This window comes from Macaca fascicularis, chromosome 7, assembly GCF_037993035.2.
Source record: "Macaca fascicularis isolate 582-1 chromosome 7, T2T-MFA8v1.1".
NCBI lineage: Eukaryota > Metazoa > Chordata > Mammalia > Primates > Cercopithecidae > Macaca > Macaca fascicularis.
This window is the reverse complement of record NC_088381.1, coordinates 167,100,493-167,172,395: the sequence shown is the minus strand read 5'-3', so window position 1 is coordinate 167,172,395 and position 71,903 is coordinate 167,100,493. Positions and strand designations below refer to the sequence as shown.

The 71,903-nt window shown below is 46.1% G+C and overlaps 1 long non-coding RNA gene across 1 annotated transcript; it reads left to right on the top strand.

Annotated features, from left to right (window-relative positions):
* Nucleotides 1-16,582: 16,582 nt before the first annotated feature.
* On the top strand, nt 16,583-49,837 carry LOC102136795 (uncharacterized). The gene is made up of 6 exons (XR_010576883.2): nt 16,583-16,775; nt 42,023-42,119; nt 44,167-44,255; nt 45,460-45,567; nt 45,928-46,031; nt 47,792-49,837. It is a non-coding gene; the product is annotated as an uncharacterized lncRNA (long non-coding RNA).
* Nucleotides 49,838-71,903: the final 22,066 nt, after the last annotated feature.

Below are 71,903 nucleotides of genomic sequence, written 5' to 3'. Positions count from 1 at the left end.
GCTGGGGAAATTTGAATGTTGCTGCATATGTGGCCAGGAGATACATTGACCTTTAGCAAATCTTATTTTAAAAAACCCAGATTGAACAGTTATTGCAATATTTCAGCCCTGTAAGATGAAAAGAGAGAGAGAGAGAGAGGAGAGGAGAGAGAGAGCGCCTTCTTCCTCCGTAATCAGATGTGGATTAAATTTATTAAAGATGCTGTGTCTCCTTTTAAATGACTGGCAACCCTCTTTCTGAATTATCAGGAGCTGGCTGGAGACATGGCACCCTTCTGATTTCATCTTAAGATGACAGAGAAAAGTCTAAAATGGGAGAAAACTTGGTTCCTCTCTGTTGCTCTTTGGCTCAAACTTGGTTTTCATCCATTAAGCCAAATGCATTCAGGGCCCCATGGTGAGGCCCAGAAGCGGGTGAGGGGAAATGGGAGGGTGGGGGCACAGGGTGTGGTCAGATCAGCTTCCCAGGAAAGAAGCTGGGAGGGAGCCCCTGCAGCTCACATAAAATGCGCAACCCCTAGAGACAGGCTCATTTCCAGCTTTGACGTGCCTGCTGTCTGTCAAGGGCCCAGTGAATGCTTCCCACCCCCAGGGCTCAGCCGCCTCCAGGACCCAGGGGCCCATTGGGCAATCCATCACGGAGCACACCTGGCCTGCCCAAAGGACACAGCAGGTAGGGAGGGGTGCGTGTGGAGGGCGGGCTGGGGAGCGGTTGGCAGGGAGAGTGGGACCCCAGGTTAACTCCAGAGAATGGATCCGAATTGCTCAGACAGGACCTCAGGCCTCTGGGCGTATCCATCCAGAGGGGTATACATAATTTATCAAGGTAGAAACGGTGACAGATTGGGATGGTCTGGCCTTTGGCTTTCAGCTTGTCTGTATTTATAGAATTGGATGCTTGGGCCTGCAGGCCATTGCGCTCTGACTTTAAAATTGGGCATGCTGACTCAGGTACAGGTGGTGCATGGAATTGTTTTTGTTTTCTGTTTTTTTTAATTTTTTAAGACATGGAGATCTTGTTTGCTCCCATTTATCGCAACCATGAAGCTGCTGTGGGGACATTTCTCCATCTTTCTGAGACTGAGGGTCCTCCGTACATCTTCGCAAAGGATGTCCCCATAAAAGGGAAATTCTGAATCGCATTTCTAGTTCCAATAGAATTGCCTTTGTGGGTTCTTGTTTGGGAAGAGAAAGTGGCAATCCAGGGTCACTGTGTCCCATGGCATAATTGTAGCAGAAGGTTGGCTACGGCAAGCCCACTTAAAGACTGAATTTATGAGAGTTCAAAATTCACCCACCCTACAGAGAAAACACTATAGTTCTAATTTTCCCTTAGCTTAGAATTCATTCATTCATAAGGAAATTCCAGACTAAAAGATGAGTTTGCCTAGAACATCTGGGTATAATATGTGTGTGGAATGAATGGAAAGGTGAATAAATGCCTGAGTGAATCACTGAGTGGAATCTACAGTGAAAGTGAAAGTCACACTAAGCACAGGCATTTCAGTGAGTGCTGAAAGTAAAAGATGAGTGAATGAGTGAGGGAGTAGATTTCAGACTGAGGAGAAAGTGAGCAGGACACAAAGAGTAGGTGCTTCTTAAAACACAGTTCAAGTGATTGAGGGGGTGCGGGACAAGCTCCACGGGCATGTGGTAAAGTCTCCAGGACAGGACAGTGAATAATGGATGGTTTTACTTTCCCCATAAGGAGCTCATGGGGCGGGTGGGTTACCCCTTCCTACTGCTAGAGGAATAACTTAGGTCGCTCCAGAGCTCCTGAAGTCAAGTTCAAAGCAAGCTGTGTCTGGCTCCCAACTGCAGGACTGCCCCCTCTGTTCTGGGATGTTCTGCTGTTCCTCCTTGGAGTCCTTGTCCTCAGGGCTTGGCCCTGGTGGCAGGATGGGCTGGCTTGCTGCCTGAACAGCACACCTGTAGAGCATGCCGCCCAGCTTGGTGCTGGGAATCTCCTAGAAAAAAATGAGAGTTCCCACCCCTGCCCTCCAGGGCCTGAAAGCTTTCTTTCCATTGCGTGCCTAGAGCCCAAGGGAGAGCCAGCTCCTCCTCACCTTGTCCTGACCAGTCCTCAAAAATGCAGTCTTGGAGGCGTGGAGGCTAGGGAGGGGCACTTGGTCAATCGCTTGGACCGGGGCCACTTTGCCTGAAGAATCCTTCAGCTTGGATACTTCTGCCAGGGGTTCTGAGACACGGGCCTGTGTCCACCTGACCCAGCCAGGCCACCTTGGTGGGGCGAGGATGGGGTGGGGTGCAGGGTGGGGCCGTGGTTAGCTGTGGCACTAGCGGGGACTGACTTCTCCCACCCCAGGAATGTGCTGACAGCTCTGAGTGTAGAATCCCCAACCTTTGTCAGCAAATCACAATCTAAAAATATGACAAAACTCCTACAAGAATGACAGATCATCCGTGCACATGGCTACTTACAAGTTGGACTTACTAGGATTGTGTTTGTGGAAGAAGAGGGCTGGCAGGGGCATTAGTGAATGTGCTTGGGTTTTTGGATCCACAATTCATCTTGAGGTGTGAGACTTTGGGCCATGGACTGTCCCTTCTGAGCCTTGGTTTCCCCTTTCTAATGCGAAGGCCTGTGCCATGGGGGAGTCGGCGGGGAGCGGGGGTGTGCTCGGAGGAATGGAGATACTCGTGTGAATGGCTGGGCATAGAGTAAAACTGTGATGGGCAACTAGTGGTTATTTTTGTTTGCAGAATTCTGTGTTTGATAATGAAAAAGAAGGAGAAGAAAGAGGAGGAGGAGGAAGAGGAGAAAATAATAGTATTTCTTGAGTTCTTACTATGCAGTAGTTTAAGCACTACGCCCATCGCAACACTGTAGTACACAACCCTAAAGTTACTATTAGGGTCCCCACTTGCCAGTTAGAGGAATGGGCTTAGTGAGGTGAGGTGATTTGCTTGAGGTCACACAGCTAGTAAGTGGCAGTGCCGAATTTCAAGGCCCACCACCCCCGCCAGAGTCTGTGTTCTCACCTACTGTGCAGTGGCCAAGTCTGGGTGGCTGGTGTCCACCATGGGAGAGAACATCTTGCCTCGGACCTTATCTTAGTGCCACTGGGCCCAGGGAACAGGGTCAGAGCTGAATCACACATGGTGTGCATCTTAGGTGCTCATGAAGTGCCAAGCATTTGTTTGACACAGAGGGTGGGAGTCAGGGCAGAGTGCCCGCAGCTGAGGGGCCCAGTGTATTCAAAGAGGGATTGAACTAGCAAATATAGGCACGCTGGGAAAACTGCCCCAAACAGTGGCCCCAGTGAAAAGAGGCTTCCTGTATTTTGCCACACATATTTGGAGTGGAAATTATCGTTGAAGATAAAGTGCTGAGCTGGAAGCACGGCCTGCCCTGACCGTGCTGCCTGTGGTGAGAAGTGTTGGTGGGAAGGGGTGAGGAGTGAGAGATGGGGGCCTCCAGTGAGATCAATGGACTGAACGGATTTGGGGACATGTGGTGAAACCCGACCAACCTTGGCCTTCAGTGAATGGGGAAGAAGGCTGGACCTAATAGCCCCATGCGATTTGAATGTCGTGGGAAAAGTTTGCACTTTGGAGGATGGACTGGACTCCTGCAGTGACCGTCCACTAGCTCTGATCTTGAACAAGTCACTTACCCTCTCAGAACCTTCTTCTTTTTGTTTGCAGAATGGGAAACATAATAAGCCTCCCCACGAAGATGTCAGGGCTAAGATATTAAGTAATGGGCGCCTAAAAAAGTACATTTTTGGCCTGGTGCAGTGGCTCATGCCTGTAATCCCAGCACTTTGGGAGGTGGAGGTGGATGGATCACTCAGTCACGAATTCAACAACAGCCTGGCCAACATGGTGAAACCCCATCTCTACTAAAAAATACAAAAATTAGCCAGGTGTGGTGGCAGGTGCCTGTAATCCCAGCTACTCAGGAGGCTGAGGCAGGAGAATCGCTTGAACCCGGGAGGCGGAGGTTGCAGTGAGCTGAGATAGCGCCACTGCACCCCAGCCTGGGTGACAGAGTGAGACTCTGTCTCAAAAAAAAAAGTGCATTTTTAAAAACATCAATTTTGATATATAATTCACATACCATACAGTTCATCCATTTAAAGTGTACAATTCAGTGGTTTTTATGTAGTCACAGATATGTACAGGCATGACCACAGTCAATTCTAGAACATTTTCATCACCTCTAAAAGATAGCCTTCACCTCTCACCCCACCCCATCTCCCCATCCCCGCCAGGCCCCTGGCAATCACGAACCCACTTTCTGTGTTGATAGATTTCCCTATTCTGGACTTTCCCTATGGCTGGAATTTTGTGATCTGCAGCGGGCTTTTGGCTGGCTTCCTTCATTTAGCATTGTTTCTGAGGCCTAATCGTGTGGGAGCATGGATCAGTGCTTCGTTCTTTTTTGTGACTGAATCCTATTCCATTGCATTTATCCATTTACAAATTGATGGACATTTGAGTTCTTCCCACTTTTTGGCTATTCACTCTGCAATGAACATTCATGTACCTGTTTTTGTGGACATATGCTTTTATTTCTCTTGGGTGTATACCTAAGAGTGGAATTGCTGGGTTAGATGTGAGCTTTATGTTAAATTGTTTGAGGAACTACAGACTGTTTATACAACGTGGTCACCCCATTTTACATTCCTACCGGCAGTGTGGGAGGGGGCTCTGCACAGTTCTCAGGTACATCTTTCTGCACCCGACAACATCTGACAAACTCAATCAGATACCCACAAAGCCCCCAGTTCTCACACCACCGATCCCTGCCCCTTGCTTCAACCTTGCCTCCCCCTCTTCTCTGCAAGGGCCTTCTGTGTGGTCACCCTTCATTACTGTCATGTAACTCCCTGAAGGAGCCCTTCCCTCCCATTCTGGACCTTCCAAAGCCATCTGCCTACCTGGCCTGGTCCTTCACAGACACTCTTTTCCATGGCCAGTTCCCCGTCTCCACAGAGCCCTGCCTTCCTCCTCCAGTGGGCCTCTGACTTCCCACTTGCCATACCCCTCTCAGTACCTGCCCAGATGTTGCAGAAGCCAGTGCCAGTGGGTGTAGGGGAAAATGCCTGAATTTGGACTCAGACTAACCAGAGTTCTGATTCTGGTGCTGGGATTTATCAGCTATGGAAGATCAGACACATCTCAAGCTGAATAGCATCAATAGTCTGTCCGGCAGTAAACGTTTGTCAAATGCGTGAATAAATAGGTAAGAGCAACACTCAAAGGGTAACAAGAGGTGGAGCTTAGTTACTCCCCAGGGAGCTAAGGGAAACCTGATGGAAAGATTTTAGTCATGGGAGAGATGAGGACACTGTGACCTAGGGAGACAGAGTGGCCTCTGCAAGGTCATACTGTAACCGTGGTGGAATTAGAAGCGAGGCCTTTCTGTCTACCAAATCTGACCTTCCCAAAACCCTCCCTTAACCTTCTAGACAGGGACATAGCTCTCAGAAAGGGCCCAGGAGCTGACGCCGTTCACAGTGGACACAACTATCAGTTTGTTCCTTGAGAGAAAAGACACAGTTCCACTGACCTGCAAGTTAAACATACATCCCCAGAGCGCGGAGGTGTCTGGGACCTGCTCTGCTTCCCAGCCAAGCCCAGGATGGTGAAGAGCTGGTCTTTTCCACTCCCCGTTGGGCTGATCAATCAATAACCTTCCAAAAGCGAAGAAGTGTTTCCCTGTTTGCCATCACTGGTGAAACTGTTGTTACCGAAGGCTTCTTTATCTATCATCCACTTGCAAGACATCACAGGAGCTAATAATAATTAATTTTATGTTATCGTAAAATACCCATAACCTCTTATTTGTCATTTGAACCATTCTTAAGGATACAATTCAGTGGCACTAAATACATTCACAACATTGTGTAATCGTCACCACTATCTATACCCAAAATGTTTTTGTCATCCCCACCAGAAGCTCTGTGTCTATTGAAAACAACTCCCCCTTTCCCCCGCCCCCGTGCCTCAAAGGCGAATTCTTATTTTGAAAAGGCCCCTCTCCTTGCCCCTCAACCACTATCCCTCTTTGGGAACATTTTTTAAAATAAACACCAGAGTGCACATCCAACCCTGCTGAACACAAGGAAGCTGCCTGGATGATCCTGGGCTCTGAAACCTAATTAGGGGAAAGGGAAAACTAAAAACAAAGATTCCAAAAGCAAGAAACCTGGGCTGCTTGAAGTTACTTTCTTCCTGGAGGGTGGGGCCCGCCCCGGGAGATGGAAACCTGGACGGAGGTTTGTTTTTGAAACATCTGGGCTGGGCTTGGCCTGCTGGCTCTCCTGGATGCGGCTGGAGCTGCCAGTCTCCCTTCGCCATGCAGACCATGAACTATTTCTTTTGCTCTCTGTTCCAACTGCCTCTGAGACCCAACTGTCAGCTCCCTCTCCCACTGGGGTCCTGAAGGCAGCTGGGCAAGGACACGTGGTGGTGGGAGTCAGCACCGGAGGGCAGGGAAAGGCTGGCTGGTTGGTTTGTTGGGTTTGATCCTAGGCTACCGTTCCGCCGAAAAGAAGAAAAGACTCAAAACATCCATCTGTGGTTCTAGATATCAACAAGGGGGGAATCAGAAGTACCTGAAATGTTCGTGTCACACCGAGATTTGAGTCTACAACTTTCTAGCTGTCACTTCCAACAGGAGCTTCAAACCTTTGAGACTCAGTTTCCAAATTGGTGAGAGAAGATAACTTGTATCTTGTTAGAAATTTCTTTATTCTGCAATAGGAACACAGTGTCATGGGCCCTTGGTGGTCTTTTGAAAAACTCCTATTCATCCTGCAAATCCCAGCTCACATAACCCCTCTTCAATCCAGAGAACCTCAGAAGAAAATCATTTCCATCTCTGTTCTATTTCAGTAGCTAATACAGTTTTTTTGTTGTCATATTTACAGCTCTGTTCTGTTATTCATATTTTTACTCTTCTGCTGGGCTGATCTCAAGGGCAGAGACTTTGCCTATTTGTTACTGTGGCCAGGACACAAAAAGTGCTTGGAAAACATGAGATGCTCTTTGCATTCTGGTGACCCTGAGGTCTATGTCGTCGATGCTGGGGCCCATGGAAGGTAGCATGTGGGATACTAGGCAGGGACCACAGCTGCTGAGAGAATCTCTTCTCTCTCCTGTGAGTGAGGTCCACCTCCTTTTGCACAGGAAACCACAGACACTCAGAGTCTTATCTTTGGGTGACCTTGGAAGGAAGGCCCAGGCTCATGACTAATTTCCGGGGCCATCCTCTCCCAGGATTATGAGAAGCTGCCCTGGGCCGCCTGGGCAGGGCCGGGCGCTTGGCCTGGGAGGCCAGCTGCACCCGAGGTCCTGCTGCTTTCTCAGGCCTGTTGAGACCTGGCTCGCTCCAGCCTCCCGGATCTGTTGGTAAAAAATAATTATTTGCTTAAAACATGTAAAGTGCTCCTGCGATTTTAATCGGTTTAATTTAAATTTTAAACGACGGATCTTCAGCTTCTAATCACTTTGAAACTGAAGTGCTTTTCACCAAATGTGAAGTGCTTTAGGGTTGGAAATGATTATGTGTAGGACAGTAAAAGGGAGGAGAGAGAGAGGAGAGAGGAAGAAGATACGGAAAGGAGAGCAAGAGTGTAACTCAGAATTAAGCTGGAAAACCGTTCCGCTGAGCTGGCCCATTGTCAGGGCAACATTCAGCCCTTCGGAAGATCTTAGCAGAGAAGAGATGATGCTGCCTACAGCCTCATGTAATTCAAATCCAAAATTTATTTTTCATATCGACACAAAACTTACATGCACTGTGAAATTTACAACAACTTTTTCTCAGGTTTTCTAATTGCAAAATTCTGTTAAGGCTTCTGATGCTGAACTTCGTGTGTGTGTGTCCCCTGGCCCCTAGGCACGTGCCTGGGCTCCCAGGCAGGTCACCCAGCACTGGCCACAGAGAAGCTTGGACAGCTGGACAGAGGGTGGCTGAAGAGTTAGAGATCGGAGTTAGGTGGGCAGGGCTCCAGGGTTAAGATCCTGCTGGAGGGCGTGGCTCCTGCACAAGGGGTGTGTGTGTGTGTGCGCATGTGTGTGTGTCTGCGCATGCATGTGAGTGTGTGTGTTGCTGGAAACACCTGACTGCAGCTGGCAAGGCTGGGTGTTCTGGGAAACATGAGAGCCCCTCCATGGCTGTGGAACCATGGAAGCTGCAGCCCGCAGAGGCGCCGTGGAACCAGGAAGCTGCAGCCCGCAGAGGCCTCAAGCTCAGACAGGGTCAGGCAGCTGGGGTGGATGGGCCGCCCGCAGCTGCTGCCCAGGCTCCCCTGCTGTTTTCTTCTTTGTTTCTGTACAGAAATGCTGGAAGACCAAGAGAAGCCAGACTGAAGTCTCACAGGCCTGCCTTCCAATTTTACTTCTGTTACTTTCTTCCACCTATCATTTTGGGCTGGTTTCTTTGACTTTCGGACTTCCCAAGTGTTGTTTTGCTCTTTTGTAACCAAAAAAGAAGCGCTTTCTTTGTGCTGCATTGGCTTTTCCAGCAGGGTTTTCCCAGCTTCGTCTCTGGGCCCTGCAGTGTCCCTGCCCTTGCTTCTAAAATCTCACCCTCCAGGGAGCTGGGCTGGAGCTTATGTGAGTCCCTGTCTTCCTTGGAGCTTCTCCGTGGCAGGCCTGGGTCCGGCTGGTCTTTGCATCTCTAGCACCTACCCCAGGGCCAAGAGCTGAATGCAGTTCAGATTGGAGGCTTCTGGAAGGTTGGAGTGAGATGCAGGGGAACGACCATGTGGTTTGGACCAGACAGATCAGGGTTTGATTCTAGGCTCTGCCATTTATAACCCTTAACATGTACTCAACAGTCTCAGCCTTAATTTCCTCTACTGTAAGAATGGAATCGGCCTCATACAACCCCCAACATAACTTCCAGGTAGGTTAAGTATGTAAACATGAGAAGAGAAACTCTAACACATTTAGAAAATAGAGTATCTTCATGACTTTGGGGTAGAGAAGAACTTTCCATTTTCCTCCCCCGTCCCCCCCCAAAAAAAACCCAAAGGAGCATATTGATACATTTGACCATATTAAATTTAAAATTTTCTGTTCAATTAAAGGTACTCTAAAAGAAATGAAAAGGCAGGCTACAAACAAGGAGAATACATTTACAATACACATAACAAATCAAAGATTTGTATCCAGAGCATAGGACGAATTCTACAAAATCAAGATAAGAATAGAAAAGCAAACGCATAGAAAAATGGGCAAAATATCTGAATGGACAGTTCATAGAACAGGCACCACACGAAGTTCCAAATAGCTGAAGAAACTCCCAATCTTTTTAGTAATTAGGAGAATGTACATTGAAACTCTGCAATGCTAGATTAGCAAAAAATATCTGGCAGAGAAAGAAAATGCATGGGAGACCCAGAAAGTGGCTGGAGCTAACTGTTGAGGGAGCTGTCCATCCTGGTGAACTACCTGCCCCTCAAGCAGCCCATGATAACCTCCCCAGGGCAGTGTCCGTCTGCAGACTCCAGGAGAGGACAGACCCCAGACTCTCCAGCAGCCACTCCTCCAACCATGTTCTTTAGGTTTAATTTGCTATTTCCTTTTTCAGATTCTTGAGATGGAAGTTTGCATCATGGTCTTTCAACTTTACTTCTTTTATAATACATACATTTAAGTCCATATCAATTTCCCCCTAAATATGGCTTTTGTGCATCCCACAAATTATCAAATCATGTAGTTTAATTATCATTTAGTTAAAATATTTTCTAATTTCCATTGCATTCTTTTTGTTTGACCCAGTGTATTTCTTAGCAGTGTATTTCTTAATTCCCCCAAATTCTTAATTTTATTCTTAATAACTTAATTCTTAATAACTTCCATATCCTTGCTAATGTTTTTGGTCTGTTTGTGCTATCAATTAGAAAGATATGTGTTAAAATTTGCCACTGTGGTGATGATTTTTTCTACTTCTCGTTTTAGTTCTGTTAGTTTTTGCTTTATATATTTTGAGGCTATGTTATTAGGTGCATGCACATTTAGAACTATTATCTCTTTCTGGAAAATTAGACTTTGTATTTTAGAAAATACCTGTCTTCATATCTAGTCACATTTTCTTCCTTGAAGTCTACATTGTCTTATATTAATGAGTTATACCAGCTTCTCTTGGTTAGTGTTTACATTAAGATATCTTTCCATTCTTTTACTTCTAATCTTTCTGTATCCTTATATTTGAATTGTGTATCATATGAGCAGCATGTTTTTCTTAAATGTTAAATCTTATCTGACAGTCTTTGTGCATTTGCACTTAATATAACGACCAATATAGTCTATTTCTTCTGTCCAACCTATGTTTTTTTTTTTTTTCCTTCTTTCTTGCCCTCTTTTGGATTCATTCTTTTTTTAATTATTCTTTTTTTCTCTTTTCTTAACTTAGTATTTATATGTTCTTTTGCTATTCTTTTAATGATCATCCTAGAACTCTGGTTCTCAAACTATTTGGTCTCTGAACCTCTTTATATTCTTAAAAATTGTTAGACAAAATGATTTTTATTTTTCTGGATTACATTATCAATATCTTATTGTAAAAGAAGTTAAAACCAAGAAAAATTTAAAATATTTATTAATTCACTTTAAAGTAATAAGTACTAGTTATTAGACATAACTTATTTTTGTGAAAAATAACTATCTTTTCTAAAACAAAAAATACTGAGAAGATGACATTATTTTCCATTTTGCTCTGTTTCTTTAATGTATAGCTTAGTAGAAAGAAGACAGCGATGTCCTTATACCTGCTTCTGCATTCAATTTGTTGTGATATGTTGTTTTGTTTGAAATATACAAAGAAAATGTGTGGCCTCATTCAGATATGTAGTTGGAAACAAGGGGACTATTTAATGGCTTTTTCAGAATACTGAGGTTATCTTCTTCAGTCATATACAAAACATTCACAAGTGGTAATTTCTTAAAGGTTAGTAGCAAAGTGGAATCTGAAGCCAGATCAATGAAATTTTCATAAAAATCTATTGGTCTCCCTCACAATTTGAATAGGTTTTCACTCATGTGTAATTTTGTATCAGTATTCACTGGTCATTTGGAAAATATTGCTTCACTGAGTTGTTCAGGTCTTCCAAATGTTGACACATTTGATTATATAATATTTGAAAATTACATTTGTTTATGTCATCATTAATTTTACTACAAAATTCTTTAAATATTGGGAATCTATCAAGCTCAGGATGGCCAAGGTAAGTTTTATAAAATTGTAATTATTATTTGAAGCTTAAATTATGTATCATTTATAACATACACTGTACATTATTTTCCTGAAAGTGACATGTTTACTACCTTAAATTTTGAGAGGATGTCTATCAAATAATCAATTTGGAATAACCATAGTTTCCCTGTCAGTTATTCTTGCAAGTAAAAATGGTCTTGGATGAAAAAGTGGCAGTGCACCTCGCAACTTAACTACACAAGTGCTTTTCTTGAGATCACCATTTGATTTCAGGATAAAGCAGCTGTGCTCCATGCCTATGTTCTATTTCATCACATAGCATATTTTAAAATGTGTAGTACAAGTTTGTAATTTAATAATAATTAATACTTTTTCACTGTTCCAGCAAGCGTAGTCAATTGCCCTTTCTTTTTTTTTTCTTTTTTTCTGCAATTACACCGCAGTAAAGACTACAATGACTAGTAGTACAATTTCTTACCACTGTCATGCTTTATACAAGCTGCCAGCAGTTTTATCCACTGTGGCTTTTGCACCATCAGTGCAAGTATCAACGAAGTTAAAAGAGGTAAATAAGCCTTAGTACTATGAAAATAGTTTTGCCCTTGGGGACTCCCAGGGGTCTATGAGCCACATTCTGAAAACTGCTGCCCCAGAGATGATAACAGGTATCTTTGATTTTTTTTTTTTTTAACAGTACTTTCCCCACTTCTTAGACAATGCAGAAGTCTTAGAGTACTTTAACGTCGAGTGGGCGCAGTGGCTCACGCTTGTAATCCCAGCACTTTTGGAGGCTGAGGTGGGCGGATCACGAGGTCAGGAGATCGAGACCATCTTGGCTAACACGGTGAAACCTCGCCTCTACTAAAAATACAAAAAATTAGCCGGGCGTGGTGGCGGGCGCCTGTAGTCCCAGCTACTCGGGAGGCTGAGGCAGGAGAATGGCGTGAACCCGGGAGGCGGAGCTTCCAGTGAGCTGAGGTCACGCCACTGCACTCCAGCCTGGGTGACAGAGTGAGACTCGGTCTCAAAAAAAAACCCAAAAAACAAAAAGAGTACTTTAACATCATTTACTTCCTTTTCTGTTTATATGTTATAGTTTCTAAGCATTTTATTTCACCGTATTATTCATATCCCACAAGTCATTATGTTTTGTATATTAAGGTTCATTTACATACACCTACACATTCACCTTTCTTTTTTTTTTTTTTTTTTTTGAGACGGAGTCTCACGCTGTTGCCCAGGCTGGAGTGCAGTGGCGCGATCTCGGCTCACTGCAAGCTCCGCCTCCCGGGTTCCCGCCATTCTCCTGCCTCAGCCTCCTGAGTAGCTGGGACTACAGTTGCCCGCCACCGCGCCCGGCTAATTTTTTGTATTTTTAGTAGAGACGGGGTTTCACTGTGGTCTCGATCTCCTGACCTTGTGATCCGCCCGCCTCGGCCTCCCAAAGTGCTGGGATTACAGGCTTGAGCCACCGCGCCCGGCCACATTCACCTTTCTGTCATTTTTCATGTCTTCCTGTATTTCTAAGCTCCTGTCTGAAGAATATCTATCAGTATTTCCTTCAGTATTAGTGGGTTTGCCAGTGTGAATTTTCTCAGTTTGAAAGTGTATTTCTCCCAGACTAAAAATCCTTTATTTCACCTTTATTGTTGAAAGATATTTTTCCTGTGAATTCTTGGCAAATTTTCTTTCCAATACTTTATAGACAGCATTTGATTATCTTCTGGTTTTGTTTCTATTGAGAAGTCAGATGCCAGTATTATTCTTGCTCCTTTGAAGGTAATGTGTATTTGTTTCTCTCTGATATTAAGATTTTCTCTTTGCTTTTGATTTTCAATAGTTTGGGTAAAATGTGCCAAGGTGTGGTTCCCTTTGTATTTATTTTGGTTGGGGATTCATAGTGCTTCTTGAATCTTTCTAAATAAAACTGACCACTTTTTGAAAAATTTCGGCCATTGTTTCTTTTTTTTTCATTTTTTTGAAATGGAGTCCACTCTGTTACCCAGGTTGGAGTGCAATGGCACGATCTCGGCTCACTGTAACCTCTGCCTCCCAGGTTCAAGCAATTCTCCTGCTTCAGCCTCCTGAGTAGCTGGGATTATAGGGGTGTGTCACCACACCCAGCTAATTTTTGTATTTTTAGTGGAGACAAGGTTTCACCATGTTGATCAGGCTGGTCTCGAACTCCTAACCTCGTGATCTGCCCACCTCGGCCTCCTAAAGTACTGGGATTACAGGCATGAGCCACCATGCCCAGATGCAGCCATCGTTTCTTTAAATATTGCTTCTGCCTTACTCTTTTTCCTGTTTTTCTGGGACTCCAATTTTATGTATCTTATATACTTCTTACATTTTCTCTTGTCTTTTTCCTGTCTTCCTGTCTCTCCATGAACTATTCTAGACCTTTTCTTCTAGCATATCTTTTAGCTTACTGATTATTTCTTCAGCTATATCTTATTTGTTACTAAACCTATTTACTGAATTTTTAATTTCAGCTATTCTGTTTTTCAGTCCTAGACTTTATGTTTGAATCATCTCTACGGTTTCTGGTTCTCTATGTAATTCTCAATCTTTTATTTCCTTGAACATAAGAAGCTAGCTATTTTTGAAGTCTGGATATGATACCTCCCGTAACTGGAAGACTTATGGAAAGTTTCCCTATTGTTTCTCTTTGTTGTCAGCTATGTTATTTTGCCTTCTCGTGTGTGTGGTTTTGACTGAATATTGGAAAAACTGTAGATTTAAATTGAGAACTAGGATGATCATATTATATCCCTCTCTCGGGAAGTCTAGTGTTTGGTTCTGGCAGGGCGCTAGCAATGCTTGATCTCCTTAAGTCAATTAGGGATGGCGAAGTTTCAAATAGGACTTTAATCCCTTTGAAGGACAGCATATTTCTGGTTTGCCTTTACTCCTAGAGTATATACCTTTAGTGTCATTTAAAAACCAAAACTCAATCAGTCTCCCTGTGAAAGGCAGAAACAAAGAAAAGGAGAAAAGAGCATAATAGAAAAAGTGGACACCACTTTTGGTGTTGGTGGTTTAGGAAGTCCACCAACTGATGGTCCCTGAACTTTAATTTTATATTTAAATTTATAACACTTGTAGTGTTATAAATTTTTCAAAATCTCATGCTGTGTTTGTCTCATTGAGTTTTCTTCTTTTCCTGGATTTTGGCCCTGTAATTCTTCACTGTCTTGATAACTCTCCAATGCCTTCAGGCATTTAATTTTTATTTTTGAATTAAAAAAATTATTCAGATTTTCTGGGTTTTAAAGTGGGGAAATTGGTCCCAATTACCTAGTCTGGCATTGGAAGAAATGTGGCCATCTGGTACAGCTACTTTTGATTTGGCCTTATCTGGGAAAATTGAAGATATTTGTGTTCCATAAACTAGAAATTCCACACCCCAAATATTTACCTTAGAGAGAAACTTTTGCAAATGTAAACAAGGAGTTATAAATAAGAACGTTTATAGCAGTAGTTTCTAAAATAGCAATGCCAACCGACAGGAGAATGGATAAATCAATTGTGGCATTATTATTTATGTGGCATTTTGTTTTTATTCTTATAAAAATAATACAGCAGTGAAAATTGGTGAACTAAAGTTACATGTATCAGAACGGACAAATCTTTTGAATGTAATTTTGAGCAAAAATGTGATGTGCAAAAAAAAAAGCGTGTGTGTGTGTGTAGTAGTAGTATTTACATTTGTAGCAGTGTGGGTCTGCCTAGTTATAATAGACACTGAACTGAATACAGTTTTATTTCTTTTCCCCCAGGTAGAAGGGGATGGGTTTGTGATCAGGAAGTGGCCGATAGATGATTCAATTTTGCTGATAATATTTTACTTCTTAAACTAGGTAGTAAATATAGCTGGGTGTTTCTTGTAATTTAAAAAATATTCTGGATTATCTTGTCTTGGATTGGTTAATTTAGTTCACTTACATTTATTTACATGATTGATTTCTAATTGTTTCTATTACCTTAGTTTGTTATTTTTCTTTTTTCACTTTTTAAATATCCTCTTTTCTTCTTTATTGCCTGGGTGGAAGCATTGATTAAAGGTTGTTTTTAAAAATTATTCATTTGCATATTTTTATTCAATTTTTATTCTCCTCTACTGCTTTGAAATTTGACCTTTTGTTTTCCTGATTGTCCTGGACACATTATCATGCATATTTAATTTAACGACATACTAAGCAATATCTTAATCCCCTTTGATTAATAAAAGGACGTTAGAATATCCCAAATCAAGTTACTACCCTTCCAACTTACAAGTTATTGTTGTATAATATTTTAATTCTATGACTTTTCTATGGCTTTATAAATTAGACTTTATTGTTACCTTATTGTTTTGTTAATGTTCATGCGTGTTTATCAGCTTATTTGCTCACCGTTTCTTCTTGCTTTTCACAAGGACCTTTTTGTGATTATTTTCTTTCCTTCCTTAGGGGAGGCGTGGTGGTTTACTCCCAACCACACGTATCTGAATATTTTTGTTTTACTTTCGCTCTTGTTGGGTACACAGTTTTGTGAAGTACACAATTCTGGGTTGGCATCTCCACACTTTGAAGGCACCATCACATTTCTTCTGGCTGTCTTTATGGAGGTGAAAAGTTTGTTTTCAGTCTTCTGATTATTCCTTTCAAGATTGTCTCTACTTTTTGTCTGGCGGCTTTAAAAAAATCTTATTTTTGCCTGTGGTGTTTTAAAGATTCACTATAGGCATCTGAAAGGACCTGAAACATTTACTCTTACTTGGAATATATTGTGTAATTTCTGAATCTTGGATATATGTCTTCTGTTTGTTCTAGAAAGTTTTCAGCTAGTATCTCTTGAAATATTACCTCTATTCTTATATATCTCACTCTCCTTCTAGGACTCTGACTGGATATATGTCAGAGCTTCTTATTCTATTCTCTGTATGTCTTTCATTACCTTTATATTTTCTGTTTCCTTATCTCTTGATACTGTATTTTGGGTAATTTGATCAGACTCTTATCCTGGGGTTCACATATTTTATTATTAGTTGTGTGTAATCAACTTGTCAAGCATCCATTGAATTTTTAAAAAATCAATTAAAATTTTCAGTTTTAGAAGTTCTGTTTGGTTATTTTTTAAACCTATTTGGTCATTCCTGATGGTCTCTTGTTTACTTTTTATCTTTGTGATTCCAATGTTATTTTCTTTATGCATTTCTTACCTTCTTTTTACGTTTCATACATTGATATAGTATGCATTGGATTATTTCATATCTGCAGTCCTGAGGTGTTTGAATCTATTATTTGTTACATTTATTGACTGCCACTGACAGATACTTGCCATCTTCTCTTTCTGTGACTTTTCATTGTGAGCTGACTGCTTATTTTTTAATCTTATTTTCAGATTTTTTACTCCTGAGGGCCTAATTGAGGGATGCTTTCCTCCAGAGATTTCTGTCTAGTTCTGCTGTGAATCAGGTGCACCGAAGACTTGAAGACATATCCATCACCTTTGAGCATCTCATATCTGCAAGGACTGCCAGGCTCAACTCCTCCACCTTGCTCTTTGTCCCAGGCTCAGGATCCTAATTGCAATGGTAATTGGTGCTCATCCTCAAGGCCAGCAAACCTCTTCATTTCATACACTGCCAGCTTATCCCAACTGTATTAGTCTGTTCTCATGCTGCTAATAGAGACATGCCTGAGACTGGGTAATTTATAAAGAAAAGAGGTTTAATAAACTCACAGTTCCATATGGTTGGGGAGGCCTCACAATCATGGTGGAAGGTGAAGGAAGAGGAAAGGCACATCTTACATGGCAGTGGGCAGGAGAAGTGCCAAGCAAAAGGGGAAAACCCCTTATAAAACCATCAGATCTCATGAGAATTCACTCACTACCACAAGAACAGCAGTATGGGGGTAACCACCCCCATGATTCAACTATCTCCCACAGGTCCCTCCCACTACATGTGGGGATTATGGGAACAATTCAATATGAGATTTGCGTGGGGACACAGCCAAACTATATTTAACCAGCTTTAGATTTAGCTCACATTTTGAGGAAGACTGGCCGGTTTGAAGACTTCCACATACCTTGAAAGCCCATTGATGTGTCAAAAAGTCCATGTTATTGAGACAGTCTTGTTTTGATTTGTGACAGTCTTGTTTTGATTTGCGACAGTCTTGTTTTGATTTGTGACAGTGCCTTTGCGCACTTGGTCTGCCATTCTCTAGGAGTGTGGAAGTTATTGTATTATTCTGTATTAACCTTTTTACTTCTTTAGCTCTCATAAATACTGCATGATAAAGGAGATCATATTTTCTACTTTGAAGAACTATTATAAGTGTTAGGAAGCCTAGGAAGCTGCTAGCACTTAGTAGATGCTAAATAAATGGTAGCTAACAACAACACTAAAGGTGATTCAGTATTTGCTGAACTTGATTGAACATATATTGATGGTTATAGGTGGACAGACCTTGGACATATATAACTTAACCTTACAACACTATAAGGTTGGTCATATCGTCTTTCTTTTACAAATTGGGAAACTGAGGCTCAGTGAGTGTATGGAGCAGCATCACTTTATTAAATGATACGAACTATACAGTAGTGTCTAATGGAACATTTGGCTCATCCATTTATTCATTCATTCTTTCGGAAAGTAGTTATTGAGTGCCTTTGCCCCAGGACTGTGGTGATATATAATGGGTGTTTGCCTTATCAGGGTCCTGGAAAAAGCGACTTTGACAATTCTCCCACCCCCTCCACTGTCCCTGAGCTTCACAGTTTTCTCAGGATGTTGAGATCTGTGCATCTCACTTTCCCTTGGGGCTTGGACCCTCCAAGCAAGTGGTCCCTAGTAATAACCATTCTCCTATAAATTAATTGGAGCTTGTGGGCCCTGCGTTATAAGCACTGCAATGCAACTTTGTTTTAGGACAGTTGTTTGAATTAAGGTGCAGATGTGATGTGTGAGTGACAGTGTGTCACCGGTATTTAGTATAGGCATACCTCGTTCTTTTGCACTTTGCTTTATTGCCCTTCACGGTTTTCATTTCTTTTCTTCAGATTGAAGGTTTATGGCAACCCCCGTTAAACAAGTCTATTGGCACAATTTTTCAACAGCATGTGCTTACTTTGTGTTTCTGTGTCACATTTTAGTAATTCTCACAATATTTCACACTTTTTCATTATTGTTATATTTGTAATGGCGATCTGTGCTCAGTGATCTTAATGTTACTCCTGTAACTGTTTTGGGGCACCACGAAGTGTGTCCAAATAAGATGGTGTGCTCTGGCTGCTCCATTGACCAGCCATTCCTCCATCTATCTCTTTCTCTCCTTGGGCCTCTTTACTCCGAGACACAACAACATTGAAATTAGGCCAGTTAATACCCCGTACAATAGCCTCTAAGTGTTCAAGTGAAAGGAAGGATCACATGTCTATCGTTTTAAATCAAAAGCTAGAAATGATTAAGCTTAGTGAAGAAAGGATGTCTAAAGCTGAGACAGGTTGAAAGCTAGGCCTCTTGCACTAATTAGCCAAGTTGTAAATGTAAAGGAATAATTCTTGAAAGAAATTAAAAGTGCTGCTCCTGTGTACTCATGAATAATAAGAAAGTGAAAACAGCCTTATTGCTGATGTGGAGAAAGTATTAGTGGTTTGAATAGATAAGACCAGCCACAACATTCCTCCAAGTCAAAGCATGATCCAGAGCGAAATCCTAACTTTCTTCAATTCTATGAAGGCTGAGAGAAGTGAGGAGGCTGCAGAAGAACATTTGAAGCTAGTGGAGGTTATTTCATGAGGTTTAAAGAAATAAGCTGCCTCCATAACATAAAAGTGCAAGGTGAAGCAGCAAGTGTTGATGTCAAAGCTGCAGCAAGTTATCCAGAAGATAATTTAGGTGGATAATTGATGAAGGTGGTAACACTAACAACAGATTTTCAATGTAGGTGAAGCAGCTGTATATTAGATAAGAAGATGCTCTCTAGGACTTTCATAGTTAGAGAGGAGAAGTCAATGCCTGGCTTCAAAGCTTTAAAGGACAGGCTGACTCTCTTATTAACTGCTAATGCAGCTCGGTGACTTTAAGTTGAAGCTGATGCTGGTTTACCATTCTGAAAAGCCTAGGGCCTTAAAAATGATGATAAATCTATGCTGCCTGTGCTCTATAAATGGGACAACAAAGCCCGGATGATAGCACATCACTTATAGCATGGTTTAGTGAATATTTTAAGCCTGCTGTTGAGATCTGATGTTCAGAAAAAAAAAGATTTCTTTCAATACATGACTGCTCATTGACAATGCACCTGGTCACCCAAGAACTCTGATGGAGATGTACCTGGAGATGAATGTTGCTTTCATGCCTGCTAACACAACATCCGTTCTGTAGCCCAAGGATCAAGGAGTAATTTCAACTTTCAGATCTTATTATTTAAGAAGTACATTTCGTAGGGCTAAAGCTACCATAGATAGTGATTCCTTTGATGGATCTGGGTAAAGCAATTGAAAACTTTCTGGAAAGGATTCACCATGCAGAACACGCATGATTCACAGAGGAGGTCATCAACATTAACCGGAATTTGGAACAAAAGTTGATTCCAACCCTCGTGGATTACTTTGAGCATTTCAAGACTTTGGTGGAGGAAGTAACTGCAGATGTGGTGAAAGTAGCAGAGAACTAGAATTAGAAGTGGAGCCTGAATTGCTGCAATCTCATGATCAAACTTGAATGGATGAAGAGTTGCTTCTTATGGATGAGTAAAGAAAATTTCTTGAGAAGGAATCTACTCCTGGTGAAGATGTTCTGAACATTGTTGAAATGACAACAAAGGATTTAGAATATTCTGGAAGTGTAGTTGATAAAGTGGCAGAGTTGACTCCAATTTTGAAAGAAGTTCTGTGGTAGGTAAAATGCTATCAAACAGCTTGCATGCTGGAGAGAAATCTTTCTGGGAAGGAAGGGTCCATTGATGTGGAAAACCTCATCAATGTCTTATTTTAAGAAATTGCCACAGCCACCCCCAATCTTCAACAACCACTACCTTGATGAGTTAGCCGCCATCAACACCGAGGCAAGGCCCTCCAACAGCAAAAAGATTAGGACTTGTTGAAGGTTCAGATGATTGGTAGCATTTTTTAGCAATAACGTATTTTTAAATTAAGGTATGTATATTGTTTTTCAGACAGACTGCTACTACACACTTAATAGACTACAGTTGATATGGTTTGGTTGTGTTCCCACCCAAATCTCTTCTTGAATTATAATTCCCATAATTCCCATGTGAAGGGACCTGGTGGGAGATAATTGAATCATGGGGGTGATTTCCCCCATATGTTCTCATGGTAGTGAATAAATCTCAGAAGATCTGATGGTTTTATAAGGGGAAACCTCCTTTTGCTTGGTTCTCATTCTCTCTCTGCCACTGTGTAAGCCATGACTTTCGCCTTCTGCCATAATTGTGAGGCCTCCCCAGCCACATGGAACTGTGAGTCCATTAAACCTGTTTTTGTTTAAAAAAAATAAATTACCCAGTCTCGGGTATGTGTTTATCAGCAGTGTGAAAATGGACTAAAAATACAGTATGGTATAAACATAACTTTTATACACACTGGGAAACCAAAAAAATGTGTGTGACTCACTTTATTCTGATATTCATTTTATTGTGGTGGTCTAGAACCATGAGTGCAGTATCTCCAAAGTATGCCTGCAATTAGTAATGCCATTAGAAGGGACTGATGAGCCCGTGGGTATTCACAGCCTGTCCCATAAGTAGCTGGTGCTCTTGGTGAGAGCAGGGTTAGCACCATTGGGTCCCCTTGTTCTCTCCAGAGCTGTCTGGATGACAGGAAGTGCACGGCACTCTGGCTACTACTGGCCACCTACTGGAATTTTCTATTACTTCTCATCACATCCAACTCTTCTAGAGGCCTTTAGTCTGCTGTGACAATACCCCCAGCCCCTGCACTGTCCCTGAGTCCCATAGTTTTCTCAGGATGGTGCGATCTGTGCATCTCACTCTCCCCTCGGGGTCGGACTCTTCCTTCAGCTCCCCCAGGTCTGGGGAAGAGGCTTGGTTATGTTCTACTTACAGATGATAGTAAGTGCCATTGGGGTGAGATTCATAAGCTTAGAAGGCAGCGACCTGCCTGGGCTCCACCTTGGGAATGGTGAACCTAGTCTTTATGCAGGATTAAACCTTTTCTGTGCATTTGTAGATGGGGTTGTGTGGTGGTGAGAGGGAAGAGGATGGGATGAAAATGAGAGCAAGCCTTATATTTTATTTTCTCTCTATCAAGCATTCATTTATTGAGCATCAGTTTGCACAGCTACTGAGTATCAGGGGATTCAAACCCACATCTGTCTCGACTCTGCAGCCCCACTCCTGCTACCCGAAATAACGCTCCCCTCCCAGGGTAGCTATAAAGCATTTGAGACACTGTCTACAGCGTGGCCCCACAATGCCTGGAGTGTAAGAACTCGGTGTGCGGTAACTTCTTTCTTTCTCTGAGCAAAAAAGAAATCTTAAAAGAAAGTGAAAAATCTGTTGCCTTGGAGAAGTTTGAGAAGGAACCAGAAAGTGTGTGGGAAGGAATTCGCTCAGCCTGGGCTGCCATGCCGGTTCTGGTGGGCTCCACCTCCGAGCGTCCCCTGGCTGATGGGGGCATTTAACCACCTCCTCCAGGTTTCGTTCCCCCCACTTCACCCACACGGAACAGCAGTTCTCACAGACAGACGGGCTGGCGAGTTAGCATCTTTCCATGATGAACGGTGCTGCACCAAGCCTTATCTTTCATTTATGATGATTGTGCTTATAATGAAGGACTGCAAATCTGACAGATTGAAGATCATCTTGAAGGCTGTACTTTTCATAGTTCTTGCAGTTTGGATTGATTTGAGGGAGAGAAAAAGGGAGAGAGGCTCTCTGTAAAGAAAACATGATTTTTATGTGAATAGTCATTACAGACCAGGATTATATTATATTCATCTCCCCACGCAGAAACGACACCGGCAAACATCCTTCCTTTATTTTCCTGAGTAAAAGAAGGCCTCGTGGTTTAACAAGCCAAAGGGAACACATGCAATGAATGAAGTGGCAAAGTAATGGCCTCCCCATCCTTCCTCCTGCTCCTGGAGAGCATCCCAGTGTCAGACATGGTTAGCCTGGAGATTTGGCTTTTTGCCTTTCACCTTTGGACAGGTCACTTCATAACCTTGAGCCACAGCTACTCATTTTAAAGGTGAGCCTCTGGTTTTGTATTGCTGTGTAGCAAGCCACCTCATACTTGGTGGTATAAACCATCAATACTCATTTATTATTGTAATCTCTCCTGGTTCTGGGCTCAGCTGGGCAGTTCTTAGGCAGGACCTCTCATGGGGTTGCAGTCAGATGGTGGCTGGGCTGGAGTTACCTGGAGCTTCCACACTCATGTATCTGGTGCTGGCTGCTGGCTGTTGGTTGAGATTTCAGAAGGGATTGTCAGCAGCGACATCTACTCGCAGCCTCCTCGTGTGCCCTGGGCTTCTTCACAGCGTGGTCACTGGGTCATCTGTTGTTAAACACACTCACTGAGGCCCATCCAGGCTCAAGGAGAGGACACACAGGCTGCAGCTCTTGCTGGGGACATGGTAAGGCTCTGGGATGGGATGTGGCTCTTTCTGGAAAATATAGTCTGCCACCATAAGGATAATAATTGGTGTTTGGGTTGCTGTAAGAATGAATGAAATAATGTTAACAGGCAGTGAAGTATAGGGGAAAATGTTTGAATTCTGGAGTTAGAGTAGCTTGGATTTTGATTCTGATTCTACTACTTCCCAGCTATGAGAGAAGCTGACCATGTTTTGGTGGGTTCTGTCCATCAGGACTGATTGAAGAGGGGGTAAAAGTAGGGGGATACTTCAGGTATTTTTCCTTTTTGCTTTCCTGGTGTGTCTGGTGGGCTGTTGCTGGTTTGTGTAGTGTTTATCAGTGACTTTCCTGCAGCAAGACTTACCTCTTGTTTAAGATGATTATGTTTATAATGAAACACTGTGGATTTTTTAGATTGAAATCACATAGGAGGTGATCCCTTATCACAGCCCTTTGATTTGGGCCGATTGAGGAGTTTGCTAATTTCTAATACCTCTCTTCCTGGGTCATAGCAAAGACAAAATGAATTAACATGCATGAGCTCAAGAGTGTAGGTGTCGTGGTGGATGGGCTGAGTGTGGATTTTCGGATCAGATAATGGGTTTGGATCCCAGTTTGGTTTTTCATTAACTGGGGAAACTTACATAAGTCAGGTCCTGTCTCTGAGCCTCTGTTTTCATTTCTCTAAAATGGGATGATGCCCTGGGTTACCAGGTTGCACGACTGTAAGTAAAGCCTCTCATCGCATGGTATATGTGCACCGTTTCCCCAGAGGTGTCACAGGCCCAGTCTGCATGGCCCTGATTGCCTCCGTCATGCACAGCTGTCCTGAGGGTGAGAAGAGGGATGGTGGAGAAGGGCCAGTGTGAGCCTGGGCGGAGAATATTATCAGCAAAGGTTTGCTCCCCTCCTGCCTTCCCTGAACCCTGGGTGGGGAGCAGTGAGTTTCCTGGAACCCTTGCAGAGAGGTCTTTTCTACTGCTCCCACGACAAGTGGGCCCAGATGGCTTCACTGAGCGCTTCCCTGGGGACTGCGGAGTACTCTAGGTTTCTCACAGCCGACAGCCCTGGGAAAGGGGCTGCTGCTGTGGGTGGTGAGGCTGGAGAGTCAGGGGTTCATTAGCCGTGGTTTGGATCTGGACGGGCCTATCATATGGCTGTGCAGTGTGTCGCACTGGTTTTCTGATCAGTCCAGTATGTTCTCAGCCACTTAGCCCCTTCGTTATCTACTTGCCCTTTGGAGCCTTGAGGCAAAGTGCTGGGTTTGTGGATGGGATTCAGATGGACCTGAATTTGAATTCCTATTACTTACACCCTTACTTACTGGCTGTGAGACCTTGGCCAGTCGCTCATTTCCTCCGAGCTTCATTTCCATTATCTATAAAATGGGAACAATAGCCCCTATCTCTCTGGCTGGATGTATGAATTAACTGGCACAGAACCCACATAACTGAGTCATTAATTAGATGGTATTGATTATTTATTGAGTGACCAGGAAGCTTTCCAGGTGCTGAGATGTGAACAAGTAGGCAGTCTGGGTACTTGGGGGCAGCAGCTGAGCACAGCTGAATAAACTGGTCAGATGGTGAGGGATGGTGCTGGTCAGATGGTGAGGGATGGTGCTGGTCAGATGGTGAGGGATGGTGCTGGTCAGATGGTGAGGGATGGTGCTGGTCAGATGGTGAGGGATGGTGCTGGTCAGATGGTGAGGGATGGTGCTGGTCAGATGGTGAGGGATGGTGCTGGTCAGATGGTGAGGGATGGTGCTGGTCAGATGGTGAGGGATGGTGCTGGTCAGATGGTGAGGGATGGTGCTGGTCAGATGGTGAGGGATGGTGATCCATGCAAGGGGAAGATTGCAGGTGCAGGGATGCTGTTCTGTGGGTCATCTGGGAGGGCCAGGCCAATGAAAGAGGGATTTGAGCAGGGCCTGGAGGGGGTCCCGAGTGAGGACATGGCTCTTCATGGGAAGACCAACAGCCAGCAGGAAAAGCGTGCAGGTGGTCGAGGGGAGGCCTCATGTGGTGGGTGTTTAAGTATGAGATGAAGTGCCAGGAGGTGTGGGCAAGGGCGAGTGCAGGGAGAGGAAGGAGCCAGACAGTCCCCACCTGCAGGCCACCCCAAGTAGCTCAGCTTGGTCAGGAAATGCCCTGTCGCCTCCTTTCTCTTAGTATTTTACCACTTTTTAATAGACCTTTAAAGAAAGTACATTTATATTTGCAAATAACCTTAAAAAAAAACTTTGCAGTTTTCCCATTCCCACAAAAAAACCTACTCTTCAGTGCAAAATAAGTCCCATCCTTGCCATTAAGTGGCTCACTTAGAATCAGCTTATATTTCTAGTTCATGCCTTACACATCTGCTCAAATGACCCTCACAATGATCCTGTGAGCCATTGTTACTATGCCCATTTAACAGATAAGGAAACTGAGAGGCAGAGAGGTAAAGGGCAAGAACAAGGTCACACGGCTTGCAAAAGGCAGACAGGACGTAGGCCTGGGTTTTCCCGACTCCAAGTTTTTTCCGCAATCCTGGCTGATGACGTCAAGTACTGGAGCCTTTGACCTCTGACAGCCTCCACCTCCCCTCCTCTGTCTGCCTCCAGCATCTGTTTCTGTTGCTAATGTCGGTGTCTGAGACGCAGGCATCTCCCTAACTTGCCAGGCTTGATGAAGCTCAGTGAATTTCTTTTAGTGATGATGGACATAATTAAGTTAGCAGAGGAGATGTCTCATTGCTGCCAGTATCAAATAGAAATGAGAAGGAAGACGGGTTGCACTTTAGCTCTGAACACGATGATGAGCTCAGTCAGCTGGAGGGTCAAGTATTCTTGGAAGAGGGAGGACCCCAGCTGAGGGCCTGGTTGGTTCTTAGGAATATCTCACATGCACCTTGTCCTAAGCAGCAAGCAATGATGACAGCAGGCATGGAGGCTGGGCCATGGAAAGTGAGTGCTTGAACCAGACAGGTAAAAACGCTCTTGAGAATATGTCAGTAAGTGGCATGCCCTTCATTGGTTCTCAAGCTTCAGTGTCTGCATAGATAATCTAGAAAGCATGCTTAAAAAAATCCAGATGCCTTTACCACATCTCCAGAAGTTTAAATTCAGTCTCTTTAGAGAGGGTCTTGGGATCCTGATTTTTATCAGTCATTCCACATGATTCTGGTGCAGGAGGTTCCAGAAACATTGGCACAGGGGTTATGTGCATGAGCTCTGGAGTTTTTCGGTTGTGTTTTTGGAGCTGGTATGACTCAACACAAGAGATCTAGCCTCCTTAGTCTTTGCTTCCTCCTGCTGTGGAATAAGCTGTAATATACCTCCCTCAGAGAGTTGTTGAGGAACATATAGGACCATGCACATAACATTGCTTTAGTTTTGAATTGATGGGTTGCCAAGAGTAGGAGGCCCAGCCTGCAGGTGGAGGACCAGTCAGCGATACTTGAATATCAGTTGCTTGGGGCTCCAAGTCCAGCAGATGCCAACTCCATCAGCAGGACCAATCACTCAGTCCTTCAAGGTTCAGCTCGGACATCATTGCCTCCAAGAAGCCTTCCTATGGCTTTATGCCTTGAGCTCCCACTACCTGCTGCATCCCCTTCTATGGAAACATTTTTCACATTGCACCAAAACAGTCTGCTGCTATATTTCTCTCCCTGAGCTGCACTGCAAGCTCTTCAGTGGAAGGGACACTTGCTCATCCTTGCTTCTCTGGGACCCAGCACATAGTGCATTTTGCACAGCTATAATCAGGATATGGAAGCAATCTTATATTGCTTTTGCCTTCCCTCCACACAGTAAGCATTTGCCATGGTCTGAAGTCTTTATCCTTAGCATTTCTATTGCTGCCTAATGTTCTACAGAAGTGTTGCTCTCTGAATGTTTGAACTATTCCCTTATGAAGAGTCCTCCTGTATTGCTATTACAAATAATGTTGAGGAGAATCTTTGTGTCCCTCCCTGGTTTGCACAATGGGCTCCTGCAGATTATCAAGAAAACCACTAGATTCTAATAGTAAATAATTTCAATAGATCATTGTAACAAGGTGGGATGCAATCCTCAACCACATAAAAAAAAACGGTCAACCTCACTAGGTATCAAATGCGAACTAAAATGATGCCTGATGTTTTATCTACTAAATTAGCAAACTTGAAAATAATGGTAATTTCCAGCACTGATAATGACATTAAGAATTAGGTGCGCTTGTTTAACATTGTCTTTGGCAGTGGAAATTAGCACTATTTGGCAATGGGTTTAAAAACCGGTAATCCCACCACTTGGAACACCATGGTAAAGAAATGACTTCTTGTACAAATTGGAGGAAATCACAAGTCTGTTAATGGTTACTCATACTCTTTTGCAATACCGAGTCATCTTCTCTGTAGAGAAAGCAGCTTCCGTAGGATTCTAGCCCTAGATGGTATGAGTTCCAGACTGGAGGTGGAGGGAGGGATAAGAGCAGCCTCCGTGAAGATGTGATTCTTGGTCTGAGACTTGCAGGGTCAGCAGCTACTTGTCCAACAGATGGGAGAGTGGGAAAAGGGAGAGATGGGTATCCCAGCATTTGTGAACGTGTGCGTGTGCATGGCTGTGTTTGTAGAAAGGTGAGTGAGTACTTGGGTGTGTCAAAACAAGAGTCTGGAGGGATTGCAGATCATGAATTCTATGCCATGCTTGGCTGTCCCCTGAAGGTGGTGGGGTGGTACTGAGTTAGAGAAGTGACACGGATTTTAGAAAGCTGTCACTGACTGCTGGGTGAAGGATGGAGGCAGGGAAGCCAAGTAGGAGGCTGTCACAATAGCTCAGGGGAGAAATGTTGAAGGTGGGCCCGTGTGAAGGTGGATTGGTTGGAGGGAAGAAGATGAATTGCAAAATTTTAGGAGCTCACCCCCACTTTTCTGTATGACCTTCCTCCAGGCACCTTCCCTGGGGAAGGTTCCACTTTGCCGGGCCTCTTCCCGGTACACGGGGTCTCCTGGAAGCCTGTGGTGCCCATCAGCTCACGCACATTGCAAACTCCGCTAATGGCATGTTGGCTAATTGCATAATGCAGCTATCTGCCTGTGAATTGAGGCCCAAATGTTGTTCTTTGCAGGGTAATTATGCGGGATAAGTGAATGGCTGGAATATTTACAAGATTTTGTCCCTTGGTCGATTTCCTTTCTCAGAAGACAGCCGCTGTGTGGGGTAAAACATAAGACAGAAAATATCTCTGGGACTTGCGCAACATGGCCACAGGAAAGCTTGTGGTGTTTGAGAGAGGAACATGCAAAATATTAAGTTTGGGTAAAAAAGAGCATACAACTGTTCCATCCTTGAAATGCATATGTTCCTCTCATTGACTGGCACGGCTGGATTCGGCTCTTGCCTGTTTCCAGCCGAGGAGCGCGTCTCGTTTCCAGCCGAGGAGTGCGTCTCATTTCCAGCACTGGCAAGTCAGGTTGGGCACAGGTCTGACATGGTTCCTGGGTGCGTGGCTGGGTGTCGGGTTTCTGCTGCATTGGATGTGAATCCTGAAGCATCCGTGGTTGTGACTTTGACTGAGTGATTTCCATAATCTGGGCCTCAATTTCCTCATCTGTGAAACGGGGAGAGCAATGTGTCTTTGGAGTGTTTTCATGGGGGCTCTCAGAGACGAGGGAGGTAAAGGGTTCCCTATGAAGTATGGGATTGAGATGAGGCTTCTTTCCCTCCTGGTTCAGACCAAAGGCAAGCCCCGAGTTGGGCATTGTGGAGCTTCCTGGGGACTGAGGAAACCCTGACTGGTGTTGCCTGTTTCAGCCTCCTCCCCATTAACTCAGCTCAGCCACGTTTGCTGGGAGCCTGGGTGGAAAAGAACTTTGTTGAAGGCCTTGCCCTCTTTCTGAGAAAAGGTGGTGAAAGTGGATCTGCTTTTCCTACCTAGTGCCAAGCACTGTGGGAGAAAATGTTTTTATTTTATTTTATTTTTATTTTTTTGAGACGGACTCTCACTCTGTCACCCAGGCTAGAGTACCGTGGCATGATCTCGGCTCATTGCACCTCCCTGCCTCCAGGTTTAAGCAATCCTCCCACCTCAGTCTCCCCAAGTAGCTGGGACTACAGGTGCATGTCACCACGCCAGGCTTATTTTTGTATTTGTTTGATAGAGACAGGGTTTCACCATGTTGGCCAGGCTTGGCTTGCACTCCTGACCTCAAGTGATCCTCCTGCCTTGGCCTCCTAAAGTGCTGGGATTACAGGCATGAGCCACCACGCCCGGCCTCAAAAATGTTTTTAAGACACACATGATCCTTGGAAAGGATTTTCATCTTCATGCTTTGCAGAGGACATTAGACGCTCAGAAAGGTTACATAACTTTCTTTGGGTCACACAGCTCACAGGTGACAGGAGCTGGGTTTGGACTCATCTCCAATGCCTGCTCCCTCTGGGCTAGGCCAGGGTGCAGGAGGCTCCCTTCACCTTTTGATGGGTGTGAGTGGGAGGTGTTTGTTTTTCCTTCTCAAACTCCAACTGTGGGCCTTAGCTGGAGGTCAGATGAAAGCTGCCGTTGTCCTTGGTGCTCTTCAAACAGGTTCTGGTCTCTGCATCTGAATGGCTTTTCCCCAAAGTGCATCTGGCTTCTTGACAAGGCACCATCCACCCCCACTGCCCTCTCCCAGCCTCCCTGCTGTGGGAACCTCCCATTCCATGTTCTCCTGGCCGGCAGCTGCCTTCCTTAGCCTCGTGAGTCCCTGTTCTCCCTTAGTGATAGGGATGTGGGCTCCCCAAAACTCACAACACAGGGAGGAAGTGCTGCTGTGAGGGTTGAAGAGCAGGCCAGAGTCACGGGCAGGAGTCTTGGCCTGGTTGCTTATTACCTGCATGCCTCCAGACAGGCTCTCCATCCTCTTGGTGCCTCGGTGTCCTCATCTGTCAAATGGGAGTCATATGGCATGTCCCTCCAAGGGCAGAGGTTGATGGAGATGAAACACAATAACGAACATCAAGCGCCTGGTTTGTGGGAAGCGGCCCATCTCAGGCCTTGCTGTTATCGTCTCGTCTCGTGAGTGATGGAGCCTGGTGCAGTGGGCAGAGTCCAGAGGGGTTAGACAGAACTGGGTTCTCTCCTCGCCTCCCCTGATCAGCTGCTTGGCCTTGGGCAATTGCTCCATTTCAGGGTACATTCATGGGGACGTTCATCGGGGGGTGCTGAGTTGAGAAAGGAAAAGCCCCAGGAGCTCAGGGTGAACTCAGACACCCATCCTAACTGCTGTGCAGTGACATGGGTTATAAATAGTTTCCTCTGGCCAACATTCGTTGAGTGCGTACCTCGTGCAGGCACTGGGTGGGGACAAGATGCAAGCAGAGTTCTCAAATGCAGTGGTTTACAGTCCAAGCAGACAACGTGCACGCCATAGACTGCAGTACAGTGGGTGTATGGAAATACACAAATTCAGCTTCTCTGCTTTCCCAGGTTGTGACCTCCTGCCTTCCTATCCGACAAGTCCTGGCCTTCCCAACACTGAACCTTCCTGATCGCTTCCTGACCGATGCTGTCGTGTGAGGTTAGGTCTGGTGATTCTGGCAGCACATCGTGGCTAAGCTCATCCCAGGCGCTTGGCCCTGATCGTCCCTGTGCCACCCTCACTGCCCGGCACTTAGAGGCTACGTGGAGACATGGGCAGGGTCCAGGCAGATACAGGACGAGGGCTTGGCTGTACTCACTGTCCTCCGCTCGGTGCCTGGTGCAGGCCCTGGCACACCGGGGGCCCTGGGACGTTGGTCTTGATTCCTGTTCTTGGTGGTTTCCTTTGCTCTGTGTGCTCAGCCCCCAGTGTGTAACAGCGAACGAACTTGAGCTGGTGAGGAAATGTCAACTCCTATTTATCTCCCCAAAATGAACCAAAATATTTTTTTGAGAGTGCAGTTTGGAAACTCCTGAGGTTGTCAAGTTGAAAAAAGAAAGAATCGAGATGTGCTTTATGGAATGTCGTGAAACATCATTGGCCTTTTAAACTTAACATGACTCAGTGTGCCCAGTGAGTTCAAAGCTTGGTTAGGTTAGATGAAAAACTAGCACAATAAAAGTTGGCCAGGTGCAGTGGCTGACACCTGTAATCCCAGCATTTTGGGAGGCTGGGGTGGGCGGATCACTTGAGGTCAAGAGTCCTAGAGCAGCCTGACCAACATGGTGAAACCCCATCTCTACTAAAAATACAAAAAATTAGCTGGGCGTGGTGGCGCACTCCTACAGTCCCAGCTACTTGGGAGGCTGAGGCAGGAGACTCGCTTGAACCCAGGAGGCAGAGGTTGCAGTGAACCAAGATCACGCCACTGCACTCCAGCCTGGGCAACAAAAGCGAAACTCCGTCTCAAACAAACAAACAAACAAACAAACAAACACCTCAAAAGTTTAAGAAACATGTAGGAAAGGAAGTACTTGAGACTGAAAGTTGTTTATATGAATGGTGTGTGTGTCAGCACATACTGAAAGGACTTTTATTGTGGTGAAGCATTTTGGACCCCAGGCAGCCTGTTTTAGGTATATAGTAGGTGCTCAATAATTGCTCTTGGATTAGATTGAGTTAAGCTCCCTGCTTCACATCCCACTTTTCTTTGCCAGGGTGTATTATTCCAAAATTGCTGGCCAGCAGAGGGAAAACACCTCAATTGTCAGATTGAGTTGGTTTAAAAATTCATTAGCAATTAGTCTGCCCTCAGTACGTGGTATTCCCAGGTTTATTCACCCTTTGGTTTGTTCAGTAGTTGCAGCCCTGAGCAGGGTGTACACAAAGGTGTCAGGCAAGTTTGGGTTTCTGGGTGTGTAAGTTCCTTGGGCTGCCATGACCTAGTACCATAAACTGGGGCTGCAACAAGAGATATTTATTTCTCACAGTCTGGAGGCTGGAAGTCCAAGATCAAGGTGTCAGCAGGGTTGGTTCCTTCCGAGGCTATGAGGTAGAATCTGTTCCAGGCCTCTCTCTGTGGCTTGTAGATGGCAGTCCCCATCCTCATGTGGCTTTCTCTCTGTGTGTGTCTGTCCCCAAGTTTCTCCTCCTTATAAGGACACCAGTCATACTGGATTAGGGCCCACCTTAATTCCTTCTTTTTAATTATTACCTCTGTAAAGACTCTGTCTCCAAAGAAGGTCGCAATCTGAGGTGCTGGGGTAAGACTTTCCATATGAATTTTTGGGGACGCAATTCAGCCCATGACATAAAGACTCCCAGGCCCAGTGGGGAGGCAGGAAGTCCATGGACTGCTGCAAAGGAGTGGGAGCGAGGTACCTTGGAAGAAGAGAAGTAGTGGCTGAATCTGCTCAGGAAGATCCAAGATGCCTTTATGGGAAGCCATATGCAGGCAGGAGGGAAGGACTGAGCTGGAGTTTGCTAGAGTGCGGAGGTGGGTGGAGGGAGGACACTCTGTCTGACCATGTGCCAAGTTCAGGAAGTACGGCTGACCTAGAAGGCTGCCACAGTGCCCTGATTGGGCCATGGGTGCCATGTGGACAGTGGGGGAGAGGAGGCTGCAGGCAGGCTGGGGCCCACAGTGGGGCTTGGGCTTCAGCCTGAAGGCCATTGGAGTCTGAAAGCCGGGCAGCCTAGAAAGGTTTTGCCCAGGGCAGGAACAAGATCAGATCTGGGCTTAAAAAAATTCATTCACATTCACTCATTTGACAAATATGTATTGTTGGTTCTTTATTGAGGGATCTTGGGCCCTGGAGTCATTCTTCTGTTGACGAGCTAAGTGACCTCAACTAAGTTATTTAACCTCTTTAGACTGTAGAACTGGGACTTAATAGCAATGCCTGCCTCCTAGAGTTCTGGGATGAGGAGGTGTCATAAGGTACTTGAAAACTCAGCTTAGAGCCTGCTGTAGAGTTGAGTGTTCAATAAATATGAGCTACTAGGATGGAGGAGACAACAGGAGGAGAAGGAGAAAAAGAAAAGAAAAAGGAAGAAAAGGAGGAGGGGGAGAGCCGTTCAGATACAAAGCCAAGAACCGTGCACTGAGGAAAGGACAGGGAGGAAGACCAGGGGTCTCTGAGCATAGGCCGTCCAACCCAGGGAAGCCTGACCTATCCGTGCTGGATGTGAGCATAGAGAGAGTCGGGGAGCCTGCAAGGGGAGCTGAGGTGAGGCCAGGAGGAGCTGAGTATCCTCCAGGGGCTTGAGTGACGCTTTGGGTGTTGGCATCTTTCTCTGAGCAGGCACTTCCCTACCTGTGGCCAGCAGACAGCCACTGGCTGAAGGGAAGGGCTGTTTCTATATTTCTGGTGTGCACACGCAGATGATAGTTCCTGCAGATAAGCTGTCTCTGGAAGACTGGCCTGTCCCCTTGGCTGTTCTCGGTGGAATGAATTGGGTTTTGGGTGCTATCCGAGGTAGTGTCCTTTGGGTGCTGGCACCAGCCTTGCCTCGCTCAGGTTAGGAGTTGCCATGCTTCTTGGGGCAGTCAGTGTATATTTTCTTGGGGCCTTTCAGTGGTCCCTGACATTTTAATTGCCTCCTGTCGCTCTGCAGGAGGACTCAAAAATGTGTTGAGAAGTGGGATCCAGCTCTGCTTGAAGCATTGACTCATCTGTGAAACGGGGCCTCATAGACCCAAGGCTGGTGTGTCTGCTGTGTGCTTTCCGACTGGAAGGTGCCTGTGCTGTTCCGATTCTTATAGGCATCTCAAGTTGTTGTGGGGGAAAGGAAATGATAACCATGAGCAATGGTGGGCTGGCAAGCATGTAACAACCAGCTACCTGGAAAAAATTCTGGTTTGTAGTGTTTGCCAATTTCTTTGGTGTAAACACTTCCACCATGGCCAATTTCAAGCCACCAAAGGATGTTACTTAACCCTGAGTCAGGATCTCCTGAGATGTGCCATTGCTGCATCTGGGAGCAGACACAGCACACAGTCAGTGGGGGCCATTAATTATTGTCATTATTTTTATCTTAGAGGGCTGGAAATGTCACACTGATCTGCCGAGTGAAAGAAGTCAGCAAACATATCGGAAGCAGATAGTATGGTTTGCTTCCAAACTAAGCCAAGCTAAGAACATTCACATACACTATCCGTTTAGTCCTCACATTCCTTTTTTTTTTTTGAGATGGAGTTTTGCTCTTGTTACCCAGGCTGGAGTGCAATGGCGCGATCTCAGCTCACTGTAATCTCCACCTCCTGGGTTCAAGTGATTCTCCTGCCTCAGCCTCCCGAGTAGCTGGGGTTACAGGCTCTTGCCACCATGCCTGGCTAATTTTTGTATTTTTAGTAGAGACGGGGTTTCACCACGTTGGCCAGGCTGGTCTCAAACTCCTGACCTCAGGTGATCTGTCCACCTCAGCCGGGATTACAGTGCTGGGATTACAGGCATGAGCCACTGGACCCAGGCAGTTCTTGCATTCTTCCAAGGCATGGAGATTTTACTCTCGTTCTGTAGATGAAGAAACTGAGGCTCAGAGAGCTTAACCAATCTGTATAAGTCCCCAGCCAATAAGTGGCAGATGGGGCCTTGAACCATGAGGAGGAGGAAAGTGGTCAGAAGTAATATTAATAGAAAACCTTCACTGAATGTTTGTCATGTGTCAGGGACACTCCCTCATATAATGCTCACAACAGAATTACTTACAAGGTGGGCATGATACTCTGCCCAAAATAAAGGTCATATAGCAGAGGCTCAGAGAGGTTAAGGAACTCACCCTAGGTCACACAGCTAGAGAGTGGTAAAGCTGTAACTTGAGCCCAGTTCTTTCTGCTTCTAACACTCAGGTTGCCACACCACCCTTGTACTGTGGCAATCACATTATGTCTTCTACAGTCTGCTATTGGTAAAGATCTCTATTTTCAGTTCCCAGACTTATATAAAATATCACTTCCATTTTGGATGTCCCACCAAGCACACATGGGTATGAAGAAATGCCTGACACAGATGGTGCAGGAGAACATGGGGCTACCTTGGACTGGGCCACTGTCAGTGTCCCTGGCCTTGGGCAAGTCTCAGCCTGTCCTTGCCTCTGTGGACACAGAGGCTGGGCCTCTAGGAGAGGCTGGTGGTGAGCCTCCAGTTCTGTTGTCTCCCATCAGCTTGGGGCAGTCACAGACATCAGCACTACCTGCAGGGAGAGTCACTGAGCATCTTTTCCCTGGGAGTGGTTGCTGGTGGCTGGTGAAGAGAGAGGATGGAGCCTTAGAGAGGCTGGATTTGGGAAGCTTTTCCTTCACCATCTCAGGAGAAGAGGAATTATCATAGGCACTTGGCAGGTGAATGGTCAATGAAAACAGAGTTTCGTAGAAAGTTTCCCATGCTCTGCAAGACGCTGGCTGAAGGAGGGTAAAACGGTGGGGCTGGGCTGGGGCTGGACTGGGTTGGGCTGGGTTGGGTTGAGGCTGGGCTGGGGCTGGGCTGGTTTGGCCTGGGCTAGGTTAAGCTGGGTTGGGTTAAGCTGGGCTAGGTCTGGTCTGATCTGGCCTGGTCTGGTCGAGGGCTGAGGCTGGGTTGGGGCTGAGCTGATCTGGACTGGTCTGGTCTGGGCTGAGGCTGTGACTGGGCTGGGCAGGGCTGGGTTGGGTTGGGGCTGGGCTGGGGCTAGGGCTGAGCTGGGCTGGGTCTGAGCTGGGCTGGTCTGGTCTGGGCTGGGCTGGTCTGGGCTGGACTGGTCTGGTCTGGTCTGGGCTGGTCTGGGCTGGGCTGGGCTGAGCTGGGCTGGTCTGCTCTGGGCTGGACTGGTCTGGTCTGGTCTGGGCTGGGCTGGCTTAGTCTGGTCTGGACTAGACTGGTCTGGGCTGGGCTGGGCTGGGCTGGTCTAGTCTGGTCTGCACTGGGCTGGTCTGGGCTGGCCTGGTCTGGTCTGGACTGGGCTGGGGTACTGCTGGGATCCAAACTGTGTCTGCTCTGGCAGAGGTGAGAGGTGGGTTGTTGTTTAGGGAGGTGGGGGCTGGGAGTGGGGCTCCTAGGGTCTTGGGAAGGGGAATGAACACAGGCCTTGGAGGCAGAGACCTGGGGTCTTGGCAACTGTGATCAAGTTACTTTACTGCTCAGAGCCTCAGCCTGCCCATCTGTAGAGTAGTTGTATGAGCACAGCCCCCAGAGTGGAGGCTGAAGTAAGGAATAGACATAGAACCTGGTATACAGAAAGTGCTCAGTGGACAGCATTTGTCTCCCTCTCCCTTGAGGTCCCTGTCACATATCTCTTTGCAAATGGTCATGGACTAAGGCTGTTATTTGACATTCCCTGTGCTCCTCTAGCCCCAAGCCCAGGGAGGGCACTGGCAGGTGGCCCTGAGACCGCCTCTCCTCCTGGGAAGCCCCGCGTGTCTCCAGGCTCTGGAGCAAGCCTCCCAGAGCTGGAAGGCGCCGTTTGTGTGCGTGGGCCGCCGCCCTCCACCGCCCTCCGCCGCCAGGGCTCTGCAGACGTTGGCTCCCAGGAGTCAGGACAAAGCCCTATTATGCAGGGCGCTTACACTCACGTCTGAAGTGTGTGAACCTGCCGACCCGCCCGCCCGGCCCACAGAGGCTAGAGTGGCTCTGCCTAGCCATTGTTCCCACAGGGTAAGGGAGGTCACCTGGGGTGAGGCCGCCCAGGGCGTCTTTTGAGGCTGCGGAGGATGAGCCCTCTGTTGCTGGGATGGGAATAGCTGTTGTCCGTCTTCCTCTTGCTGTCGTCTCGGTTGAAGGTGGCAGGCTCTGATCTGGAAGGAAGGATGCCCAGGCTCTGTTTAGCAGCGGGAGGTGGGGATGCTGGGTCCCAGGGTTGCATTGGGAACGGAGTAGGTGTGTAGCTGAAGGATGTGGAACTTGCCGGAGCAGCAGAGGGGTAAACCACATCCACTCATCCCGTCGGTAACTATTTGCTGAGAGCTCACGATGGGCCAGGCACTGTGGATGCAGCAAGAACAGATACAAATCTCCACTGTCACGGAGGCCTGTCTTCCAGGGAGGACTTCTAGAAGACCTCACCTGGCGTTTTCTGGCTTTCCAACTCTATGAAATGATTCACTTTTCCACTCCACACTTACTAAGCCGGAGAGATATTCATTCATTCATTCATACACTCATCCATTCATTCATTCATTCATTCATTCATTCATTCATTCATTCATTCAACTAATGCTTATTGAGCAGCACCTACTATGAGCCGCACCCTTCATTAGCAATCAGGATGTCTTCTTAGCTTTGGTTGCCCCAAACAAATCTGGAGACAAGGAGTCCTGTGTTGGGTGGTTTATTAGGATGCACTTCCAGAAGAAACCAGTAAGGGGTGGGGGTAGGGGGTGAACAAGAGGTCAGGGGACTCAGCCATAGAGGGTGAGATTTCAGGGACACTTCCAGTCTTAGCCTGATCTCCTGGGGGAGCTCTGGGGGCTTAAATTGTAAATTGTGCCTCAGAGCTTGTCCTGAGTTTAGGCAAGGAGCTGATGGCCCCAGGGCCTCACCAGGGCTGTTAAACTTGGGGCACTTGGGCTCTCTGAATGCAGCTAGTGTAGCTCAGGTGGCCCAGGCCTGTCCTCTAAAGGGAGTCACAGGTGTAGGTGGATAGAGGCGAAAGCGATAGAGGCCATAGAGCCAGGAAAGGCTCACCCAGAAATGTGAAGTGAAAAGTGCCCCCAGACTGGAACCATGCTTGCCCGGGATGGAGCCTTGGCAGGACAATGAGGTGGGGGCAGGGACTTGTGGGTCAAGCACTCCCTAGAGGCCCTGCCTCCTTTATCCCCCAGCCTAGGGAAAGAGGCATCAGGGAGGGCTTCTTGGAGGAGGTGACCCTATGGTTGCAGTGGGTGCAGAAGGGTTGATATACAAATACACACACACACACGCAGAAACTTGTGGCAGGGTTGGGATTTGAACCTAGGTCTGCTGATTCTAAAACCTGTGTTTACTTCATTTTGCTTTTCTCTACATTAACATTTTTTCACCCAAGGTCATCGTTTCATAGAATGGGTGGAAGGTGTTTTAGTGGTCATCGCAGCCAGCTCCTTTGGTTTTCAGGCTGGGGAGCTGAGCCTTGGAGAGCGGCGATGGCTTGCTAGTGTCACACAGTGGCTTAGCGCCCAAACCCTGGCCTCAGAGCCCCAGCCCCAGACTTGCCAAGCCTCAGTTCCTGCTGACTCTTGCATCATGGAATTTTGGGCTCTGTGAGTCTGCAGTACAGACAGGACAGGCTACGTCCTTCTGGGAAAGGCCTGGAGGTTATTTGGATGCAAAGATGAAGAAAGGCTAGTGGGATAAGAAGACAGCGTTTGTCTGTCTCCTGCAGCAGAGCAGTAGGGATTCCCCCGGTGAGAACAGGGCATCCTGGTAGGGGTGAATTTGCAAAGTCCATGTTGTCCATGTTGACTAGTAAATTGGCTTAAGGCTTGCAGTTCGGCCATTCATCATCCCGGAGACTTGCATGAAAGGTGAAAACAAGCTTTCTAAGCCCCTTCATACCCATCCCACCATTTTAGGGGTGGAGAGTGAAGATCAATTGAAAGAAACTTCAGCTAGAAAATAAGTCTGTGCTCAGCTTCGCCTGGGGTGCATTTCTTATCTGTGAGTAATGACTTTTTCACAATCCACCTTTTATACTCATTTCAATAATGTGCCTTAGTAAGCCAAGGTTCTCTTAAAGGAGAAGACCTTATTTATTTCCTGCTCTGCTTTGGGAGCGAAGTTACTGAGTCAAGAGTCCAGGCAAACCTTGGAAGATTCATCCTCCAACCCACTCTCTCATCCCTGAAAAATTAAACCAATAATATGTCCCTTCAATCTTGACCAGAAAACCAAACAGAACAAAAAGCCCCGAGCCCCAAAGATTTCAAAGCAAACACAGCTTCAGGGGCTTTTGAAGGTGGAAGGTGAAAGCCCCAGACAGGAAAATACACTATATATCATGGTGGCCTTTGGTCACAGCTGCTGGCCAGCGATTCTGGGACAGGTGGTCACAGGGCTGGCTAGCAGGGTTGGCTGGCAGCAGGCCTGGTTCCTGCCACAGTGGGTTGAGATGCTGACCTGTCCCTCGATCTCACGTCCCTATGGTATTCCCAGTGTCCATCCACCTCCATCTTCAGATGGTTGGGACGTTTCTTGATTCTCTGCAGCTTGCTGATGGAGAGGCGGTACCTCTTACGGTGTCAACCTGTATTGAAGTACTCTACAGGGACTTTGTATGCATCGTTGCAATTCGTTAATAAGAAATGGTTACTTATTTACTTATTTTCTAGGTTTATAGGAAATAAAAGCTAGGAGAGGCAGAGCCAGTTGGCTCAAGGTCATATGGGTGATCATTTCTCTGAAGTTCTGCTTTCCAGACCACAGCAAGTCGGCAAGATCAAGACGGTCTTAGAATTAAGTTCTTGACAAAAAGAATAAAGCTCTGTCTCACGCACTGTCTTCCTCTTGTCCTTCCACAGCAGAGACTGGGGTTGGTTTTCAGCACAATCAACGATCTTTTACTTTTTGCTCTTTGAAAATATCTGTAGCTGTGGGTCAGGCATAGTAGCTGAGTGAGAATCTATATATATGTGTGTGTGTGTGTGTGTGTATATATATAAAATATATAATTTTTTTGGTTGGGGTGTGTGTGTCCAAATATTAACTTCTAATCCTCTCCCAGGAAGGAGATAAACAGTCCCTCAGGACTCAAGCGGAATATTTTTTAGCATCTTGCACTTTTGGTAAGTGACAGTTTTGCAAATTGCGGATAAAGAACTTAAATGTCTAATTAAATCCTGAAGATGTACAGGAGTTTGAAACGAGTGATTGATGCTCAACGGAGGTGCGGCTTCCTGACAGAGGCTGCCTGACAGGGACTGCAAAGCCCGTTCAGCAACTGATGTCTTGTTGTGATCCATGTTGTCATTTTTTCATTACTGATTAAAATTAAAAATCTGCTTGGCAAATCCATTGTAAAAATTCCCTTCATGAGCATCGACGGGTACAAATTATTTTGTCAATCGTCTGGCAATCAAAATGGGGCTGGAGACGGTTTCTAGCCCACACTTCTTTATTATCTCCCTCTCGCTCACGCCAGTGACTTTTCACAACAAAGTTTTAAAAAGCGTAGGTAGCAGGCTTGGCAGCGCTTAAAAATTAAAGATTCCTCTCTATGTTTTAATGAAATGTTCTGTTTGTGTGCACCCCCTTCCCCCACTGAGAGCGGAGGGGAAGGTTCGTGGTGGGAGAGTCAGTCTGTGCTATGTAATTGTCTAATGCTGTGTAATGACAGGTGAATAATAGTAATAAACGCCTTTATTAGGATAAAAATCTGTTTTGAGAATGGAAGCGTAAATTGTCTAAAGCTGCGAGGCAGAAAAGGAATCTTGCTAACCTGCAAACCGAGTGGAAAATATTTACAGCAACTTCATTAGGATGGTTTTTGACTTGGTATCCACGTGTCATGTGGAGGATGGGGAAGGCATGGGAAAGGAGGACAGGCAGGTGGCGTGGAGCTGTGCGTGGTGTCCTGGGAGACAGAAGACCTGGATAGCTCTGTGCTGTGTGCCCTGGGCAGGTCAGTTCCCCTCTCTGGACCCCAGGTTCCTATCTTGCAAGTAAAGTGATTGGATCCCTTAGGCAGTTCCTGTATCCTCTCTGACACACACTCTGCACATGTGATTATTCATCTGAAGCCTGGAAGTCAGCAGGCATTTAAAGATCCTCAAGATTCATCCTCTCATGCATTCTGTGGTACGGGAAAGAGACCGTCGCTGGGTTTGGAGCCTGAAGCGCTGGGTTGGAGCCTGGTCAGCCATGTAGGTGTTCTGTGTCTTGGGGAGTTCACTCATGTCTTTGAGCCTTAGTCCCCTGAGTCTGGGAGCAAATAGCCGAGGCACACCCAACACCACGCCTACCACATGGCAGGCACTGAATCTATGAAAAAAAATTAAAAAAAATCACAATCAAGCATACAAAAGAATCTTTGAAGGCCTCTGAGAAAGAAGACTGTGTGTGTGTGTTTCCCAGGGCCCCGGATCCCCAGAGCTCCCACAGGTGACTCCAACATGCCACTGGGTGCTTGCATTCTACTCAGTGCAGTTGGAGGCATCTGCTCTTGGCTCTCAGAATCTCCAGAGCAAGAACTGATCGCATCTATTTCTGGGTCCCCACAGCCCAGCCCATTGCCTCGCACCAACTAGGTGCTTTGCATATGATATGGAATAAGGAATGAATGCCTGATGGAAGACGCCAGGAGGGAACACAAGAGCATGAACCTCCCCAAAGGAGGCTTGAACCCAGTGCCTGGGCTGGGATCTCCACAGCATCCAGTTCTGATCCTCACAAGCATCCCTTCCAACTAACACGAGGGTCTGTATTCCAGGAGGAGACACTACGCTCTTTCTGTGGTTCTCAGATACATGAATGAATGGGGCTGCGAAAGGTGTGTTTAGTACCTTCTAGAACTGTTGACTTAGACTTCATTAAAAATGTTTCATTTTGTGTGGAGTTGTTTGTTTATAATTTATGCACTTCATTTTTCCCTTTCTTGCTTATAAAACCTAAAGGTTTCCAATCTTCCAGGAAAGGGAGAAAAAGAATATATTTCAAAGGGATTGAGATTGCAGGGTCATCTTTAATGAAAAACAATATGCCTTCTGTCTTTTTATAGACTTGTCTGCTTATTAAATACCTTGAACAAATCACTGCATGGAGAAAGATTTTGTAAACAGTTGAAATCAAGAGGTTCAGAATTCCAAATCTACATGCTTTTGTAACTGAATTGGAATATTTATATCTCTTCACACATAGTTGGCATGGATGCCTCATACAGAGAATAGGCATATTGGAAGATACAAATAAATCTACATTTTCCTCCCTCTGTAACACAGCAGGAACAGGACGATTGGGAATAAAGGCCATGGGTATTTGAATGGTTAAAAAAAATCCCTTTAATGATTGGGCAATTTTCTTTTGGATAATGGTTTATTCCATTTTATAAAATGATTTCCCCAAACCTATATTTTGTGGATATTTTGCTGATGTGCCAACCCGCAGCTGGAAAGATGGGAGCGCTTTTTCTACACCCCTGAAATGTGAGCTTATGCATAAAGTGGCTGGTGAGAGTCCCACATCCAGGAACTCCAAGGGGCCAGGCTCTGTCCTCTTTACTTCTCAGCGAGGCTGACGCAGCGAGGCTGATGCAGACATTTGGGGGGTGTCAGCTGAGATTCTATTGTCCATTTGCATGTCCACCCATTCACCTTATGGACCCATCGTTGTTGAACCAAGTTTAATTACATTCATTTTCTCCCCATAAACACTCACCGAGGACTTTGTGTTGTGTGTAGGCAGTGGGAGTCCAGAAATGAACCAGACCCATCCCTGGCCATGGAGGAACACCCAACATAACTGGAGAGACAAAGGTGGAGAAGGAGAGATGACTGGGTAAGAGAAATTTAACAATAGGATATGGAGTGAGTCACTTTCGCATTCCATCCTAGTTGCAGAATCCATCAATAAACATTAATTCTAATTGCTATCTATTGCATGACCTAGAGCTAGGGTCAGCTGACAGCCCTCTATCACATACCTCTTCTGTAGCAGTGGCAGACATTACTAATTGATCTGGGCACTCTTTTCACTTGAGCCAGGAGAAACCATCTCCAGTCCATTGGAGCTGGCATAGGAGAGTCAGTCTCGGTGTTAGTTAGAGTCTGCTCATTGGGAAGGGCCTTGAGTTAGAAGTTGGGAGACAGGCCAACTCTCTGCGTAACACGGGCAAAGCTCTGTTAAATGAAAAGATGATAGCTGATCTTTAATGCCCTTTCCAGCTCTGACATGTCAGCCACAAGCAGCTTGTCAAGGACATCTTTAAGTTGGCACGCCTTGGTTGAGGACCTACTGTGTGTGGGGACATGAGAAGTACAAGACACTGCCATTAAGGAAGAGATGGGCATGTCCTTGACCAATCCTAATAGCAGCCAGAGTGTGAAAAAAAATAATAGAGGTTGGGTAAAGAACTCTTGGAGGTCAGGGAAGGAAAATACCAGTTATAGGGAAGACTGGGAAGGCTTCACAGAGGAGCTGGTGTGAAATCTAAGCCTCGATGGGTGAAAAGGAATCCAATAAGCAGAGATTCGATTTGCCATTAGAGTGAAGAAGTTCCTGCTCCTCCCTCCCAGCGCTTCCATTTCCATTTCTTCATCTGCAAAGTGGCATGGTGTCGACTACCTCTAATCAAGATTGAACAAGACAACAGCTGGAAATGTGCCTTGTAAATGATAATGTTTTATGCAAATGTCTATTAGTATTCTTAGTCCATTCATTCGTTCATTTTAGATTTGTTGAGCACCTACTCTATGCCAGGCCTTTCTCAGACCCTGGGGATAAGGAGGGGAATAGGACATGCCTCCCCTTCCCAGTAGTCTGCATTCTGGCTGGCATGCTACATTTTGCTGGACATCCTAGGGTGTGAGTGTGCGAGTGTGACACTTCAAATTGTCTTTGGCAGTTGAGGAGATCACACGTGGTGAGTTTAACAAGCACATGTCATGCAGTACCTGCCTTAGTTTCTGGGATTTAGAGCAAATAACCATTTCTGGAAAATGGTTTGTCCTTAGGAGGTAGCTCTACTCTCCTGGAGACACCCCAGAATGGGTTTGCTGATGTGTGGGTGAGAATAAGAATCACCATCATCAAGACAAGATACAGGAGCTCATGCAGGCGGAGGGCTTAACATTGCCCCTGTCTCAGAGGAGCAATCTGAGGTCCTGGATTCCCTACCAGCTGCAGGGAACCTCACCACCACAGCCACCTCTTACTCTCCCAGGGGAGCCCACAAGTCTACTTTTACTGGAACTTGGAACTAAGGGTTGCCAAGGTGAATGTCTACCTCAAGGTCTCACAGCACATATGTGGCCCAGTGGCCATGGCTCCATGGAGCCCAGTTGAACAAGCCTGTCCCAACCAGAATTGATTCCTGCAGCAGCATGTCGCCTGTTTCTGAGCCTAGGCCTCATGGCGACAGTCAAGGGTGGTCAGGGTTAGGAGCGTGAGTTTGCAGCCAGACTGACATGGGCCAAGTCCTGGCTTCACCACTTATTGTGTCAGCCAGGCCTTGTCACCTCCCTGAACCTCAGTTTCTTCATCTGTAGACTGGGATTTATGTGAGCTGAAGGGCTGTAGGAATGATTGGTTAAAAGGAAGACCGAGGAAGTGCTTGAGCACAGGCTGAGAGTGAGAGCCATGCTCAGAGCAGCTGTTCAGCAGGGTCCTCTCAGCCTCCCAGGAGAGGCTGCTGGGCCGTTTTATAATCCACCCCTGAAGCTGACATCTCCAGGCCTGAGCGCACGGTGTTCCAAAGCGCTCCCTCTGTGTCTGTTGGTGTTGATACATACTTGTCGTGGGCGATGTTCCCACTCTCAGATTAGGTGGAATCATGAACACCCATTCCCACCCCGCTTGATGCATTTTCATGTTTCTTCCCTAACAGGCCTGGTTGTGTCAGCTTTGGGGTCCCACCATCTTGGAACCTGTGCTTCTGGTTTGCCTGGGAATGCAAGGTGTTTGGAGACTGCCCAGGTAAGCGGCCTGGGTGCTGGCATGACCCTTGTTGCTGGAAAAAAAAAAAAAAAAAAAAAGAAAAATCAAGGTCAATGGCGAGAGTGAGGTCAGAGGCCTGTGCCCATTGACTTCCCTTTGCAGCCTCCTGTGCCAGTGAGGCTCCCATACTCTGGAGTGCTGAGTCTTATCCTACTACTTCTAACCACATGCTCACTGTGAGCCTCTCCGAGCTTCAGTGTTTATGAAATGGGAACAATAAAAATCTCCACCCAGACATTAAATGATAGAATGGCACAAGGCATGACAACAGCTGTGCCCTGTGCTGGGCTCATGGTAGGAACTTGGGGAGAGTTGTAAGGTCTTGATGTCAGGAAATATGTGCCAGCTTCCAATTCTATGGTCTATGTCATCCCACTTAAACAATCACAATAAGGCTTAGGGAGGGGAGTGCACAGCCAAGTGGAGCCGAAGCAATTTGCTTTATCTGCCAGTGTCCTCTTTCTGCCTCACCCGCCTGAGCCCAGGTTCAAGGCTGCTGGGACTAGCGGAGGGCATGCGGCATGCTGAAGATGGGTCTGTGGGTCTGACCAGAGACTTGGACTTTGGCTGGATAATCTGAGGCCTCGTGTCAGCCAACCACAGCCCTGGGTTTTACCAGTGGCTTCCTTTGGACCCTCCCTCTGGAAATGCACGTTGATTCCCAATGGCTGGAAGCATCAAGCATGTGCGGCCCCCAAACCTCAAAGGGGGTTTGGCAGCTGTGGCTTTTCTGGCAACAGAAGCTGTTGATTTATTTTCCAAGCCAAGTGGCTAGTTGAGTATGCCAACTACAACCTGCTATTAGAAGTTCCTTGCTGTGGTCTGTGTGAAGGCCCCAGGGGAAGGGCCCCACATGCGGCCATGTCCCAGGGTCTGTTCTTTCCTCCATCTGAACTCTCCCAGCCCCTTGTCCATCCCCTTGATCAGTATGCGGCTGGGGCAGGAAATACCTCAGGGGCTTCCATGTGAGTCTCTCTTACTCGTTGGACTGTGCAGACTCAGGAATATGCATTTCTGTTGATGTCATAGACTGGGAACAGAGGTGGTGATCTGGGGTCCGCGGATGGCTGTAGGCATTTGTGTCAGTCAGGTTAGGCTGGGTTAGGCTGCAGTAATAAATAATTCCAATATCTTGATGGCTGAATCCAACATGGACTTACATCTTATGCATATTACATTCCAGCAAATATCAACTGGGGGCTTGGCTGTGTTGCCTTGGGCTTGTTGTTGCTCAGGGACTCAGGCCAACAGAGCAACCATCACCTGGAATGTCATCTGTTGCCATTACAGGGTAAGTTGCACACTGGCTCATAAAGGTTCTACCAGAGAGTGACACACATTACTTCTGCTTACATTTCATTGGCCAAAGCCGGTTACATGGTCCTCCTAACTTCAAGGCACCAGAAAAACATCTATTATGTTCTCACAGAAGAGCTCAGAATATTGGTACACGGTGTGCTCATGACTGCTACACCATTGATATGACTTGGCTCTGTGTCCCCACCCAAATCTCATCTTGAATTGTACTCCCATAATTCCCATGTGTTGTGGGAGGGGCCCGATGGAAGATAATTTGAATCATGGGGGCAGTTTCCTCCATACTGTTCTCATGGTAGTGAATAAGTCTCATGAGATCTGATGGTTTTATCAGGGATTTCTGCTTTGGCATCTTCCTCATTTTCTCTCGCCACCACCATGTGAGAAGTACCTTTCACCTCCTGCCATGATTCTGAGGCCTCCCCAGCCATTGGAACTGTAAGTCCAATTAAACCTCTTTTTCTTCCCAGTCTCAGATATGTCTTTATCAGCAGTGTGAAAACAGACTAATACAACCATCTTGCTGGATCTCAGTTTACAACTTTAGGGGAGTTGTCTTTTCTTTCTGAGTCTCAATGCACCGACAGGTAAAGGAGGGAACACAATGTTTATTCAATAGGTTAAGGTAAAGGTTGGGATAATATAATTAAGAAATACTAAACACAGTGCTCATTTCCTTGTAGGTCATCTGTAAATTAATGAACGAATACTGGGCATAGAGTGATGAGAAAAAAATATCCCAGGACTTGGTTCCAGCTTTCCTGGGACTTATAGTATAATGGGAGGATAATAAGTCACATACATAGAGGGGAAAATGACCTTGACAGGTACTTTAAAGGGGGAATGAGGTACATCGATTGCAGAAACAGCTCTACCTGCCTACCCTTTCCTCCCTTTCCTGTACCTAAGCCCTTTGCTAAGTGACATTGCAATTCCTCCCATTAAGAGGTGGCTGCTATTTATCTACCCTTTGAATACAGGATGATCTGTGACTTGCTTTGGCCAATAGATTGCAGAGAAAGTTATGCTGTGCCAGTTCTGATTCTAGGCCTCCAGAGGCCTTGCAGGCTACTGCACCCCGTGAGGATGTGGCCAGGCAAGCCTGCTGCAGAAAAGAGACCACAGAGAGTACAGAAGAGCCACATCAGCTGAAGTGTCATAGGCCAGCCAACCCCCAAGCCAACTCAGCAGTGAACTGTTCATGCAAGAGCCAGTCCAGCTGAGATCAGCTAAGCCTGGCCCAGATGGACAGAACTGCTCAGTCATCTACAGACAAACAGAAATCATACATGGTTGTTGTGTTAAGTTTCAGGGTGGTTTTGTTACGCAGCCTTATTATGGCAATATATGTCAAATGCAGAGAGACCCATGCTGTTATGAGAATGTATAATCAGAGAATTTGACTCATCATGGAGGCCAGGTGGGGCGTCCCTGAAAAAATCAAGACTGAGCTAAGCCCTGGTGGAAGAGTAGATCAGGTGTTAACTAGGTGAAAGATAGGCAAGCACCTTCCAGCAGAGAGGATGGTGTGGGTGCAAATGCCCAGAGTGGGAGGTGCATAGCCCATTCAGATGCTGAAAGGGGCCAGTGTGATGGGCGGCCACAGCAAGAATGTTGGTTCCCCATCCCAGGCCCCCATAAATAAACCTTTTCGTTTCCAGAACGTCCCACTTTGCATGAGCAATATTAATGCTGCACATTCTTTACTGTGGCCAGGGACCATGTGTGCATAAGATGGGCCTTGAGGGCTTCTTCTTTCCTGGGTGCCTGGGGAAATCAGCAGGCGATCCTAGGTGTCAGAACTGAAAGGGCTCTTGGAGGCTGTCCGGTACAACCCATCCTTTAACAATTGGGAAATGGAGCCTGGTGAGGGACTGTGACTGGCCTAAAGTGTTCTAGGGAGGACCAGGTATGTGTGAAACTGAAACTACTCACTGCTTTTCTTCAAATCTAAGTCCCTGTATGACCAGGGTGAGTCTACAGGGCCCAGATGACTCAATGAAGAGTTTCAAAGAAACATCCACAGCAGTTGCAGATGAAACCATTATAGAGGGGAGGGATAGTTCTGTTTAAATATCTACCATATGTCAAGTGCTATGGGAGGAGCCTCATAAAAGATCTTTTTATTTAATTCTTTTTGCAACTCTATGGGGTAGGTGGTTTTTATTTTTATTTTATTTTATTCATTTGATGCACAGGGGAACTCAAATCCAGAGAGATGAAAATCTAAGTTTCTACAGCTAACAAGTCACAAGGATTTCCCTGACTTCAAAGTCCATCTTTTCTTCACTCCAACATGCTGCCTTATAAACCTAATTCTTTTCTGATGGAATTGTTTGATTTTTTTGTTGACTGTGGGGGATATTAGATGTAGCAGATATTTATTATTTTTTGGTTAGTCAGCACTCAACCCTGATCTCTCCTTGGGAGCAATTTGCCATTGCAAGCCCTCCTGGGTGAGAGCTATTCCCACAAACTCTTTTCCCCCATTGGGCTCTGCCTAAGCAATGGGGCAACCAGGAAGAAGACAGCAGTTACACAAAACATTCTGAAATTCATTCCAGTTGGTTTCTGTGATCCCATATCTAGGAAATGTACACAATTCACTGAGCAACATAGCTCGCCTAGGCCCTCGTACTTGGTGGAAGTCAGCCTTTGTATTTCTCTTGAAGTGGTTTAATTCTTAGTGGATGAACGACCAGTGTATAATTGGGAGTAGGTGGCAGAGTGTTTCTATCTAAAGAAGCCCAAACTGTTGTGAGATCTTCAGTTTCTAGGGTCAGATCAATGCAGCTTGACTCAGCTCAGTGGAGCCCAACACAGTTTAGCACAATTAAATTCAGCTCAGTGGACCTCAGCTCATGTTACCTTAGCTGGGCTCAGCTCAACTCAGCTCAGAGCTCAGATCAGTTCAGCTTAGCTCAACATGCTGTCTTTACCACCACCCAGTTTGGCTCAATTCAACACAGTGCAGCGGTACTCAGCTTACTCAGTTCAACCCTACTCAACCTAATGGAGCTCAATTGGCAACAGCTTTGTTCAGTCAATCACAGGGGCATTTATTGAGCACCAGAGTTGGACACTCTGAAGGCTGTTTCATCGAGGAACTCATAATTTAGTCACTGACATAGTTTGAATATAAGGAAGAGTGTTAATAGTAATCCATAAGCGAAGACTATGAAAGCTGGATGGAACAGACATCTACTCATCACTGAAGATGTTGAGAAAGCTTTTTGAAAGTCACGTTATTTCAGGTAAAATTTAATTTTGACTAATGATGAAGAGCGAGGGCAAGAAGGCAGTGCAGAAAGAGGAAATATCCTGGTATTAGGTTGGGGCAAAAGTAATTGTGGTGGTTTTTGCCCATTACTTTCAATGGCAAAAACTGCTGCAATTACTTTTACATCAACCCAGTTAATGCCTGGAATGGGTAGAGTAAGTGGAATGACTGGGGAGTGGGCATAGAGTGAGTGTCATAGGAGATAACACTCAAAGTCAGGGGGGGGGTGAGATTTAAGGCAGCTTTGGGTGGCATGCTCAGGAGTTTGGACTTTTTCTGTCAGAATAGTAATCTACTAGGTAATTTCATTTTATTCTTACAAAAATCCTGGGAATCATTTAGGTTAGGGATGGTCATTCCCATTTTACAGATGAAGAAATGGAGGCTTAGAGAAGAAGTTAATGCCTGTCCAGGTAGAGGATAGTTGAGTTGGAAATTAAACCAGTTGGAGAGAGCAGTATCCTTTTTGTTTTTATATCCTTGGGCCCACAGCTGGTATTCAAGAGCTGGAGTAGGGTGTGATTCAAGCTATATTTTCATACTGCAAATTTCCAGAGAGCAGAGGAGGGATAGGAAGTGGTTTACACAGGAATTTAGTTAGAAGAGAATGAGAAGAGAATGAGTATCTGGCAAAAGGTAGATGCCTCAGGGATTATGGAGGGGAAGTGCTTGCTAAACACGTCTTCGAGTTCTCACAAAGTATCATGCAGTATCTAGAGCACATTTAATTGAGTTTGAAGATCATGGTCTCAGTTTTCCAATCCTCTTACCCTTCTAGAACCTGAAGTTCTCATCTGGAGAAATGAAGTTTATAATACAACTCCCCTAATGATTGTTAAAGTGTAATTGAGAGGCAAGTGATTAAAAAATAAAAAGCTTTCAAACCTAAGAAAAATATAGAGTATTGTAACAAATACCTATGTACCCACTACATAGAATAAATAAATACTAATGTTTCACTAAATTGGCTTTGACTTTTTGTTTGCTTTGAAAACAAAATCTTTGACAGATTGATGTGGTATTTGTATCCCTCTCCAAATCTGTTCTCCTCATGCTTTGTTTACTAAGGTACTGTTCTCTCAAATTGTATGTGCCCCTTTCAGTAATTTTACTAAACATGAACATAACTATAAACAACAAATAGTATTGTATGTGTGTTTTAAACCTGTATGTACATGGCATCATACCGTATCATTCTTCAACTTGGATATTCTAATAGATGATTTTAATCCATTTACATTTATTGTGATCCTAGGACTTATTTTTTGTTTTCTAAATATATACTTTTTGTTTATTACTTTTTATTGTCCCTTTATTTGCCATCTGTTGCAAAGGGCAGCAAACTGTGGACTGTAGGCCAAATCCAGACAGCTATCTATTTTTGTAAATAACATTTTATTGAGACATTGCCATACTCATTTCTTTACATTTTGTCTATGGTTGCATTTGCACAACAGTGGTGAAGTTGAGTACTTTTCACAGAGACTGTATGGCTGCCAAAGATGAAAATATTTACTATCTGGCCCTCTATGGAGAATGGTTGACAATTCCTGTCTACAGTGTTGATTTTATTTTTTGTAACTATTTGTTTGGAAGTAATGCATTCTACATGTTTTTTTTGTTGTTGTTGTTGTTTTTTTTTTTTTTTTTTTTTTTTTTACCAGTTGCTCTTCCACCCCAAGTATTAAGGTGAATATTAACAAAAATCTACAGCTATCTCTACCTTCTTCCCTAACAATTTATCTCATAGCTCTTTAATTCTGAACTCTCCCTCCATTTAAAAAATATTATTGATGTTTAATATTTTAGCTCTACCTTATTTTAACCCTTACATTAGTCATCCTTTTTTCTTTCTTTCTTGTTTTTTTTTTTTTTTTTTGCAGTTAATACTTATTTAGCCTTATAACACATTTACCAATTTATGGTCTCACATTGCTTCTTGTAGTCACATCCTTCTTTCTGGTTTTTAAACAATTTGTAAAATACTTAATCACCAAAGATTATACGGTATGTAAAAAGTTTTTCTCTTTGTTCTTTGTGTTTGATAGTTTCACTATATTTTATATTACTTGAGTCAATATAAGGCCTCAAGTTTTTCTTCAATTCTGAAAAATTGTCAGTTCTTAGCTCTTCAAATATCTCTCCCACATTATTTCTTGTTTTCCTCTCTGCAACTCATATTAGACATAGTAGATAGAACTGTATGAAATTGATGAGAGCTGACAATTTTTGACCTATAAAAACAGTTTCAGTTAATATATTGAAGCTACTTTTCATATATGATTTGATATACATACACATTATGTAATAATTATCATAATCAAATTAGTTAACATATCCATCAACACCCATGCTACACATTAGATCCCCAGAACTTGTTCATTTTATAACTTAACGTTGTACCCTTTGACCAACATCTCCCTATTTCCCTCATTTCCCAGACCCTGGTAAACACTGTTCTACTCTGTGGTTCTATGAGTTCAACTTTTTTAGATCCTGCACATACATGAGATCAAACAGTAATTGTCTTTCAGTGTCTGGCCTGTTTCATGTAGCATAATGTCCTTCAGTTTTATCCATGTTGTTGCAAATGGCAGGATTTCCTTCTTTTTAATGGCTGAATAATATTCCATTGTATATATATCATATTTTCTTTATTCGTTTATCTGTTATGACATAGAAACTTAGGTTGTTTCTGTATCATGGCTGTTGTGAATAATGCCACAATAAACATGAGGGTGCAGATATCTCTTTGAGATACTCCTCTGGGTACATACCCAGAAGTAGAGTTGCTAGAGCGTATGGTAGTTCTATTCTGAGTTTCTTGAAGAACCTCCATCCTGTTTTCCATGGTGGCTGTACCCATTTAAATTCCCACCAACAGTGTGCAAGTGTTCCTTTTTCTCAATACTCTCACCAACACTTGTCTTGTCTTTTTGATAATAGCCATTTTAACAGGTGTCGGGGGATATTTCATTGTGGTTTTGAGCTTAATTTCTCTGATACCTGGTGACGTTGAACACCTCTTTCTGACTTTGGTTCCTTTCTTTTTATAGTACTTCTATTTAGTGCAAATCTGTGGCTGATAAATTGTATGCCTGAAAACGTTTTTTTTGGTTCTCTCTCTGGAATAGTGGGCTGCTAGTACCTTCCGTAAGCCTTTCACAGATTGTACCACTGCCTTTATACTTGCAGGGTGCTGACAAGAGGTCTGCTGGTTTTTTTCACTCCTTCCTGTCTTTTCTGTCTGGTGACTTTTAAGTTTTTCTCTTTGTTCTTGACATTTGATAGTTTTACTATATTTTATATTACTCAAGTCAATATGAGGCATCATTTTTTTTTTTTTTACCAATTCTGAAAAATTGTCAGTTCTCAGCTCTTCAATTATCTCTCCCACATTCTTTCTTGTTTTCTTCTCTGCAACTCACATTAGATGTAGTAGATACAACTGTATGACACTGCTGAAAGTCAACCATTTTCGACCTATATAGTTTTACTTAATATATTGGTGCTTCTCTTTTTGTCATGCAGAACTCAAATTATTCTCTCATATTTTCTGGTTATTTATCTCTCTTTTTCCTGTATCCTGTGTGATTTCCAAATGTCTGCTTTAGAGTTCAATATTTTTGCTTCTTTGTGTCTAGTCTTCTGTTTAACCTGCCTTTTGAACTTTTCTATTTTAATTATTATACTGCTAATTTCTAGAATCTCCTTTTAGTTCTCTTCAGATACGCCTTTTCTTTCACATACTATTTTGTTCTTGTATGTATTTCTTCATTTGTATTTCTTCCTGTCTCTCTTCAAAGATTTTAAATATGCTTATTTTAGAGATTTTGTCCCAAAATTTTCTTTTATTTCTTGTTCTTAAAGTGAACTTCTCTCCTTTGCTATGTCTTTTGATGGTACTATACCTTAGGGTTTTTTATTTTTGCTTGTGTGGATTATAATTTTTTATCGTGAGCTCATCTTCAGTGGGGGTAGCTTTCTCTAGAGCTTGGTTTTCTAGTTTTAGAGGTATCGCTTCTGAGTAGTTTTACATTTGCCTCTGCTAGGATTCTATGTGTTTTGTCAGTTCTGGACCAATTTTAGAGTAATGTTTTAGCTTAGCTTATAGTTTCATGGGTGAGCAATGCTTTCTGGTCCCTGGTTTTATGCAGAGGCTCAGAGACATATCTCTGCCTCAGTTCAGCCTGAAATCTCATTTCCTCTCCTAGTCTCCGGTTCCAATAATCTAGTCCAATATCCTGTGAAGTGTTCATTTTCAGCTTTCGTCAGTTACTCCAGTTTGAGTTTTATCTTCACTTTGAGCTCCTGGAGATTTTTCTTTCCTTGCTTTTAAGCTTGGCTTTGTATTTGAAGAGTTTTTTGTTATATTGTATCCAATATTTTTATTTGTTTGGGCTGGAGATGGGTGAAGTGGACAGTCTTTCTGTGCCAGCTCAGTCCACCATATGGACTGGGCATTTGAACATCCACGTTATTATTATGGATATCTTTATTATGATAGAAGCCTCATAAGTCACCAGAAATAAGACAATTGCTATAAAACCACTCTGTAAACTGTAAAGTTCTCTATCAATAGATGGTATGAGGTGCTCAATATCCATTCCTAAAGAAGGAATTTAGGAATACCATCTATTTATTGGACTGGGTGAGAGAGCTGCCTGTATTTGCCATCTCAGCTTTCTCATGTATCTGTGTCATCCATGTGACCTCCACTGGCCAAACCAATGGTCATCGGTCCTCTTTGTTCCTGTGGCTTAGCTGACTGTTTGATCCTTTTCGGAACTCTTTCTTTTCAATGCTTCTGGGACATCATACTCTCTTATTCTCTCCAACTCCTTACTGGCCGCTGTATCCACACTCCTTTATCCAACTTCTAAAGTTTGGGTGTTCCTGGGTTTTCTTTCCTTCTCTGGCTGCCATCCATCCATGGCCCCATCTCCAAGCTGTATCCTGAAGTTAATATGCTTCTCTCTAACTCCATTGTTCCCACAGCAGCCCATTATCTTTTGTCTGGACTGAGAAAGTCTCTTAACTGATCTGTGTTTTTCTATTATACTTATTTTGCTATTATCCTTTCCCCATCTAGCAAGCAGAATCAGAATGCAAGTTAGACCCTGGAATTCTATAGCTGCAAACCCATCAATGACTTTCTGTTGGGCCTAGATTAAAGCCCAATGCAGCCCCTCATCATGATTTTTAAGGCCTCACCTGATATACCCCTGCATCTCTCTGTAGCTTTACCTCTTCCACCTCCTGGTGCTTTCATATGCCCTGGCCTGGACCTCTCACTTCCACTCCAGGGCCTTTGCACTTGTAATCCTCCTGTCTGGATCACTTTTCAGCCAGTCACTTTTCCATGTCTACTTCTTTCATTTCATTCAGCCTCAGTTTGAATGCCAGCTCCTCAGGGAGGCCTTTCCTAATTCCAGGTGCTGAAGTAGCACAACTACTCCCTGCAGTCACTGCTTTGCTCTTCAAGACATTGTTATCTAATATAATCTCCTTTATTTCTTAACTTGCTCATGGCCTGCTCCCCCAGCAGGAAGAACGTGAGCTCTACTAGGACAAGGGCTGGGTCTGCCTTGTTCACTGTTGATTTCTAGCATTGAGAACCATGCCTGGTCCTTTGTCAGTTCTTAATTTCTTTTTCTCCAAAGATGTGAATTGACTTTATGCTTTATGTGTGTTATCTCTTGCAAGTCTCTCAACCACCCTACAAAGTAGAAATTCCTGTGCCCATTATAGAGATGAGGAAAGTGAGACTCAGAGAAGCATGATCTCCAAGGTCTTAGAGCCAGGAAGAGACAGAGCCAGGCCTCAGGTTTTCCCGGCTGGATCCAATGTCCCTGCTCATTCTCTTGTATCAAATTGCTTCTTCTGAGCAGATTTGGGGTTTGGGTGCAGAGGTCAAGACACAAACAGTTGTTGAGTCGGGATGTCTCTTTTGTTTGAGAACAAAACCTTTTCTTTAAGCCAATGAGAAGAATATTCAAGTCCCCAACGTCCCGCACCGGATGACACGCTTCCTTGAAAATGCCCACACAATGGTCGGCATTTTGCACAGGCATTTTTTTAATCAACTCTGTTTTGGAGTCTTTCGAACCATAAAAAGATCAGTGTGAAACCACAGAACTTCTATGTTTCTTGCACTCTTAAAACTAAAGAAAAATAAGGTTTTAGGGGGGAGGTGGTGTCTGGATTATTTGAACCATATTTTGCAAACGCTAGCTTCTCTCGCACTCTGAGGCAGCTGGTGCCAAGTTGCAACTCGCCACAAATTTTTATGGGCCGAGTTATTAACCTTTGCAAATAGCTGCCTGCAGTGGAATTACTGACAGGGCCCAGATCCCTGGGCAGGAGTAGGGATCACTGCAGGGCCTACTGAATGCAGAGATTTCCACCCTGGCTCTGGAGATGTCATCTGTCCTTTGACTGCACATGCTCACTTGTGCCACAGATAATTTCCTTGTTCTCTCATTCACTTGGAAATTTTGGGAATTGGCACTAGCAGTACATTGGCCCATAAGTTAGCTCCGAATGAGGGGAGTATGCATCTTGATTACCTGCATTGTCTGGAAATAGCGTGGAGTCAGGCAAAGGATTTCTGGTCTGATGGACGAGAGTCCTGGCTTCAGTGACCAACTCACAACTCACAAGCATTAGCTGTGTGGGCCAGTGCTTTATCTGGGGCCCATCCTCGGTTCCCTCATCTGTAGAATGGGCCTTCTAATCTTGCCTTTTAGGCTGGGCATGAGGATGAAATGAGATAGGGTGTGGGAGACAGCATGAACTGCAGAGTTGGTGAGACCCAAGACTGGATCCCAACACCAGCTCCTACCAGCCATGAGATCCGAGACTAAACTTCTCTTAGTCTCTGTTTTCCCATCTTCCTCACTGGGTTATGCAGAGGCTTAAATGAGATAATGCACATAAAAGTTCTGACACCAAGCCTGGCTCCTTGATCTCGATAAATAGAGATCATTTTTATCTTGTTCCTGATAACCAGCTCCAGTAATGAATGGTACTGGGCATGTCCTGGAGGATAATCGGCAGTATTTTGAATGTGTTCTTAGGCCATCTGGCCAACTTTTAAAGTTTTCTGGGTTGGTAATCATGATGAGGTTGGTGTGTATCTGTGTGCGTTTTACTTAAACTCTGAGAGATTGGGAAAAGAAAGAAAAAGAAAACCCTTTGTTCCGTGGAGAACGTGTTTCAAAGAAAAAGTCATCAGCCAAGAATATTCAGACCCTTTTGTTGTGTGTCGAAGAGATGATTATTTTGTAGGCTCTGGGGCACTTAAACTCTGTCCAGAAATTCCTTTGGTAAATAATAATAATAAAAAATATCCTTTGGAAATAATAGAGGGGATTTAGCAAATGCCTTTCTTTCAGGAATCTCAAAGGCGTTCATGTAATTTCAGGGCTTTAGTGATTTTCTTAAAAGGGTTTGACTTTCTTTTCTGCATCAGCCGGAGGCACGTTCACAGGAACTGTAGAACTCTAGAGCTGGCATGGATCCTAGGGGTGATTTTGACCAGCCTGTCTGCTATAGCAATAGGGGAAACCAAGGCACAGGTAAGTGATGACACAGCTGTGATACCAGGGCTCAAATGCAGGACTCCTGATAACTACCTAGCACTCTTTCTGACTCTGCAGGCTTCCTGACTTCTGTGAGTTCCACATTCTCCAAAACGCATCTGAAGGCTGACACTAGATTGACATCTGCCATGTGTTTGCTCGCTGCATTGCTGAGATTTCACCTGTGTAAGTTTAACAGAAGCAGCCGGTGAACAATGAAAGTGTGGACTTCCCCTTGGGGCTCCTGTGCTGGGGCTGTGAGTGTCCAGCCAAGCAGAGGACCACTTCTGGTTCCGGAGTCAGACTGGCTGCTCATTTGCTAGCTGTGTGGCCATAGGCAATTCACCCAGCATGCCAGATCTCTTTGCTTTACCTTTTTTTTGGAGACAGAGTCTCACTCTGTCACCCAGTGGCACAATCTTGGCTCACTGCAACCTGCAACCTCTGCCTCATGGGTTCAAGTGATTCTCCTGCCTCAGCCTCCCAAGTAGCTGGAATTACAGGCACGCATCACCACCACACCTGACCCATTTTTGTATTTTTAGCAGAGACGGGATTTCACCATGTTGGCCAGACTGGTCTCAAACTCTTGACCTCAGGTGATCTGCCTGCCTTGGCCTCCCAAAGTGCTGGGATTAAAAACGTGAGCCACGGTGCCTGCCCTGCCTTACCTTTAGTGGCAATAACTAGTTACTTGGGTAGGTTTTTTGGATAGACTTAAAAACCCACACACTGTGGTCCTCCATCCTTAAAGCATGTGTCATGATCAGCACATGTCAAGTCTGTCTCTCCAGTTTGGAAATGTCTGTCGACAGACCATCTTCCTTTTGACTCATTCTCCATTGAGCCTGTCCATTCATTCATTCAGCAAACATCTTCTGAGCCCCACTGTGTGCTAGGTGTTGGGCGGACTTGGTAGCCAGGACGAAACACGAATCCCGACATTATAGACCTCACTAAGGAAAAACAGAACAACAAATCATGGCTGCCACCACCACAAAAATGTGTAACTGTCTGGGTGACATAGGTTATGCTGCTGTAAGAAATATCTCCCACAGTTCGTGGCTTAAACACAACATAAGCTTAGTTTTTGCTTTTTTTTCTTTTACTTAAAGTTCTGGGATACATGTACAGAATGTGCAGGTTTGTTACATAGGTATACGTGTGCCATGGTGGTTTGCTGCAACTATTGACCTGTCCTCTAAGTTCCTTCCCCTCACCCCCACCCCCGAACTGGCCCTGGTGTGTGTTGTTCCCCTCCGTTTATCTGTCTTCTCATTGTTCGACTGCCACTTATAAGTGTGAACATGTGGTGTTTGATTTTCTGTTCCTGTGTTAGTTTGCTGAGGATAATGGCTTCCAGCTTCATCCATGTCCCTGCAAAGGACATGATCTCATTGCTTTTTATGGCTGCATAGTATTCCCTGGTGTATATGTGCCACATTTTCTTTATCCAGTCTATCATTGATGGGCATATGGATTGGTTCTATGTCTTTGCTGTTGTGAATAGTGCTGCAATAAACATATGTGTGCATGTGTCTTTACAGTGGAATGATTTATATTCCTTTGGGTATAAATCCAGTAGTGGGATTGTAGGGTCAAATGATATTTCTTGTTCCAGATTTTTGAGGAATCACCATACTGTCTTCCACAATGGTTGAACTAATTTACATTCCCACCAACAGTGTAAAAGCGTTCCTATTTCTCCACAGTCTCGCCAGCATCTATTGTTTCTTGATTTTTTAATAATTGCCTCCTGACTGGCATGAGATGGTATCTCACTGTCGTTTTGATTTGCATTTCTCTAATGACGAGTGATGTTGAGCTTTTATTCATGTGTTTGTTGACTGCATGAATGTCTTCTTTTGAGAAGTGTCTGTTTGTATTCTTTGCCCACTCTTTGATGTGGTTGTTTGTTTTTATAATTTTTGCTTTTGCTGCAGGTCTGACACTGGTCAGCAAGAGGACTCTGTTTGCCATAGATACTCAGAAATCCCGGCTAGGTAGAATCACCTCAACTTGGGCCTTTATCATCACTGAGGCAGCAAAAACGAAATGTGAGAATTGCACATGAGTACCTGGTGTGGAGAGCTTCCACCCAGAAGTGACACACTTTACTTCCGCTCAGATTTCACTGGTCCAGGAAAGCTACACGGTCACAATTAGTTCAAAGGAGGTGCGGACATACAATCCTACTAGGTACCTGGAAGGAGAACTGGCATATCTGTAAGCCTCAGTTTCCCCTTGTGTAAAAACAGGGGCGGGGGGGTGGGTGGTGCCAGCTGGCCTTTGCTTTCTGGTTGTGGCATCCAAGGTCTGAGCTCTGTGCATGCAGAGGCAGCATCAGGTCTTGTCTCTTCAGGGCGGGAACAGAGCTCACTTCTGTTCACCTGCAGGGAGTTGGCGGAGAAGTGGGTGCAGTCAGGGTGTAGAACTAATTTGGGTTTCTGATTTCCAGAGAGATGCCTTTATTTTGGGCCTTCTTTCCCTTCTGCTCTGAAATTCTGGCAGAAGTGTTTTCAAGGTTATGGTTATTACATCAATTATTTTTCTAATTTCTTTTTTGAGTGAAATCCATTTTTGCAGAGTGAAGAAAGAGCGGTGTGAAAGGGGTTTAACAAGTGATGGGAAGTCATAATTTTGGCAGGAGAAATCGTGACACTTTCAAAATGAGTAATTACGGATGGGGTGTGCTTGAAACCAACTTTCACAGCAAATTCCCCTGCTGTTTCCAATTGGTTTTGCTGGTTAGTTTTAATTCTTGCCTTGGCTTTTTCCACTGCTGCTGGAAATCCTTCTCCCATGGCTGCCGGCCCCTCCAGAAGTGGCCACATTTCTCATGCCAGGGAACTCATGGGGGGCGTTTTGATATATGAACTTGGAGATCTGTCTTTTATGCAAATCCCAGGCCACTACCTGGGGGGGTGCCAGGGACCTCCTTGGAGGTTTTATGACTGAACTAAATTCCAAATGACAGAAACTTAACCCCGTCAATTTGGGGTCACCTCCCTCCCTGGAGATGAGCCTGCATGCTAAGGGGCTGATAGCAGGGCTAGGCATGTCCACCCGTAGCCATCATCTGTCCACGTTGGTGCTGCTGAGACCTCCTTTTCTCTCACCTGGTTTGACCATGTTCCTTGCCTTCCAAGAGAAATCCTCTCCCAGTCACTTTCGGGCCAGCAGAGAGGCCCGGGAGCACCTGAGAGCTGTTGGTGGCTTCCCCAGGCCTTCCTGCAGCCGCAGCCAGGCTGCTGTTCCTGGGCTGCTCTGCCCAGTGAAGGAATACCATGGGCTTGCCACCTCCCTGGGTTCTCCTGGGGAGCAGAGCAGAGCTGCACTCTATTCTCAGACGGGCCAAACTCCTCCTCTGCCACCCAGGACTCAGCCCTTTTCTCCATAGAAAATGCCCACACCCGCCCCTCTGACTTTCTCTTTGGCTCAGATCATTTTCTCCCCTTCATCCTCTGTGATGGGGCCTATGGGGAGCCGTCAAGGCTGAACAGCCTTGGTCTGGGTTTGAACCACCCCTCGGGCCTGTGGTGGGAGCGCCGGACCCTCGGATGTGCTCCTTTCCTGTGGTGGGGCGCTGGCTCCTGATGGAGCCTGGTGGGACTGCTGAACCTTGCCTGGGTCTGCACCCTCACCCTGGCCACCCTCCTCCCCTCCGCCTGGCAGGCTCATCCAGGCTGGCTCAAGCATCACCCCTTGGCAGCTTCCCCTCACTCCCCTGCTCCCCGATATGTCGGCATCCACAACTCAGAGCACTTGTTATGTTTGAGTCCAGGAGTTTAGCCAGCTGGGGGCGTATCTTCTTGTATCAGTCAGGGTTGGGTCAAAGAAGCAGAACCACTAGAAAAGACATGTGAGTACAGACAGAAAGGGATCTACACCTGGGTTTTGACGGCAACCTCACAGCTGCGGGGTCTGCTGGAGCAGTCCCTGTAAATCTGTTGCCTTGGTGTCTGAGGCTGGAGCTTCAAGTTTGCAGAACAGTTAGCTGGACAGGAGAGTGGGAAGTGGGGAGGTCAGGAGTCAGCCAGAAGCACACACAGAGCTGAAATGCAGGAGGACAGACAGGAACCTGTGTTTGCTTGTGCTGCTGCCATTCCTGATGATGTTCTTCAGGGTGTCCTGCCCAGAGAAGAAGCAGACACCTTTCAGCTTGGAGCTCAACACATGCCTGGCCCAGGAGTGAGAGAGCTGCAGGAGCATCCTGTGGGAGGTGGAGCAGGTGCAGGCGTTGGTGCTCCCCACCCCAGAGAAGCCGGCCTGCACATAGGCAGCACACGTGGCCTGCAGAAGGGCCTGTCCTGGACGGCTGAGCATGGACATAAAAGCAGCTGCCACTTCACCGCCACCCTTCAAATCCATATGAGGATGTCTCTTGGGCCTCACCCCCACTGGACACCTCCAGAGAGCAGAATTCCGGAAAAGGTACTCCAACCTCACCAGACTGGTGCATCCCTCACTGCCACATTCCTCCATTGGCTTTGAACTGCTCAGCAAGAGGCATCAGGTCTAGTTCAGGACATTTCATTTATTCAACAAACTTTTGTTGAGCCCTTACTATGTGGCAGCCCTGTGTCATGTGCTGGCAACACAGAGATGAATCAGACCCAATCCCTCCCCTAAGGACCTGCTAGATTGGTGGGAGGGACTGGCTCAGAACCAGGCACCACTCAGGCAGAGGTTACCGCAGAGATGGTGTGGGGCTGTGTCCATGGCGGCTGGGGGAACCGGGCCAGGCTGGGGAGAAGCGGGAGGCCAGCAGAGGCTTTGCAGAGGAGGGCCTGCTTGAAGGATGCAGCAGGAGTCGACCAGGCAGAGGAGGTAAGAAGGTTCCAGGCAGCAGTGCGTACAAAGGCCCTGAGGAATAAGGAGGCACTCACATTGCAGAAGCCATGTGTCCCAGTCTGGCCAGAGTGCGGAGGGTAAAAGGCCTTGGCTGAATGAGATGTGAGGTGGGAAAGGGCAGCGTGGGCCAGCATCTGCAGGGTCTTGGGCTCCTGGTGAAGGAATTTGGTGGAGGGGTGCATAGGGGTGTTTGCTGCTGGGTGTCCAGGGGTCAGACGGAGGCTTTGGAAGGTCCTTGGTGCAACAGACCTACTCCGAATGGGAGGGGGACAGTGCAGCTGGGCTGGTTGGGGTCAATATGATGACCACTGGGAGCCACGGTGGGGGCCTCCACAGATGCATGAAGGACAATAGACTTAATTATGTCACTGTCCTTTGCAGTCTCCGAAGGAAATCACAGAAACCACAAGGGATGGCCTCCAGTCCTAGGGGAAGAGGAGCAGTTCTGTCTAAAGGCTGACTTTATTTTCACACTCCAAGCTCCCACCTCCGATCACTGAGGTGGTTTGGGGGTGGGGTAAGGGCCAGGGCACATGCTGTGCCCACCTGCAGGAGGGGAGTGGGTCCCCAGACACCCATGTGGTTGCCCCCTGTTGGGCCATGGAGAAGGAGTGCAAGGGAGGCTGGCGGGAGGGCTCGGAGGTTGGCCGAATGGAGGAGTTTCCACATGCAGGCCACGTCGGCCCAAGTGTTCCACTGCCTCTGGCCACTCATGGCCACATCCATGGGCTTCCGTCCTGGCACAAGAACATCAGCCATCAGAGGGCAGCCACGAAGGCCTTCGCTCCTGACATTGGCCTTTTATATAACGTGCTGCAGCCATAATAGAATTCTCCTTAAATTTCAAATAGAAATTTTCATCTGGCCGGGCGCGGTGGCTCAAGCCTGTAATCCCAGCACTTTGGGAGGCCGAGATGGGAGGATCACGAGGCCAGGAGATCGAGAGACGATCCCGGCTAACACGGTGAAACCCCGTCTCTACTAAAAAATACAAAAAGACTAGCCGGGCGAGGTGGCGGGCGCCTGTAGTCCCAGCTACTTGGGAGGCTGAGGCAGGAGAACGGCGTAAACCTGGGAGGCGGAGCTTGCAGTGAGCTGAGATCCGGCCACTGCACTCCAGCCTGGGTGACAGAGCAAGACTCCGTCTCAAAAAAAAAAAAAAAAAAAAAAAAAAAAAAAAAAAAGAAATTTTCATCTGAAGTGTTTTGGGAAGGGTATTATTATGGAGCTTCTAATTCCCACTGCCGCTAAGTACGTATTAATAACAAGGAGAGGTATAGAAACTGCAGCTCCAGCCAACAGCACTTGACATTTAGTAGATGAATTAACGTTTATAGTGAAATGGGTTTTTAACTAGTAATATTAGAGGTCTTTGTTCCCAGCTTTTCTTTTGCAGTGGCTTCGTTCTCACCACGTCTCTTTCTCCCCTGCTCCCTTTCCTCCCTCTTGGCGTTGGGTGTCTTTGTGTCATGCATTTGTGTGCTCTCCCTGCCTCCTGTTTTTCTCAGCACGAGCCCAGCTCACATACTCTCTGGAGCAGTCCCCTGGCATTGGCGCTGAGCTCTGGTAACAGAGGCAGGGGACAGGGAGCACTGATCCCCTGTCCATCCTTGTTTGCAGCCAGGCTCCTGGGAAGGTGTGGGCCTCAGAATTGGGCCCTGGTTCTGCTACAGGTCCTCATGGCTGGCCAGGCTGCTCTCCTCACCTCTCTGAGCTGAAACTTGCCTTCTCTCTAACGAGGAATTACCTACCACATATAATTGTGAATCTATTAAGTGAAGTGATGCAGAAAGTAACTTCTATAGGCTCTGGCACTTGGAGGTGATTCTTAAATATAGGTTTCTCTCCAGTCTGTCTTCGCTGGGATCAGGACTCAGGAGCTAGCTCAGGGTATGAGCACTGGACAGGGAGCAGGAATCCTGGTTTGGACCCATCCCGGTGACTCGCTCACCTCGGGACATTAAGAGAGGTGCTTTTCTGCCTTGGCCCTCAGTGGCCCATCTGTAAAATGAACTGGGTTAAGGACACATTTAGCAAGTCCTTTTCAGGTCTCCATTAGAGAGTCCCAACTGGGCAGCCATAGAGAATGGAGGATGGGAAGGAGAAGGAGGAGTCAAAGGCCAGCAAGGTGAGAGCAGGCATCCAGCACTGGGGCCATGATTTTACATCCATCCTTCTCCAGGTCCTTACCCAGCCTCTGCCCTCACCAAATCTTTCCCAAGGGCAGATGGTGCCAGCTCTGTAGCTTGTAGGGAGGGCAAAGGCCCCAGGCCACCCAATTGAAATTGTAGTTGAGGCAAGAGGGTAGGGGGCGAGGGGAAGGCAGGCAGACGCTGCTAGTCCAGCTGTGAGGCCAACCAGGGAGGAGGTAGGACAGACAGACACGCTGTGCCCCCAGGAGCCTCCTCTTCCCCTGGCTGTCGGGACCATCTCCTCTGGGTGAGCTGCGAGAAGCAGCTGTGTCATCTCACGGTGCTCTGGTCCCTCATTCCACAGGGCAGATGCAGAGACCCCAGCGGAGCACCCTAAGACCCTGGGGGGTGGGCAGGAGATGGGTCCACTTGATGGAAAGAACCTAGGTTCCCTGGAGCCAGGCCACAGGCTTCTCTACCACAGACTGAGATGTGAGTCAGAAGTAAATTCTGGCTATATTGAGCCCCTGAGATTTGAGGTTGTCTGTTATAGCACCTAGAACACCCTAAGGAATATGGGGAGAGGGAACCCCAGGGGGTGAAAGTTGACACGGATTAATTGTGAAAATCCATTTCTTATCAAACAGGGTTCTTTTGGGTATGAGTGACAGAAACCCCACTTGAAATGGCTTAAGGATAAAATGGAATGTATTAAAGTCCAAGGGGTAAGTTTGGCTTCAGGCATGGCTGGATCCAGGTGCTCAGACACAGTGACAATCACCCTCACCTCACTCTTCCTCTCCCTCTCCCTCTCTGTCTGTCCCTCTTTCTCTCTCTCCCTGACATATCCCCACACTTCTGCTTTTCTCTGTGTTGGCTTTATTTGCTATAAGGTGGCAGAGATGGCACTAGCAGCTCCAAACTTAGCAGCTCATTCAGCCTTGAGGAAGGAGGTAGCATCTTTCTCAGTCATTCCAGCTAAGGGTCTGGAGTATACTTCCTGTGACTGACTCACTTTGGCCTCACGTCTGTCTCTGAGGCCATGTATAGTCATTTGGTGGTCAGGCTCTGGTTGGCAGGCCTGGGTCATGTGACCACCTTGGAGCTGGGGATGGAGCAGCCTTGGTCAACCCACGTGGCCCAGGCATAGTTAAAGGGAGGGTGACTGGTCAGACGAAAACACATCCATCGCCCACCATCCCTGGCCAATTTCTGTGTGTTCCCATCATGCTCTGCATTTGTTGGGGGCGGTTAGGGTGGTTGAGTAAGGGACCTGGTCAGGAAGAACGTGGCCCACGTCCCTGTCCCCTGTCCTGTCCCTGTCCCTTGTGGGTGTGGCTTGGGGAACAGATAGACAAACTTTCATTGTCAGATCTTACGGAAGGAACTTCCTTTCTTCCAGCTGCATCGCATCCGGTGCGGTCTCTGGAAGGGGCGGGGGAGCCTCCTTTATTGAACGTGTTTTTCTGTCCTGCAGAGAGGCCACCTCGGTGGTGTCAGGGTTGGATTCCCATCCTCACCCTGCTTCTTACAGGACAGGCATCCCTGGCCCAGCCACTTCCCCTCACTCCCTTTGCAGGCCCTTCAGAAGACCAAGTTGGGTCTGAGCTCTGGCTGCCCTGGACTGTAGGAGATGCTCAGGGCCTGTCGGAGACTCTGCCTTCCTCAGCCTCAGATGGTCGCCTGTCAGGGAGATGGGGAACTGCTTTCTTTTTTAAAACCAATGTTTAAAATGGTGGTGAAATACACATAGAATTGACCATCTCAGCAGTTTTTCGGTAGCATCAAGTACATTCGCATTGCTGTGCCCCGTGAATGGCACATCCATCTGTGGAGCTCCTTTCACCCTCCCAAATGGAAATTCTATCCCCATTAAATAACACCTCCCCATTCCCCACTCCCCCAGCCCCTGGCAGCCTCCATTCTGGTTTCTGTCTATGATTTTGACCACTTTGGGTATCTTGTATAAATGGAGTCTTACAGTATTTATCCTTTTGTGTCTGGTTTATTTCACCTAGCGTAGTGTTTTCAAGGTTCACCCACGTTGTAGCACGCACCAGAATCTCCTTCCTTTTTAAGGCTGAACCATATTCCATTCTACACATACACCACGTCTTGTTTACCCATTCATCTGTCCAGGGACTCTGGCGCTGCTTCTGGCTATTGTGAAAAGTGCTGCTGTGTACACGGGTGTGCAAATATCTGTTTGAGATGCTGCCTCTCATTTTCTGGGTGTATACCCAGAAGCGGAAGTGCTGGGGCCAATGATCATGCTATTTTTAGTTTTTTGAGGAACTGCCATACTGTGGGAACAGTTTTTAAAAGCCCTCGGTTCCATCAGCAAGGGTTGATAAATCAGGGGAAAAAAGGATGAAGGAAAAAAGAAGAAGCCTTACCTTTGGGGGCTGAGATGGCAGCCGTGACAGGGGAAAGGATGTATTTTGACTAGCAAGCCAAGCAAGCGTCATCCAGGTGCTGGGCAGGGCGGCAGAGGGAGGGGCCGGGAGGAGTGCAGAGCCTCCCGCCCGGATGCCCGGCCAGCTAGCAGCACGGGCAGCGGCTTTATGTTGATGGCAAATTGTCACTTTGGCGGAATTCAGGAACGCTACTTATGTCATTAGGCGGCAATCTATAATTAACGCACTCAAGGCTGTGTGAAGGGTAGGATTCTTCCAGGGACAGCTAGAGCGATTCCACCTGCATCTTCTGGGAGGGGGGCAAGTGGGGGTGTTCACTTCAGCCAGCAGCTGACACCTAATTAGTGGCAATTGTATTGTTCTGATGCCTCCTCCACCAGGAAGCTTCAGGACTCCCAGCTGGAAGGGAGGCTGTCTCAGAGGTGGAGACCAGCCGGAACAAAGAGCTGGAGCAGGAGGTCTGATCCAGGAGAGCCTGGGAACCATGGGGAGGCCAGCTCATCTACAGAGTCATTTTGATTCCTGGCCATGGAGCCCTCGAATGCCAGGGTCAAGGATGGCTCAGTTCAGCCGGGCTCCAAAAGAGTGGACCAGACTTCTCCAGGGGTTAAGCAACTTTTAAAATGTCGACAGGGAAGGGAAAAGATTGTGGAGCTTTCTGACCACGGGGCTGCCTGCAGCCCGGTTTCCCAAGCCATGGGCGGGCTTGGCGTCTGACTGTCCCCTCTGGAATGTCTGGGCTGCAGCCGGGGCTTGCTCTAAATGAGAAACAGGCGGGAAGGGCTTAGCGGGCCTGGCAGGCCGTGGCCAGCTCCTCGTGCGGTCTGGGCAGGGCTGCTTGGCACGGGCCACCGAGGAGGACGCACTGGCTGTGCAGGCGGCCCTCCCACCAGCATGGAAGGCTTCGGGGGCCCTAGGCCAGCCTGTTCAGGCCAGCGCCTGCACGGAGGGAGGGCAGCCATCTCAGGGACCGCGGCAGAGCACCGCCCTGGAGGGCAGATGGAGCTGGTTCTGCTTCTGGCCCGGCCCCTTCTCCTTCTGCAACCTTGGGAACGTCGTTCACAGAGTCTCCGTTCGCTCACATTGGAAATGGAAGCAACAACGCCTCCCAAGGTGGTGGGGTGATCGCGTCTCATGGAACAGAGGTGGTGCGAGTGGGTGACACTTCATAGACAGCTGATGCCTAGAAAGATCTAGGAGGCCAGCCCAATATCCTGGTTTTATAGCCGTGGGAACTGAGGTTCAGAGAAGTTTGGGAACTTACCCATGGTCACACAGCAAGATATAGGCAAATAGATTCTTCTCTAAATCATGGATTCCCCAAATCAGCACTTTTTGCTAGAGCCCAGCCCACAAGAGTGTTCTCCGGCTCCCTCCCAGCCTGGCTCTGTCCTCTCTTCCTCTTTCCAGCCCAGGCTTGGTCATGGTAATCTACACTTGCCTAGAGCTTCCTGGTTTCCAGCGTGCTTCCCTGTACATTTTCTAATTCCAGGGGATGGAGAGTCTGGGATGTCCCCAGGAGCTTCCAGATCAGAGTTGGCCCTGAAATTTGGGGTGGCTCAGATCAAACCCCCCTCCCCACCGTTCTCCCACCTCCCAAGTGGTGAAATCCGGTTTTAGACTTCCTGCTAGTGGATGTCTGACACACTTTTTGCAAAAGGCCCAGGAAATGGTATTTCTCCTTCACAGTAATCCTTCTCGTCAGCCCATGCTGTGTTCTTAGTTCGCTTTACAGATGAAGAGCCCAAAGGGTTCAGTGACCCACCAAAAGTCCCCCAGGGATAGTGGGGAAGCTGGGATTCAAGCCGGAGCTGCCTGTGGGCGGCGCTGCTGCCTCCGCACCATCAAGGCTGTGGAAGGTGGAGAAAACGCCTGCCGGCCTCCGTGTCCGACCCCTCCCCGGGGAAGAGAGCATGAGGACTTGAGTTTAGGTTGCTTATCCGTGCGCCACCTAGGGGGTTTGACTCAATCACTTTGAACCTGTCTCTCCAGCTGAGGTTGGGGTAATGATACACAGAATATATGGATGTGAAGGCAAGAAGGGAACCGCGGAGGGCACCCCGTGGAAACCCTGAGAGGTCTGGTGTCTGGAGTGCGTGGCCCTGGGAGGGCGGGGCTTCAGGAGAAGTCTCCCAGGCCAGATTCTAGGGGAGCTCGGAAGCTCGGGACAGAATCGGATTTTATCCTCTTGGTGCCATGAGACTGAGGGTTTTAAGTGGGAGGTGACATGATCTCTTGGTGCTTTGGAAAGATCAGCCTGTTGGCCAAGTTGGAGACGGTGGCCTGGAGGGTCAGTGTGGGAGCAGAAAGAGCAGGGAGGGGGAGGGGCAGAGAGAGGAAGGAGGAGGCAGCAAGGGGCGCCTTTGTCCCCGCCTTCCCCTCTTCCCTTCCTCCCTCTCCGTTCCTTCTCTTCCTCCCCTCTTTTCCTCCCCCTCCCACTTCCTTCCCCTTTCCTTAAAAGCTAGAGTCCACAGTGTCTAAGTCAGTACCCTACTGGAAGTTTGGGGTTTACTTCCGTAACAGAGATGGCGCCGGCTGTGACGACGGAGGAGGCATCCTCATGGTTAGGACTGAGGCCGAGCAGCTCCTCACCTTCCTGCCTTTTCCTCCTCCTGCTTCCCAGAAGCACCAGTGCCCCAGTCCCTGAAAGGTGTCCACTGGACCCCGGGCTGGGCCAGCAGATGACCTTTCAGAGGCTCCCGAGATCGGCTCATCACAGGACAGTGGACACTCTCCTTAGCAGCCCCTCACTGTAATGCACGGTACCCACACCTCCAATGACTCACCTGCCTCCCAAGCCCAAAGGGCTCCTGGCAGCCAGCTGGGCCCCACCTCTCCATGTGTGGTCCTGTGGAGTCCCAATCCTCCAAGATGATGAAGGGCCCCAAGAAAGGCTGTAGCAGAGATGTGTCAGGCTGCAGGGGTGACCAATTCCCAACTTTCTTTCCTTAAAGAAGGGAAGTGGGGATGCAGATCCCTGATCGTGATGCTGCTCCAGGGACCAATTCTGCTCTAAGTTATAAAAATCTCCCAAAACCCTCTTTCAAGGCGGCATTTGAAATAATATCTTAGGCCACTGCAAGAGTTGCCTTTGTGCACTTGTGCTTGTGCTCGGTAATGAGCATGCCTAGAGTGTAGGTGATGTCTTGGGAGGCAGGAGGGGACCCTCCAGATCAGAGTTGTCCCTGACATTTGGGTGGTCCAGAACAAACCCCATTACCCACCATTCTCTTAGCTTCTCAAGTGGTGGGATCTGGGGAGAATGAAAACGGGACTGGAAAAGAGAGCTGAGAACATACCAGTTGGAAGAGAGGCACGTGTTGGAGCAACACCAAGTGACCCTTTTGTCGTGGTGTGAAGTGGTGGTTTACAGACCGATTGCTTGTATGTGAGCTTCATGCCTTCGGTTGACCTTAGTGCTAGATTTCCATGTTTGTTTAAGATGGTGCTCGTAAGTGTGTGTGCTTGTGTGAGCACCTGCATGCCTATGCGTGTGTGTGTGTGGTGTGTACGTGTGTGTAGAGGTGAGGGGTGCTTCCTTATTTCCCAAATGCGCTGAAAACAGCACTTGATGAGTGGGTTCAGCCAGACTTTGGGCCCTGGGACGGCCACTGGCCTAAGTCACGGGTGCTGCACCGGCATCCACGGCATACAGACGATGAGCTTACATCAGGAGTAGGGATAGCAGAAGGGGTTAAGAAGTTTCCCCCAGGGTCAGTGCCCCTCTGTGTCCAGTGGAAGATCTATGGGCCTTTAAAGTGATTTATAAAAATGGAAGGGGGAGCAATGCTGTTTCCTCAGCTCCAGCGAGTCAAATCAGCAGCCTCCACTCGTATTGATTGTCCTGCTTGGTCTAAACGCACATTAGCAGGGGCAGACCATAAAAATTAATCCTCCTTTTCCATCAAATGGAAGGCCATCTTCCCAGCTTCCCTGGAGCCGGGTGATGTCATGCGACTTCTTGTTGGGAGAGAGAGATTTGTATGAAATCTGATGAGACTGTTTGCATAGAAGCTAATTAGGATGGCCGAGTGGAGAGAGGGGCTTTGGTGTCTCAGACACACCTCTAAAGACCCTCTGGGTTAGGCAGCGCTCCACAGGAAGCCTTTTTTCCAAGTCTTGACCTACAGCTGACCTAACTGGCCAATTTCTGAGTTTTTAAAGAGCAATGAGCTAGTGTGATCAAGATGATGATGGCAACAACAGCAACAACATCTTTCTTCCTACCTATTTCCCCAGCTCTCCTCTCCTGCCTCTCTGATATCTTCCCTCACATGGTCTGCCTGTCCTTGTCCTTCCACAGTCATGGGGATATTTGAAGCTGAGGGAGCCCTAGGGCTGGGAGGGCTTGGGTTTGCATCCCAGCTGATATGTTTGGCTCTGTGTCCCCACCCAAATCTCATCTTGAATTGTACTCCCATAATTCCCATGTGTTGTGGGAGGGGCCCAGTGGGAGATAATTTGAATAATGGGGGCAGTTTCCTCCATACTGTTCTCATGGTAGTGACTAAGTCTCATGAGATCTGATGGTTTTATCGGGGGTTTCCCCTTTTGCATCGTCCTCATTTTCTCTTGCTGCCACCATGTAAGAAGTGCCTTTTGCCTCCTGCCATGATTCTGAGGCCTCTCCAGCCATGTGGAACTGTAAGTTCAATTAAACCTCTTTTTTCTTCCCAGTCTTGGGTATGTCTTTATCAGCAGCATGAAAACAGACTAATACACCAGCTCTGACGCTTATTTTCTGTGTGATCTTGGACAAGTTGCTTTATCTCTCTGAGCCTCAATTTCCCCCTGTGTAAAATGGACCCAGTAATACCCACCTGGCAGGGTTAGTGTGAGCCTATGTGACAACAGTGCAGGTTTTCTCAAGCTGCGTCACAGGTGACAATTTTTGCCCTATCTGTGCCCTTGGTCTACTGCTATTTACTTAATAATTTTATTTAAATCAATTCACACTTTCCTACATACATCTAAAATGGAGACATTATACTATTATTATAAATGGACAATATCATTTATTATGCCATTTATTATGAATACAATACCAATTAGAAATGCTCAAAAATACTTGGGTGTAAATCTAGCAAAACTTGTACAAAATATATATACTGAAAGCTACAAAATGTGGATTAAAAAATCACAGAAGGTCTAAATAAATGGAGGGACATGCTGTGGTCATATGTTGGGAGATTCAATAGAATAAAGATATAAAGATATACATTTTTTCCCATATTGATAAAGAGGTTTCACACAACTATTATTAACATTACAGCAAGATTTTATATTCTAAAATTTACATGGAAAGACAAAGGAGCTAGTGTAACTAAAATAATTTTGAAAAAAAAGAATAAAGTAAGAGAATCATTTTACCTGACTTTAAGACTCCTTTTGGAACCACTGTAATCAAAAGAAATATAGACCTATGAGCTCAAAGATGCTTGTGCACAAATCACCTAATAGCTCACTACACGTCATTCAACAAACATTTACTGAGCAAGTGCTATGTGCCTTTCCTGGGCCTTGCACCCATGCTATACAAAGGATTACAACACTCTCCCTGCCCTTAGGGGAGAGACAAGCTGAATGCAGATAGTGTGTGTGTGTATGGGTATGCATGTGTGTGTGCATGTGTGTGTGTGTCTGTGCATGTGCACCTGCGTGTAACCATGGGAGAAAGGGCAGTAGGGAGTCAGAGCATCCCAAAGAGACTTGTGCTGTGATGAGGGCCCTGATACCTTTCTTCTTTCCCCTCATTTTCATTCCCTGTCTTTTGTTTTCCTCTTGCTTCTTATGTCCTATCTTTGGGAATATTGCAATCAGGAGGAAGTCGTATGCCATGCAATAGTCTTTGCAACTTTCTAGTCCTGCAGTGGAGATCTTTCAAAAATGCAATTTAACATGCACCCCAATATCTAAAACTGGGAAAAGTGCAACAGCTCAGTGGAGTCCTGCCTCCTCTCCAGACCCCCAACAACTGCAAGTCAGCCTCCTTGGAAGTAGATGCTGTGATGGAGTTTGACAGGCAGTGTATTTATTAGTGATCA